General features: G+C 41.6%; 1 protein-coding gene across 1 annotated transcript; it reads left to right on the top strand.

The window, feature by feature from the left end:
- Positions 1–27,165: 27,165 nt before the first annotated feature.
- On the top strand, positions 27,166–51,375 carry PRKG2 (protein kinase cGMP-dependent 2). The gene is made up of 18 exons (XM_088531615.1): positions 27,166–27,674; positions 32,653–32,819; positions 34,271–34,384; positions 37,975–38,080; positions 38,960–39,023; positions 39,538–39,615; positions 39,994–40,088; positions 41,081–41,149; positions 41,423–41,521; positions 43,231–43,381; positions 44,626–44,762; positions 44,905–44,994; positions 46,928–47,069; positions 47,820–47,983; positions 48,637–48,759; positions 49,230–49,292; positions 49,880–49,946; positions 50,824–51,375. The coding sequence occupies exons 1-18, from the start codon at positions 27,166–27,168 to the stop codon at positions 50,917–50,919; spliced, it is 2,334 nt and encodes a 777-aa protein (XP_088387741.1). The 3' UTR covers positions 50,920–51,375.
- The last annotated feature ends 1,314 nt before the right edge of the window (positions 51,376–52,689 follow it).

Below are 52,689 nucleotides of genomic sequence, written 5' to 3'. Positions count from 1 at the left end.
AACCTCACAGAAGAGAAAAAAAAAGGAAAAAAAAAAAAAAAGAAATGGTAGCTGTAGATTATCCTGGATACAAAATCACTACACAAAAGCGCATGACAAATGCGCTTGCAATTGCCCTGCCACTGTTATTTTGAAAGGAAAAGAGCTAAGAATATCAGTTGCAGTGCATCTCTTGTTTTCATGTAGGCTGGTGTTTAAATTTATGCTCTGTCAATCCTTTTTCAGGCCAGAATCTGATTTTTGAGTTGTGTAAGAGTGTGTTGAAGTACCCTCAGTCAATAGAGATACAGTCCTTAAGCTGTTTGCTGGTACGAGGTGTTGGAAATCACGGAATTTCATATCCCGTGGACCTCACTTAGGAAGTGCTGGGAACCCTGATGGTGGAAGAGGATTCCTCCCCTCCGCTCCCATTCAGTGTTTTAAGGTGAAGGAGAAAAACAAATGCTGACTTGTTCAAAGGAGGGAATCCAGTTTTCAGAGGATGGTTTCTGCAGTTTTGCACCTCCAGCCTTCATCAGGGGAGGTCTTTCCAGCCCTCCCCTCTTGATCACTCTCTTTTTAAGGCTTCTGGGGAGGATTTCAAGTCCATTGATTTAAAATGCTCGGGAACACCGTGTTTTCCTCCTCCACTCCTTTTGGGAATACTATAGTATTAAGCATAAGGTACATAAATGAAGGCCATGCGTAAATAAAAACAGTGTCTGTGATGACAAAATATTTGCTATCCTTGCTCTGCCCTTTTTTTTTTTTTTTTTGCATTTTTCTTGCTAGGGGAAGCCAGAGAGTGGAACAGAGGATTAGCTACACGTGGGAGCAGCTTCTTCCCTCCCGCACTGTAACATAGTTTGCCTACAGGCCTCAGAAATGCGGTTGTCATTTATGTGGTTTGGACGAAGCATTTGTAAATAAAAAGATAAACAGCCCGTGTAGGCTCCCTGTAGAGTGTGTGCGCTCTGTGCTGTCCTGGGGAGGCATTTCCAGGGAGGAGAGGCCGCGGGGAGCAGGGTGCTGCAGAGGACTGGTGCTTCCAAGGGGAAGTCCAATTCCCTTGGCCCGGATGGGTCAGGGGCTGCTCGTGGTGTGTGTTGAGGTACCTGCTCTTCGACGGTAAAGTGACCCGAGGATTTCAGTGTGGGTTTGGGCAGCCCCGGCTCCTGTTGGTCCATCGAAGCTCTGGCTTGGAAGTCATCGGTAGCGCTTACCCGTAGGGAATGAGAGAGAAAATGAATCTGCGGAGGGAAACGTTACCACACTGCGAAATGAAGAGTTACAAGAACTCCTTAAAGGGAGTGAAAATGGAATCAGTATTCAGCCAGGAATTGATATCTCAGGTACTCGGTGCTCAAAAGCAACAGGAGCAACACCTACATCTATCGTGAGAGCCTAAACACAGCTTAGGCTTCTCTTTCTCTCATGGTGAAAGCAGAGGTTAAAAAAAGATTCTTGCGGACACATGTGAACCAACGCGTTTAGAAGAGTCTGGATGTTGGGCTAACCCCCCTAGAACAGCACCTTTTCTTGCCTTGCAAGTACTTCACGTTGCTGCTGCTTGCCGAGAGCTTCATGGCATAATCCTGAAGGGAAAAGTCAATTGCCTGCAATAATGTGCAAAAACACGGTTAGACAGCAAGAAAGGCGGCCAGCCCAATTCGTACCACTGCTTTTTCTTTTTTACCTTTTTTTTTTGACCCCCTCTGGTACAGCTTGTTCTTAGCAGAGCTGAAACCGGGAATTGTCCTAGCCCTGACAACTGCTTTATTTTCTTATTTATTTTTAAGCAAAACGGCATTCCTTTTCCAAGCTGCATCCGGATCCCAGGATTTTTGCCTAGCTGCAATCCAGTGAGCCCCCGTGTGGACTTCTTAAGCACTTCCACTAAAGAAGGTAGAAGAAAAGCCCTTGGTGTTTGCTGGCCCATGTTCCTCTCCAGCACTTCTTGATTGAAGCAAGCAACTTCTCCCCAGCAGTTTTGCTTTCTACCTATGAGCTCCTGCCCTCATCTCCCACTACAAATGCTGCTTTTAGGCTTCAAAACAAGGCTGGTAAAGATTGGCAAGGGAACTGGTCTGTTGACAAGTTTGCAATTGCTAGGCCTCTCCCAAGATGACAGTTCAACTCAAGAGTGGATAAAATGCAGAGGGTTTTGAAGTGAGAGCCCAGTCACAAAAAGCACATCACTGAAGGCAACAGTGCGTCTCTGTGCTGCACTAAGCTTTTCTGGAATGTGTTCATGTATTTTTTTCCCTTTTTTAGAATATTCTAGCTATAGTGCAGCTTGAAAGGATGTCTTTTTATAAGCCAAATACATACGCTGTGCATCTGCCTTTGTGTGTATGTATTTCATGGAGTTCACTTTAGAAAAATGTACAATATAGGGTGAAGTTTGCAGCTCTCTCTCCTGTGTTTTGCTGTAGGCCACAGTAACCCGAGGGCCAGCCAAGCTGCAGGGCAGAGTGTTCTGCTTCTCTCCCTGCCCCGTGAAGTCCAGAGGTGGCAAAGGGAAGCTCTTCCCGGGTGGACTTTCCAGCTGCAATGGAAAGCAGTGTCCGGAGCCAGTCTCTTCCAGGGAAGGACGAAGCAAAGAAAGGCTTTTGTAAGCCCCCAAATTTGATCTTGCAGTTGAAAGTTAAGATGCTATAACTTTCCTTAGAAAGATCCAACATGACACACACAAATCTCTGCAGCTTCGATAAATAATTGTTAATCTCCCCCAAATCCTTAGCTTTTCAATTGTTTTCTTTATTATATGGTGACTTTATAGCATTTAGATTGTGGATACCGCTTTTTAAGTGTTTTTCTCTGGGAGAAAAAAATGTTTTTCTGAGAGATCTCTGGGAGGCATTTTCCTACCAGGTGGTGTTTCCTACTGCCATTGCTGCTAGAGTAATGATCTGCACTGACAGAAATGGATTTTTTTTTTCTTAATTTCTCCTTGATCAAATCAGTAACTATTTCGGTACTAATTTCTATCTGACAGATCAGAATCAGGCCTAGAAGAAATAAGAAGCGTTTGATCCCCATGTAATCCCAGCTAATCTGACAGCCAGCGCAGCTAATTCTCAGAGGCCAATTGCCCCCCTATTAAAAAGCGTTTATGTGACTAACTGCACTCAAGTAACGCTGCAGAGAATGGTTCTCACCTAAAATTCCTACTTGCATTCTGAGAACTGAGTATTAAAGAAGTCTGGTCTGTAAATCTCTGTGTTAGGTATAAATACCAGTCACTGCAACCACGGGCAGCTGAGGGACAGAAGAAAAAGGGAGATGCATCTCATCCACCTATGGTTATGTCCTATGGTTATAATGTAGCTCATCTACAATCTATTCACTTCTGTTTACCCAACTGCTGAAACAAGTTCCAATGATTTTGCCTTGAATAACTATTGCGAAATTTTGTTCCTCTGAAAAAGTGATTCACAAATAAAAGCATATTGTGCTTTCTATCTGTATTTTGGGTACAGCAGAGTTAAACACAAAACATACAAATTCCTTTATATATTTTTCTCCATTTTCATGGTTTTTCCAGTCCTATGCATTCAAAAATACTCTCTTCACTGCCCAGATCAGAAGATAGACTTAAACACTGCAATATTTTTAGTGATTGCATTCTAAGTTTTTTCCAGTGTACTCAGGGACCACGTTACTAACCTGTTGTCTCGTTACAACCACCAGAGCTCGTGATTTCCCTTATTTTTCAAGATAATGGTATGAGTTTCCCGTAACTCTGAGAGTTACGTGGCTCTTGGAACCAGCCCTTTGAGAAACACGCTGCATGTCACGGCACTAGCGATAAATCACAAGCAAAGGCCAAACCAAATTTTGCTCCCAGTACCTCCCTGAGGAGGCAACAAAAGCTTATACAGTGAATCTAACTTTGGAGCTTTCTGAGATGACTCTTGGCTGAGCACTTGGCAATACAAGCCCTTGTGTTGCTGCTAAACTCTTTGTTGATGTGAATCATTAGTCACCTATAAAACCTGCCCTTCAAGAAGGTATTCAGCCAAGTGTGCACCGCGTTCAAGCCTTCACTGGAAAACCCCAATGCTATGGCAGGCACCCAGTGTTTGCCATTCTTTTTTGAGCAAGATTTGGTTTTGATGGTTCATATTGCAGTATGCATAAACTGAAAAACAAGAACTGCTGTATGTATTGGAACTGTTTTTGCAAAATGCATTTGAGTTCTTTTTGTAATAAAAATATATCTGAGAATAATATTCAATGTTATGTCATTATTAGATCAGCTTTCAAGGGAAATGGAATGATAAATATATGAAATATATTTTTTAGGAGACAAAACTTACAATTTTCCTTATGCTCAGTACAAAATATTTTCATCCAGAAGGTAGTCCTTCATTTCTGTAGCACACAAATGTAGGTCCAAGTACCGTTTTTTGTTGTAGTGTTATTGGATACTTGTCAGTTTGTAAGAAAGGGACGGTCACCTTCTTTTGTATCAAAGCATACATTTATGTAGTGCCATTTATATAATATAAATATTTCAATTTATATAATGGAACCATATTTCATTGTATTATTTATGGGCTGCTTTTCTTCTCCAGAAATAAAACTTTCTGCTTTTTATTAACTGTTTTGCAAAATCACACTTGCGGCATAATTGCTTGCAAACAATACCCGCTGCATATTCAGCAGTTCGTTCATTAATAATTTATGAATAGGTTTGCTGGTAATGAAATTACTATATCATGGGTTTTCTTTTTGTTATAAAGAGATACTTGGCCTCACTTGCCAAGACAGACCAAAAGATGGAAAGCTAATCATGGGGAAAGAAGTAATGCAATCTTAAAAAAAAAAATGGAACTACCACATGCCTGGCACAGTAGCTTTAAATTCCTTGTGTGGTTGGGTTGTCTAGAGATCAGAATAGTAAAGTGTAAGAGGGAAAAAAAAAAAAGGGTTTCAACTTCAATTTATTTCAATTAGCTTCATGATTTGGATTGCATTTTCAGTGCAGAGTACTATATGGATTTTTAAAAATTATTTACTTTTAGCCTATTACTGTCAAATTAAGTTTTAAAAATTTAAAAAAAAAATGTCTCCTCAAGTGTCATGGAAAGGCAAATGAATATTTATTGTCTCAGAAGAACCAATTATCTCAGGAGTCCAAGTCCCCACGTCACTTGGGCATCTGACACAGCACAGAGCAGAAGCTTTGGAACTGGCTTTAATAAAAATTGAAAGCCAAATCCAAGCAACATGGATTAAGCAAGATGCTTGGTTAAGCAGTATGTGCTTAACCTGGGAGCTGCTGAGTCTTGTGTAGTATGAACGACACCAACAAAACGCCAGAAATGTTAGTATTTTTGCTACTTTAACCGCATCTACGCCAGTGCCCTTACTTAGCAGGTGTAAGCCCAGGAACGTTTCTACTTCAGTGCTTTTTCTGTCAAACTGAGGTGACAAAATTTATGCAGTTAGACAAATAGTGCCCTCTTGTGGCCAGAAAATAAAAATAAATCAGGAGCTACGGCTGTGTGGGGAAATTCACAGGAGGAAATCGGTTTAGATTGTACAAACACCCAGCAGCCAAGAGCTGCTTTATTTACACATGCTGCACCTTTATTCACACATCGTAACTTAGGCCGTTTTACACTGGATTTAACTAGAAAGGCAGGGGACTGAAATGTTGGAGGAAGAGTCTTGTGGTGTCTTCCCTAAAACAGATGGAAAAATTCTCAGCTGGGGTGGGACAGGGTGAGTGCTAACAGATCTCAGCCATGTAATTTATATCTCAGGGAAAGCTCCCTCGCTCTAGGGACTAAAAGGGAACTAAGTCAGTTAGTTGATGTGGCAGCTGTCGAGCAAGTAGGAAAACTGGATGCTGTAGGGTCAAAATATGTAAGAAGGAATCATTGCCACTTTGTGTTTCCCCAGATGGCTGTATGAGCTGTTTGGTGAGAAAATACAACATATGTTTTTTTCTGATACACAGAGAAATAACAGAAGGATTCAGCCAGAACCTCTGGAAATACCAGTAACTGCTGGGGTACAGTTAATTAGGCAAAATGTAAATGCTACACAAGCAAACACCACTTACCTGGAAGATAAAGGAATACCATAGTCTAGCTGCAGAGATATCTACTGACCAGCGTGGATATAGCGGGGGCCAAGCCCTGATCCCACATTCCCAGCAAACGTGTTCTTGCAAACTGTCATTCTTCAGGTTTTGGCAAACCCGGCCTACCAGGCCCACCCCCTGCACACGTGTCTTCCCCAGCCCGGGGGCGATGGCACAAGCAACTTCGATGCTCTTTGAGTAGCTGTTGAAGTCACCACTGCCCCCTTCCCCCTGCGGCACCAGCCGCCCTGTCAGGGCACCAGGCAGAAACGACCGCAACAGCAGCTTGGGGCTGGGGGGACCCCGGCCGCAGCTCTGACCCCTCACAGGCGGCCGTTGTGTCATACTGTATTACCTCATGGCCCTTCACCAGGCTGTGGCAAATGGTTCACTCCAGAGACAAGATTTTAGAAAGTCTGTACATTTAGGAAAGATGCGTACGAGGCTTCAGAGTCCCTGTCTTTGTGGTATTAATAAAGATCTGTTGAGTTTGAAGGAGTGAGGAGGATGGGGACAGCCTCTTTTTGGTGGTGGCCAGCAATAGGACAAGAGGAGACGGCCACAAAGTGAAGCACCAAAAGTTCCGCAGGAACTTAAGGAAAACATTTTTAACAGTGAGGGTGCCAGAGCACTGGAACAGGCTGCCCAGAGAGGTTGTGGAGTCTCCTTCTCTGGAGATCTTCAAAACCCGCTTGGATGCAGTCCTGTGCCACGTGCTCTAGGTGACCCTGTGTGTGCAGGGGGTTGGACTAGATGATCTCTAGAGGCCCCTGCCAACCTCCAGCATTCTATGATCCTATGATTCTATTAAACCATTCCCTGGTGCATGGTTGGGTCCATATAACAAATGTTTTAGCTCCTGATGTCTTGTGCCAGCTCTGTGATTTCCTTGGTAGGTCATATGACCATTTCTGTTTGCCCATTTAAATTTGGCCTCACAGTTTTTGTGGAACAGTAAAGCCTCTCAGTCTGGATGGAAGACTGGAGGGAAAAGAAAGAGGTGGTCCATAAGCTGTGGCATTTAGGAAACTTTCTTTCTTTCTGCCATTGCTGAACGTGTAGCTGAGACCGATGCTATGGCGGTCTCTCAGCTCCTGGGGACAAATGTTGGATCTTGAGTAGGCAGTCACTGCACTGCCAGGACAGCAAAACAGCCCCTCTCTGCGGGCTGGTATCTTGCAGGCGGAGGTGGTGGAGTGTTTGTGTCTATAAGGACCAGGATACTCTGACAACAGGCAAGTCACCTCTGTGAGAACAGATCAGCCAGGAATGTCCCCAGCAAAATGAAGAGCTGGGCTGGCACTAAGTAAAAATCCCACAAAAGCTCACAAAGACAGCTGGCTGCAATTTGTGCTAGTGTCAGCAGGCATCAAGTTACAGAGCCCTTCACTTGTTATGGGTTCTGGATCATGTGATGACTCCTTAGTTAGCTGGTCTGATTGATGAATAAATAAATAAATAAACAAATAAATCCATTAATTTCCAGAATTACTTGTGTAGCCCAAGCAGAACACTGCCCAATGGGTATATGTGTTTGTGCGTTTTGTTTTGGTTTTGGTTGGCAGAATGACAGTGAAAAGAGATTAACTGCCTCGGCACTGGTCAGTGGCCTTCAACGTGCTCATTAATATGTGTTGTGGCCAAGATGAAAATGAAGCATGGCCAGTCCTAGCAATGGTGCCAAGACCCAGGACTTCCCTGCAGAGCTCAGATTAAGCCACTGAGAGCTGGCACACTCAGAGAACGAGAGTGACTTCAGGCTTGCCCAGGGTTTAGGGCAATATTGGGGGACTCGGGACCACTGTGGTTAGCCCAGGGCCTACTTGCTGCCTTCTGCAAGTCTGAGCCTCTGCCTTGTGCTGGGCGCTGGATCAGCTTGCGTATGGTGTCCCCTCGCTGGGAATGTGCTGCTGATCACCACAGAGGGTCCCTGGACCATATCAAGGCTATTATCACCATAGAGAACAATTGTGGGATATATTTTAAGGCATGGGAGAAGGTTTTTTTATCCCCTTCATTTAAATGTAGAGACTAAAGTGGTCAGACAAGAATTTTCTTAATTTGGGTGGAAGATTAAAAGCATCAGTAATGGCAAAAGCTAAGGGCGTAACTGTTACTAAAGGCTGTTGTTTTCAGCAGCGGTCATAGCTCTCTGATGTGCTATGTCTTATGACTGGGTCAGGAAATAGTCCGCGTTGTGGAGGCATATGTAGTTTTGTGATGACTGTGCTAGCAACTGGCAATCCTCTGTCAGTTTTCATATGAGCGCTTTGAAGTGCTCAAGGTAGGCCATCTCTCACCAAGAGAATTCAATTCCACTAGCTAAATGTCTCCGTTCAGCTATGCCAACCACTGACAAAAAATATGTGTGGAAGCACCGAAGAGGTGCTATCTGCTGAGGAAGGGCTGCAGAAAATAGTGGAGGGTTGCTTTAAGGATGAAACATTTTTCTTTTTCCTTGGGAAATGACCTGATTCATCTTCAAAGCAAGAGAATGCCACGACCTCCAGTTCCAGTGCTGATTTACTGCTTAACTGTGGTAAGTTACTTGGATCTCAAAATGTGCTTTTTGAATCAGATCCAGCACTGTGTGTAGCTGCTGTCAGTGTGGGGCTGAAGGCCGTGACTTCACAGAATATTGGCCTCACTTTACTCCTCTCTACAGAAGGGCCACTTCTGCAGGATTGTGTCAGCTGAGGTGACAAAATACTCCAAGCAAAACTTTCTCTCCAGCTCCCATTTTAAGGATTCTGGAGCAAACCTTTCCCACGACACCCTGTCCCCTGTGCCATGAGGCTCTGCCAGCTCTGGGGCCTAGTGCAGAGCGAGTGCCCAGGGTGGCCTCGTGCAGGGGGCAAGGGCTCTGGAGCCGGAGGAAGGGCCGTTCCCCAGCCCAGAGCCCGGCTGTGGTCCCCGGCCGCTCAGCAGGTGAGGTGGCTTTGGCGGTGACCGCGTGGAGCTGAGGAGCTCGTGGGGAGCGGGGCTGGCGGCGCCGCTCCGCAGAGGGCGCACGGTGAGGTGGGCACTGCTGCTCCTGCGGTTGTGCCTGGCCAGTTTGGGTCAGTGCCCCTGTCAGTGACCAGCTAATTAAGTCCCAAGGCTTTTCTGAGTGTGTCCTTTGCTGAGGACAAGGTCCATTCTAGTTAAAAGTGTTTGAGTAGCAGGCAGAGGCAGCAGAGGCAGCAGAGGTGGTTCTACTGTTTTCCTTTGGTCTAAGTGAGATTTGCCTTGTCCTACCTCTACTTCTGTTCCCTTGTCCCTTGTATAATTTCTTCCCACCTGTACCTGCCACAGCCACCAAGGTGTTTATGTTGCACCTTCACATGAGGACTTGATAAGGATTTCCCGCAGCGATGAAAAATGTTCATAGATGAAAGCTGCAGTGCTAAAATTAATTGTTCAGCGACTGTGTGTCTCAAGCCCCCCATGAACGCACTAACTCACTCCATGCAATATCCCCTGTGTGAAGTCCCTATCTCAAGTACCTCCATGGGACAGGGAAGGGAAAAAAAAGTGGTATTCAGGAGAGGTTTTATTTGGGTTAAAGTCCCACTCTCTGAACGTTTTGTTTTTCACCTAAGTGATATCATGCACAGTAGTCCTGCCCAGGAAATGGTAGCAAGAGCTGCCATGGCTAAGAGGGCTGTTTGCCTTGAAACCATGAGGTATGGCTGATCACTTCCCAAATCTAGACCTGAGCAAAAAGCCCTGCAATCAAATAAAAATAGTATCTAACGTCAGAATCACTGAGGTAATAGCTTTTTGGGCCTCATTCAAGGAATTTCCATTAGATTCTGCTTCAGAAGTATTTCATTGAACCAAAATGACACCTGGTCTCTTTCAAACACAGTATAGTTCATGGAAGGCATCTCTGCGTTGGTGGAGTATTGACTCCATCACACAAACCTTGCATGCATAGACTCACTGACTGCTCATACAAATAGGATAAAGGGTGCTGATCTAAGGAACTAGGCACTTGTATTGACAGTTGTTTCTTCCATGTAAGTAGTAGTTTGTGTTTTTTTGAGGTATTGGATGTCACTAATGTAGAAATATGGAACTAAAGCCTAGGAGATCTGTACTTAAATCATTATTTAACTTCAGGGATATAATCCATAAATATTACATATAAATAAGTTGAAGTCTTTATAAATAAGTTGAAATGATGTAATATACTTTAATATATATCTTTAATACAATCCAACTTAAGCCTGAATGACTTGGGCAAGTTATTCAGAGTGAGGGGGCCGATGAGCTGGCAGCCACAGAAGATGGTAGCCGGTAGCACAGGGACCTCCCCAGGCAGGGCCTCGTCCCATGACACCTGGGCAAGGCATTCAGGGGAGGTGTGGCCACATTCGGTGAAGAATTGAGTTCATCTGGCAAATTATCTGAGTTTAAAAATCTGAGCTCAACCTATTGCAAGGACTATGCCTGTGTAGTGACTGGGAGGATTTGGAACAGGTTGTGCCAGTGGACAGAGCTGGGTGCATGTGAGTTAATCCCCTTCCTAGGCATCTGTAACTGTAATAACATAGCTCTAGCCCTGTGTGTCAGGGCCAGTGTATGCTCAGTCTCTGGTTCAGACCTGTTCTGAGCATTATCAGTGCTGCTTATCACAAATAACTTCCTTTTGTTTTTGCTCACAGACTAAGCTAAGATTTAAAGTACAATTTACATCATCCATTATGTTTCATATTCATCTACAAAAGAAGTTAATTTAGCTATGAAGGATCTTTCAGTGCCTCTGAAAGCTCTCAGTATGAGACTATCTCCTCTGCTGATGGATTGAGTTTTGCCAGGATGTGCACTCTCTGATCTATATAACATGAACTGCCTCCTGAGATTTTTGATGAGCTGCAAAGTTTACTTCTAACTGTAGACTGGAAATATTTCATTTGCTAGTAAGTCAGTATCAGAAACAAAACTTGTTAGTAAATTTTTTTCCCCTATCATACAGTGGGGCTTGGTACAGGAAGAAGCTGCTTGTGGACTTTGAACAGATTGATCTTTCAATCAACAATGGTGTTAACCCACAAGGCTGTGCTATAAATCCCGCATGTATCACCCTCTCTGTGGGGAGAATTAAAGATCATGATAAAATTTACCTTGCCTGTTCCCCAAACAATTCCCTCTTCTCACCTTGTTTCCCTTGAAATAGGTGCCTCATAATTGGAATAAAGCTAAAAACTAAGCAGCAATTCAGGCAGGATTATACAGCCTATACTGTACCACATGGAAAGGCTACTGCTTCAGAGTAAAGGCAGTGGGGATAAGAACATAACAGACAGATGTGATCTTGCTTCATGTGTCACTGAAAAGTGATCAGATGTTCTGGGGATGATGGAAGAGTAAAAGCCAATGTGGAGGAAACTAAAAATCAAGAGTATGAACAGAGCTTTTCTTTCTTCCTGTGGTTCTACATCCTACTGATTCAAAATGAGAACTGGTTGAAGTTCCTCTCAGTATCAGTGAGTTATATGGTTCTACATACACTTTCTCTCTTATAATTCATTTTTTTTTCCCTTCTAATTCCGGAAGGAGAGGTGGGTTTAAAAAAATAATAATAATAATAAAAAAAAAAAAACTCTAAAAGTGTGAATGAAAAACACAAGCCTGCAAGGCAAGTGCAAATTGAGAATTGAAACCCTGGGAGTAGTTTAAGATTTTTGTTGTTTTGTTTTTCTGTTAATATTTACCAGCTTTGGTTAACATCTAAAGAAGTTTTCAAAGTGCTGCCTCTTACCTTGTTGCTGCAGATCAGGTTCTTGTTGTGTTGGTGTATTCTTGTATTACTTCAATATCATATGGCTTCCATAACTTAAAAAGTTGGCAGGTCATTTTGGGTTAGTTTAAATTAGGTTTAAGTTTTAAATTTAATGGTTAGTTTAAGTTTAAATTATTTGTGTTTGGCTTTTCAAACAAAATTCTGTCCCAAAAACTGTGTTCTTGGTTAGGTCTTTTGCAGGGACAAGGCCTGAGGTTTGCTGTAAGTATTTAGATTATTATGATTTTAACCCCCTTAATCTAGTCCTCTGGTGCAAGGTGTGAGGTTTCTAATGCACATATATTCAAACTGGTTTTTGCCTTCTTGTTTGTACATTTTGCAAGAACAAGGTGTGAAGTAGTAGATACGTGTTAACATTGAACACTGTAGTCTGGTCCTCAGCAATGAGAGATGGAGCTTGTGGTGAATATATATATTTAGGCTGCAATAATTTTAACCCTGATGGTTTAGTTCATGCCAGAAAGGTGTGGAACACATGAGAGAGAAAAATTCAGAATGTAATGATGATAATACCTGTAATCTTGTTCCCAGAAGTCATGGGCTGTATACATACATGTTGTGATGTTAACTCCTATAGTCTGGTCCCCATGGACAAGGGGCGAAGTTTGTGACATGTATATGTACTTAGACTATAATGTTGATCCCTCTAATGTGCTTCCCAGGATAAAGAGTGGCATTTTAATGAGTGTATGTACACATTGTAACAATGTTAATTCCTACTGTCTGGTCCACAGAGAGGAAGAGTTCGTAACTGATGCTTGTTAAGACTGTGGTATGTTGAAAGTAGCATTTATAATGGATTTATGTTCCAACAGTTTTTAAATAGGTGTTTGCAAGGTGAAGGTATACAGTGTGTTTGGCATAAATTGCAAGGTTCACACTGTTCAAAATTCCCTGAATTGAGACTGTTTTTCTCATAACAGCCCTCTAATGCAGTGGACAGTATGTGGCCTGCAGAGATCATCGTTACTAACTGTTCATCCCAAGAGACCCCAGAGACACGTAGTTCAAGTTCTTTTGAACGCAACACTAAAGCATTACATATGCATTATATATATGATATATACTATATATATGGTGTTATTCTGGCAGTCAAAGAAAGATTCGCTTCTGACACAACCACAATGTTGTGCCATATATGCAAGAGCTTGCTTTATAAAACCATGTGGGCTGCACTGTGTGGAAAGCTAATGCTAAGACATGTTAGTTAAGGGGCTCGTCAAGTTTGAAAACGTTGTTTGCCACAGGCCTAAGAGAAGGCAGAAGAGCAGTTCACGTGGCTCAGCTGAGGCTGGAGAACTTGCTGGACAGAAGCAACTTTGTCAGCAGTGATTCTTTTTGCAGATCTGGGGAAATATTTTCACTATTTGTCTCTATCAAAATGGTGTCCTTCAGCTGTCAAGCTGCTAGGCACAAAATTGTTCGCTATAAAGACCCAACCTTCATATTTTGCTAGGGCCCAGAAAAAAGTGGTATTTTCTATACATCCATATCCATTCATCAAAACTTCCCATGTTGGCAAAACCTTTCAACAGATAAATTTTCTGTGATCCCTTTTTGCTGATCTGTTATCTGTCTCACTCAAGTCAGCAGTAAAGTCAGAGCTAAATTATTTAAATCCCAAAGCTGCCACTGTGGAGGGATTTTTTTTTTTTTTTTTTTTAAATGTATGTCTGTCTCCATGGCCAGAAGCTGCAGGAGGCACCTGTAGAAATGGTCCTGTCCAGTTGAGCAGGTAATTTCATTCGACCTTTGCATCTTCTAGGCCTGGCTAAAAACAGAAGGAAAAAACAGCTTTTGTACTTTGACTCTCCCATGTTCCAGCCATGTGCAACTAGAGCTTCAGGTGTGTTAGTCCGGCCGTTGGGTAGATGCTGAGGCTCCTCTGCCTGCACTGGGGGGGCTTTTGCCAGGTAGCCATGGGGTTTTTAGGGCCTCTAGATGAGATTCTGCCTCTGACGCCAAAAGGAGAACTTTGCTTAGCATGTAAACATGCTCCTGAGCGTGTATTCCAGGTATGACTAAATGCATTTCTGTATTGGTTTGTGTGTATTTTTTTTAAAATTTATTTACTGTGTATGTAATAAGCAATTGAAATATGATGACTTGTTATTCCCCTACGTGAAAAAATGTGTAAAATTGCTCTTGCCTGGGAAGCTGGTTAACTGCTCTCTGCTGAGGAGACAGAAACTGTTGCCATGAAGTTGGTATTTAAGTTTGTCACCGTTTCCTATGGGAATCATTTTTAACAGTATTCTGTATATGCTCCATACTCGCTTTTGCCATGCCTTGTGTCCTGCATTGAGCAGATCACAGCTTCTTTTAGAAGAATTGATAGAAAAATAAATATTTATATTGCTATGGTAAAAAAGCACAACATTTTGATGCTCCAAATGTTCAAAGGAATAGATCCAGATTTTCTGAAGGACCTATGCAGTCTGATTATATTGTTTTTTGGCGGGGAGGGGAAGAAAAATATGGCAGTGTCCTTCCTCATTTCTAGAAATTGAGCACAAGCTAAGTATGAGAAAACATCCTTTGCACACTTAGTTCTAGTTCTGGTAACCTATTGCCAATATTTTTGTATGCATTTGTCCCTGAGAATCTTGATTCCTGGAAAAACTGAAGTCCCCAGGGAAATTGTTCAGTCAGGCCATAGCTGAATATAGACACTGATAGAAATTATGAAACATGAACAGAATGGAAAGGCCTCAGAAGTGTTGACTGAATTAATAGCAGCAGAGACGTCTTCTGAAGTGATACCTGAATTGGACGAGAGTACCAAGAGGAGTTGGTGTGCTTTATGGAGTTGATGTAGTCTTCGAGCCTTTTAAGTAACAATTTTTTTTTGTTTGCTTCTTGATTTTTCACTCTATTACTCTGGCTGCAGACCACGGGCAGTGTTGGAGAGCAGTGGGTACCAAGTAGCTGATTTGAAGATCCGTGTGGCCCTTCAGGACTCGATAGTCAAAGCTGAAGTATATGGAAGCACAGAAAAGCGTGCAGAGCCTGAGCTATTTTCCTGCTTAGTGAAGCTAATGGCAAAGCTCTCCAATTGGCATTCTTGGTGAGGAAGCAGCAACTGCTGTGGACGGAAAGACTGTTTATTTCAACAGGGGCCTACACACAGCTGATATCTTCCCTATCTCTATTCCAATAACTCTGAGCTGCTCAGTGTCACCAGCGTCTTTCCGCAGCACAGTTTTTTGTGTGACTATTTATCAATTAAGAAGCAGATAAATTAAGTAGCGCTCATTGAAATTGGTTTTTGACTAGCATTATATCTAACAGGGTGATGTGTAATGATATTTTCAAGATAAATTTACTGGAATAAAGAAGTTATGCCTAGAAGTGGCAGGACCTGAAGCCATGATAGAAAATCGGCTGCAAACAATATTGGATGTTAATCCAACCCTCAGCTTTCATGATGATCAGCCATTATAGCATTGAGGCTACATAGCAGAAACATGAACCAAGAGGCAAATTCAAAAAATAAAATAAAATAAAAAATAGTAGTTTAACAATCAGCCAGACCCATTGCAGAGCACAGATCTGAACTGTCAAGGCAGAAATTGCTGCCTTTGTCTGCCAGTACAGAATGTAAGACGTGAGCATTTTCAAAATACATCTGAGATGTGTCATATGCTGCTTCTCAACTGGGGTAAAGCTGAGAGCACAGCTAAATTATCTTCCATTATCTTCATGACTGAAAATCAAAGATAAACCAAGAAAAGCAGAAAAGTTCATCCCAACTCTGATAAAAGACCTGCCTTGATTTTTCTGTAAGTTAAGTAAAATAAGTAAATATCTCTTATTAATGAGAAAATGTGTTGTAGCCTGCCTCGCTCTAGGAGAGCATGTAAGAAATCCTAGAAGAATCTGCTGTGACTACAGTGGTTGGAACTGGAACTAATGGCAGCTTTAGCAGAGAACAGGGGGGTGCTTTTGAGTGGTCTCATGTGTGGACATGTAGGGTGTAGGCACACATCTAGGGCATCTGCCCTGGCACCTCTGTTGGGCTACTGGTGCTCCTTCTTTAAGTATTAGAAAACAAAAGCCTTTTCAGATAAAATGTGTGCCAATTAGTCGTCACTGTGCTAAGGAAGTTGTCCTGAAGCATCTGTTCTTGACCTTCCTTGTTCACAGACCACAAGAGCTGACTTACCACGATAGAAATACCATACTCATTTCTGAAGGATTGAATTTGATCACAGAAATCTTTGAAGTCAGCAGTCAAATGTGTGAAGACAAAAATATGAAAGGTGACCAAAGGAAACCCAGAGAGTGATGGGAATGAAGAATCATCGTCAATTTATTCCTATTTTACTGTCATCTCTGGACCATCTGGCATGTCCTGTCGGCCTAAAAAGACAGGTATGTTAGAAATTCTCTAATGTGATTGCTCAGAATTGCTAGAAATACATGTTAAAGAGGCTTCCTGACCAAGACAACAGATAAGGTTGTTTCAACTTTGGACTTCCTAAGCCGATCATAAAGGAATGGCTGAAAACAGAAAGATGTAGAACAGATACTGTGTTGCACTGCTCAGATGAGCTTTTGGCTGGGTTTGTGAATGTAAAGAATGTTTCTCAAGTGACTCATGACTCGCTCATGGTCAGGTGAGTACCATGGAGAAAGCCTGCTTGGGAATGGCTCTCCTACAGGGTTGCTATATAATTGACAACGTGCCTGGTAATTTACTGGGGTTGTTTTTCTACTCTGAGCATTCAGCGCTTTTCACTACAGTGAAATGTCTTCAGCTGATGCAGCCTGCCAGGGTGGTTTGGTAGGATTAGGTGTGTTACAAGGTTCTGTGTTTTGCTTTTCTTTTTCACTGTGGTATTGGCATTCCCCCCTGCTTCTTTTTCAGTGGGCACAGAATGTCAGCATGTTGGCTGTATAGCAGAGCTATTCCTGCTCATCAGGTTTTGACTAGATATGCCTCCTGAAAGGAGGTACTGCGAAGGGATGGGCATTCCAGAGCAGCAATCTGTGCACCAGTGATCACTGAAGATGCAGTAGAGATGATCGTACTTGGGGAGGGGCAAATATCCCTTCCCTTCTTTCTAGTTTAGCAAGAAATGAAACCTGTACTGGCAAGCACAAAAAGAAGAGCCAGACTGAGGTGGCCCTGGAGGGTCCCTTCAAGAGGAAGCACTGCCTGCCTGCTGTTAACTCATCCAGGCTGTCTGGGGAAGGAGTGAAATGCACCCTGCTGAACTGGACAAGATTGAGTGAAGCCATTATTTGCAATACAGAAAATCTATGAAGCTAATACTGCTTGGGGGTGTGCTGTTTGCTATGCAGCTCGAGTCCACAGCTGAAATGGCCTCTTCTCCTGCTCCGGGCAGGCAAGGATTTGCAGAAGCAACCCGCAGTCTGACGGGGCACAATTTGCAGGATTCTCTGAACGCCCATCAGCAGCAGGTCCTTGAGGCATGTGGAGGGGAGAAGATGAGTGGTGAGGTAGAGGGAAAACTAACAGGAAAAGGTGTCTAATGTATTCTCCATTCAGAATCACAGATGTTTATGATACTCTTAAGAGAAATTCCAGAAGAAAATGCACCCAAGGACAGATTTTTCACTGTTGTTGCTGGAAAATACAGATAAAACAGCAGATGTTCCTGGGACATCATGAGAGAATACGGACAAAACAGCAAAGACTGGCTGAAGATGAAGATAAGGACCAAGATATCTTCAAGGAACTGTCTGAAACTTGGCAGTAGGACCAAAACAGGGCCTTCTGAGCCAAAATGGGACCATATATGGAAGTGAGTTCTGGGATGTCATTGAGTGGATACAGAAAGACAGCTGCCAGGGGGTCTCAAAAGACCACCAGAGACCACCAAAGGGACAGAGGGTGCATGTGCACAAGGGTGGGGTATACTGTAATGAGGATGAATATGTATGATCATTCCTAGAGTTTAAAGCATATGTGGATAATAGAGAAATAAAAGTTTTAGCAAACACACTTTAGGGCATGTATGATAGGTGGAGCTATCCCCTGCGCATCCAGTGCTGCAATAAAGTGAATGTCTGCTTCTTAATACTACATTGATGTTAAGTTTATTCCTGGTTTTTGGTGGCAATACCCCAGAGGATGGAATATGTGCATTGTCCTGATCAAGATGCAGTTCTGCTAGATCAAAGAGCTGAGCTGGGCAAGAGCAAAGAAGGCAGACATGGTAAGTACACAATCATGTAGGAATAGGAACAAAGGTTGGCCAGGGATGAAGATAATGCTGATTACTTGATGGATTGAAGGATTTTGAGGCCAATCATTAGATGTTAACAAGAATCACCTGGTGAAGGTAGAGAGATGTGGGCATATAAGGATCACCTGGGAAGGATGTTTGGAGAGGGAGAGGGAGAGGGAGAGGGAGAGGGAGAGGGAGAGGGAGAGGGAGAGGGAGAGGGAGAGGGAGAGGGAGAGGGAGAGGGAGAGGGAGAGGGAGAGGGAGAGGGAGAGGGAGAGGGAGAGGGAGAGGGAGAGGGAGAGGGAGAGGGAGAGGATCTAGGTTGTTGCCTGCTCCTCTGTGATTCCCCACACAATCATGTAAAGAAAGCAGCCATAGAAGGAACTGTGTATGTAACATTAGCAAGACACAAACATGTACACATGTTTGTGTAACAGGGTATAGGTAAATAAGATTAATGTGTGTGTTGCTTTTTAACTTAGCCAGTTGCCAAATGCATGCCTTGACTAAGAGCCCCATAGAGGAACTTGACTTGCTGTAAAAATTAGACCTGAGTCAAAACTAGAAAAGGTGTGCATGCAAAATGTAACGACAGAAGCTGTTTGCCTTGGGATGTGGTAGCTGAACTACAGAAAACACATGGGTTGCAACTGCTTTTAGGCTGATGCTGCTTTTCCTCTAAACATAGGCAAGGAGTGAGCAGTTTGGAAGTTTCTTGTTGGCCCTCTCAGTGCAGAACAAAGCTGATCAGTCGGTAAAGACAGCAAAAAAAAGAAAGAAAGAAAGAAAAAAAAAACACCCTGTGCAGCACTGCTGCAGTTCACCTGCTGCCTGCATCTTGCATTGGCCCTACTTGGAGTTTCCATCCTACATGAGTCCATCTGAGTGAGGGTGGTAGAACTGGGGCCTTTGAGCAAGAATTTTCCTACACAGGAATAGCATCAGGCTGCTGTTATACGTGCCTTTGCTGTAGTGTGATTTCCAAGGGCTGGAGTATTCTTAGCTACAGGAACATGTAGCCAAGTAGAAGCTAGCCCAATCAGTAAACTGACATTAAAAAAAGACTGTTCAAATGTTAATTGATTATTTTGAGGAAAACTGGCACATAAATAGCCCTTATTTTATGTAATGAAGTGACTGGTTTCTGTTTGGAAATTAAGAAGCAATTCCATTTCCTCTCATACTGCCTCCCCTCTCATATGCCATCATCTTTTATGATCATATCCATAGAAACAGACTGCTCAGGATCCCCTAATGTCATTCAGTCTGTTGATTAATTACAAAGATGAGCAATAAATAGTGGTGTACTCTGCCCAGTGATCTTTTTAGAGAACAATTAAAATCAGAGATTGAATAAAACCAGGGGGATGAGAAGTTTCCTTTGTTACAAGGCAACACAGGAGGATTTTTTCTGGTAAACGGTAACAGAAGGAAGGGCAAGGTACCTCCCTCAGTACTTGCTGCTCTCTGGACAGTTACTGCCTTGAGGCAATGTCAAGGCAAGACTGCAGCCCAAACTCTTGCTGAAGAGAGGGGCAGGATGTCTCATGTGTGACAGGGGGACCATGAAGAGGACGTGGCAGTGGGTGCTGTGTTTGGGTTGTCACTGACCTGTTGGATGTGGCCAAATCACTCGGTTTTTCTGCCATTTCCTTTGCCTCTTCCCGCCTTGCTCTGTCCTGTCCGCTTATGCTGCAAGGTCTCTGGGAAGAGATGTCTCTCTTGAATTATTGGGGTCATTCAATCATTTCTGTCCCAGCATGACTTGTCTGGGTTGTGGGAATGAAACCAATGAGAGCACTTGGTGGATCCCATCCTAGCAGGAGGTTCCCAAGAGCTTCTTTATGTTGCCTGAGCTGGGAGCCAACTTGCCTTAGGGAGCCTGGAAATCAGTGACTCTCTTTGCTCATATACAGGGCCTTGCAAAGCACATATTTTCCAGAGAGGAGTGTTTTGCCTGTGAAAGCCACCAGGGAAAAAATACTCCTGTTTCCTATCTCGAAGGAAAATCCAAATCATTCTCTGACTTGACCAACCAGGTGAGTAATGCAGGTACCTCCCTGATGTGCAGTGGCTGAATGTGTCCTTTTTTTCTGCAGTCTGTTAGCTGAACGACACACCCCTGTGTACCTATTTTAAATCTACAGACATACAAGCTCTGCTATGTAAAAGTCATGCACTTTTGGAAGGAGGTGATTAGGATGGAAAAGGGCGGGATCAAGCTGCTGTGGAAAAGGCGTTTTGCAGTCTGCGTTCCCCTGTCCACGGCCACCAGGAAGGTGTTGTTGAATGGCATATATTAGATTTTCTCAAAGGGTAAATTTAGGAATATCTATTGCTCTTTGTTGTAACAGCAAGGGCTTGTGTGTTCTCACTGTTGATTGAAGTAAGTATTTGTTGGAAGCATGGGTAGTCTTTGCTTCACAAGGAAGACAAATCTGGACACTCTTAAGATCATCAGCTTCAGTGCTGTTTTTGCTCCTATTAAATTCATTGAAAGTTACAGCCATAGGTGTTGTGGAATTAGACCCAAGCTTAGGACAAGGGTCAGTTCAGAGGTCTGCTAGTGTAGGAGATTTCTTTCTGTTACAGAAAGGCTCAAAAGTTTGAAAAGAATCTTTTTTTATTATTATTATTTGAATTTAGAGCCATTTGATAAATAGTGTTTAGAATTGCACTTTGCACAGAACGAGAAAGGCTTGAAAGGCTGCTTTTTTCCCCCCCCCCTCTTTCAGTTGCTCCCCAGTTTTTGAAATATCTGGAGTAGACAAAACCCTTCCTTTCAGGTTGTCTCCCTTCCACTAGCTTTCTTGCTGCTGTCTTTGCATCTCTCCCTTTAGTGACTGATTTTAGTGGAGTATTTCTGGTATGACCAGCCCCTCAGGGCACAGCACAGGCCTTAAGGAGATGGCAGCCTGTAAACTCCCCAGTATTTGGCCGAATGTGCCTTGGCACAGCCAAGATAAATCATGGTGCTGATTAGCAGTCTGTTGGTAGCAGTCTTGCTAAAAGGTCATAGCTGAAAAATCAAACCGCACATCTTGCAAATCTTTGGGCAATTTGCTGTTTTCAAAGTTTTGAAGAATAAAAGAGATTAAAATAGGCCCTGATACGACTGATGGCTAAAGCACTGTGGCTCATGGTTTGGTTTTATTATTTCTAATGCAGGGGAGTGATTTTTGTTTGTCTTTTATTTTGAGACAAGAAAGATAATAAATAGCTGTACTGTCTGTGATTCAAATCTCAAAAGTTTTAATTATGTTTCTAAAGCAAGTTTTGGCAAAGAGGACATTGGAGGAAAGATGGCTTCTAAATGTGTTATTCCCTTGGAAAGCATAAGCCTTTCATTTGACCAGGTCTTTCACCTGACAAAGACTTTCTCCTCAACTAGATGAAGCAGTTAAAGTCACCTGGCGCCTGCAATCAGTGGCGATGCAGCAGGTATAAATTTGACCTTTGCACTCAGATTTTCAAGTTTTCAATACTTTTTCATTGATGTCCATAGAGCTTAGACAATTTATATCTGCTGTAGAACGGGAGCTAAACTGATGTTTCTGTTATAGGTCTGCCCAAAGACTGTTGATGTCAGGAGGTTTGGGGTGAGCTTTAGGCTGAAGCTTTAGACTGAAGACCAGACTTTAGACAAATACAACTTCAGTATGAAAAGCTATGCTTTCTATTATTGCAGCAGGTCAGTAAGAGTATATAATTATTTTTTTTCCCCAGAAGTGCATTTCTTTATGTTGGTAAAGGGTGGTAGGCATCAGAGGCAGAGCCACATTTTCTGAGAATACAAAGATATTTTCAGAAATAGGAAAGAAGCGGTGATGTTATTCCACAACCCTCCAGCTGTTTGATTCATATCTGCAAGGAAAATAAAATGTTTTTGTTACTATCTACTTCCACGTGCAAACCCAAGAACAGCAAGGCAGAATCTAAAGTGCCTATCCCTTCCCGCTGTGTGGATAATAAGTCTCTGATGCATTTCCTGATAAGAGACAACATTGCAAATGGAAAGGTTAAAACCAGGACATTTCTGTGGTGCTTTGTAGGCTCAGTGATGCTCCAGAAGCTTGTAAATATAAGAATGGGATTTTAATTATGCTTTGTTTCCAGATTTTTCTTACCAAATATCATAGCTGGTAGCATCCTTGTTATGAGAACTCTTGACTTCCTTTATGTTCCAGGCTGAAGAATGAAACTTTTATTAAGATCTGTAAGAATCTGGAATCCTTTTTTTTTTTTTTTTTCTTAATGTAAGTTTTCTAACACTGTGTCTTCCACTACCCTGTGAACAGCATCCAAAAAGCAGTAACAACTTAACTGAAAATGCAAACTTGGAGTTTTTGTTCCTTTCATTAAATATAACGGGCTAGATTCTGTTCATTGGTGTAAATATGCAGTAACTCAGTTTCCTTCAGAAGAGTGACTTAGGGCTGATCAGCAGAGATGAGTCGTACCCTTAAAACTCTATTAGTAGCAGCTCTGTTGTAGCCTGCACTAGCCAGGAGTTTATCTCGGAGAGTAATTTTCATTGCCTATGTGTACTTCATGATTTTGGGGTTAATATTGATTCCTTCTGAAGGTTCCTAGTAGGCAAAGGAAGGGACCCACTGCCTTTTCCCCTTCACCATCACAACAAGGCCCTGCACGGCCCCTGCCTTGCCACAGTTGGGGCGCACACTCTGACCTCCTGCCCACGTTTCTGATGGACCTTTGCAACAGCAAAAAACTGCCGCCCGTCTTGGGGTATCCAGGAGGATCTGCTGTTCGCAGGGCAGTTGAGTTTCAGAAAGTTGGCGATTGCTGAAATGTGCTTTCTCATCACCTGCTTCTCCTATCATCACCATAACATTTGTTTGCTGAGGTACTGAGTAGGCAGCAACATGCCTGCGGCAAACATTTATTTTTAATTTTGTCTAGTGTAACTGAGCACTGCATTATGAGTAGCCCTCCTTAGGCTGGTCCTGTTAGTCAGACTTTGTTTAGATGCGCAGCTTCATTTCCATCATAGTCAGAGATGTGGTAAGTCGTGCTGTGTGGTGGGGTCAGATTTTGTTTAGAAGAGACGCTTCATTTCCATTAGAGACAGCACCGGTGCAAGTCGCGCTGAACACTCGGGTCGAATTCAAAGGAGGATTTATAGGCGGGCAAGCTCAAGTTGGCTTGTGCGACAGAGGGCCTCCGAGTAATTTATGAATATGCATTTGCACAGGGTTTTCAGCCGTGGTGCTGCCAGGAAAAGCATGGAGGAGAGGTACCAGTGATGATTTTAGAGACAATGTGAGAATCACTGATGTTGGCGTTTCTCCTCCAGTGCCGGCAATTTTGGGTAGCAGTTTTAAGGCTGTAATTTAGGAGAAGAAGAAAGAATTTGAGCTGAATGTAAAAATGCTCTCAGAAGGAGAGCTGAGAGGAGAAAATCAGCCAGAATCCAAGAGGCTTCAGCACAGGGTCAGCCTAAGTTGGCCAGACAGCAGCAGCACTGTTATAAAATCCTTCCACTTATGTTTTGGCACACTGCTTAGGTCCAACAATCCTCGCGTTGGAGAACGTTGGTTTGGGTCACCAGAGAAGAACCCCGAGTCATGAAACCGGAGCACATCCCGACAGGTCCCGAGGCGGTGGGGCGGCGCGGAGGCCACGCTCTGCTCCGGAACCAGCCTCCCTGCTGCAGCCCCAGTGAGGCCAACCCCCGGGACATACTGAGGGGCACTGCGGGAGGGTGACGAGGACTGCAGCATCTCTGATGCAGCCCTGCCCTGTGCCTTTTGGCCAGGCCAAGCTCTCGCCTAAACTCCAGGGCACCCAAGGCCAAGCGGGCAAGGGAGCCCGGCGGGTGCCTCTGCCAGCCGGCCCGGGTGGGCAAGGCCGGGCTCCGCGCCCCAAGGCCGGCCCGGAGGGAGAGCTCTGCCCGCAGCCGGGGGCGGGCAACGCGGCCGGGGCTCCCGGAGCGCCCGGGGAGGGCACGGCCGCCTCCCGCCCGCCCCCGCCGCCGGTGACGGGCAGCAGCAGCAGCAGCGAGGCGGGCGGCGGCGCCTCCCGCCGCTTCCCTCCGCTCCGCTCCGCTCCGCTCCGCGCGGGCGCAGCCGGGCGCGCAGGTGAGGGCGGCGCGCGGGGCCGCGGGTCGCGGTGCGGGGAGGCGGCGGCTGCGGCCCCGGGCGTCCCGGGACAAGCGGCGGTGCTGTGTGGAGCCGGCCCCGGGCTTGGCCCCGGCAGGGCGCTCCGGAGGGTCGAGGGAGGCTCTGTACTCAGCGGGTGGAGCAGGCTCCGTTTTCGGGCTTACTCTCATCGCCAGTAACTACGGAGCTCGGGTTATGGAGGCATAAGGTTTGTGGGGTTTCTCTGGGCATTAACTCGCCGCGAATCCCCTTTTCTTGTTTCCTGTTAAACACTTCTCCTTGAGTTTGCTCTACCATTAGCCGTAAACAGCACGAGGAGGAGGCTGTCGGGTGTCAGTTCTGGGTTGATGCCACCCCCTATGCTGGCTATTCATCCCATCCGTGTGATGGGAGGGCAGCAGCTCCTGCTGGATTCGCTCTTGTGCCTTTTCTGCATTATGAGCTTTAATCTTGGGCTCATCCCTGCGAGGCAAACCTATCCCATCTGTGCGTTTGATCTTCCTGCTGGATTTTTCTGTGCCCCAGGGCATTCTGCCTATCCATTTGTAAAGGTCATCCTAAAAGTCTGTGGCATCCTTCTCTGAAGCATGGGGACTGCTCCTGCAATAGTAATCTGTGGGAGACTGCCACACGGTTGCCCATGTTGGCATATTTCCTACATTCTCCATTTTAATTCTGTTGTAACATTTGTTCTAGCTCTTCTTTTTTAATATGGTTGTCCACTGAGATGAGATCTTTGGTTGTGTCATACGTGGTGACACATAGTTCTCTCTTCCGAGTTAAGTAAGTTATTTTGCCGTGATGAGCATGAGTTGTTTATATTCTCCTCTACAGTGCAGACTTACCTGTGATGAACTTCTCTACCAGCGTCCTGGTTGAAACACCAAATGCCAGGAGGGACTTGGGGCAAAAGGTGTATATATAGTAGAGGGGCAAAATGAACAGTTTAGAGAAGAAAACAGCATCATCAGGAAGACCACATTTGAAATGTCATCTGTGTTGTCCAGCACTTCAGTTCTAAGCAGTTACGGACAGCAAACCAGAACAGAGCCATGGACTTGTTAGTAGTTACAGCAGCCAGTGAAAGCAAATTGCTTCCCAAATTTTTTCTTGCCATCTAATCACTGTGCATGGTCCGGAGCCCATTCTCACCTGGCTCCAATGACATAGTAGAAGGGATTAGTTTAATCCCTGTCACTTGAGGTTCAGCCTGAGAATGTTCTCCTCCATTCATGAGGCAGATGGGCAGCTGCTTTGGGCCAGTGGATATGCGGTAGCTCTGGTAGCCTGATTTCATAGGAAAATGCATTAGTATTTTTTATAAAGCCTCTTGAAGTAACTCTCTGATGGAAAATATCTTCTGTACCAGAGGCAAGAGCAGAGTGGAGTTGAGCAGACTTCCTCAGGAGCTTGAGCGGTGGGCAGCATGGGGGCTGTAAGAACATCTATTAAGGGGAGGCTGAGCCTGGTATTTACCTTTGCAAATGAGACTGAGTGGAGAAAATGCTGTGGAGCAAAAGCGAACTGGGCTGACGAGGATGGAAGGAAGCTGCAAGAGCCCAGACTGGAAGAGAAGGATGGAATTATCTCATCCCGATTTCCCAGTGTGGTGCTTTTACATTTGCACTCATCAGATGCACATTTCTCTACCTTTGGCAAAGCTCTTTTGGTTCTCCTCTCTTATATTTTATAGTCATGGGGGTGAAAACGCAGAAAGATAAGAAAGTGAAACCTGGTATTTCTTCTCCTTTTTTTTTTTTTTTTTTTGGCATTGACTAACAGAAGATGCTTTTTCTGTTCTCAGTGGTGCTGGGCTGGCAGGAGGACTTAGAACACAGCACTGCTCCAAAGGCTTTAAGACTTTTATTTCCCAGGAAACATCGCGCTTTGCTTTTGCAGTTATGGTATTTGTGCCACTTTTATTTACTTTCCCCATTTATAATGTCTGATAGGAGAATCTGTTTATCTGTTGGACGTTAATAAAATCATTAATGAGAATGTTTTGCTGGGTAGTAGTTCTACTGCTGTAAAAACAGAATGAAGTACTGTCAAAATATACTGAACTGAGTCCTGGCACTGCTGTGGTCCACGGATGGGGTTTGTAGACATGCATTGCTCTTGCATTGCTCTTCAAGAGCAGTATGGGGTTACCGTGAAGCAGTGACTGTTCATCATTGGACTCCTAACAACAGGGATACCATGGATATAAGAGGTTCATATGGGTTAGAGAGAAAATAAGACAAGTAGGGCCATTGAGAGTATTAGATAAAGCATATCATGCTCAGGAAATCTGGAGTTTGGGACAGCATTTGGGTGATGGAGTCCGTTAACTTGTCCTTTTGCTAGCCCTTCCTGTGCATCTGCTTATGGCCACAGCTGGAGATGGATTATTAGCTAGTCAGAGCCCTACTCAGATCAGTATGCCTGTTCTTCTTTTACGTAACAGGAACCCAAGAGGTGGTTTTTCATTGTTTCTGATTTATCAAGAGCTCTAGTCCTTAATCCCATGTCCTTGCTGCCAGTCAGAAGTTCACCCATGGAATAAGGTGGTCTGTATACTCAGTGGGGAAATAAAACAGAATAGTTTTTTGTTTTTTCCTTCTTTCACAGTGTTTTCTTTCTTCCGCAGCAGAGCACAAGGTTTTCTATTTCTTGCTGTTTTTGTTTATATTGTCTTTGTAAAGCTGATAGAAGATTACAAACCTCTTCCCATGCACACACAAAGGAAGTGGCAGCCATCAATCTTTTGCTTTGCATCACCAACCTCTACCTCTTCTTCCTGCCCTTTCCTCTACTGCTTTTAGGACCGGAAAGGATAAAAGTGTAAACTATGATGTTAGATATAGTTGTATATCTCAAATTGAACTGTCAGTAAAATGCTAACCTCATTACCTGCCTTCTGATCACAATTATTATTTTTCTTCTGGTTGGGCAATTAAATAAAACCACAAATGTATGTTATTACCTAGGTCTCTGAAAGAAATGGGGAATGGATCAATGAAACCCAAGCATCTGAAGCGTCCGGATAGACATGTAGGAAACCTCTCTACTGGCTGTGCTGGCAACTATAAGTTTTTGAAGGACCCAGCTCTGGGCATCAATGTGACTGGACAAGTTGATGTTCTTTGCAGCAGCTTGCTTGAACTGGAAAAAGAGTTGAGGAGAAAAGATGAAGAGTTACGAGCCAGTGAATGTCACGTTGCTGAGCTTCAGGAACAGCTGGCCGTGCAGAGTAAGGTCATAGCAGAACTCACCAAGGAACTCCAGAACAAGTGTGTGCAGCTGAACAAACTGCAGGATGTTGTTAACGTCCAGGGAGAGAGCTCTCTTCAGACTTCTCCCTTTAAAGTGGCTCCGAGGATTAAAGCCTCCGCTAATAGGAGGAGAGGTGCTAAGGAAGGGGTGTCTGCAGAACCGACAACGTGGCTGTACGACCTGAGCAAGCAGGCTCGATTTTCCTTTGAAAAGGCAAGAGTCCGAAAGGATTCCAGGTGAGCCCACTGCATGCTGGCCGTATGCTTGTGTTTCTGCCGTTGCAATGACATACCCTTCCAGAGAAGTCCTTTCCCGTTTCTTGTCTCTGCCCTCCAAGTGGCACTCTCTTCGTTCTCCGTTTTTTTTATACTTTTCATATCTCTGTTGGATGCTGGCTAGTCTTGTGAGTTTGGGTTTTTGTTTGTTTGTTTGTTTTTTACTAAACAGTGCAGTCAAGCTGTTCATTCTTTCAGAGCTCACTAGAACACGTCACAGTGAAGGGTATTCCCACTGGTATTTGGGAAGAAAGTGTGAAAGATGTGTAAGGCCTGTTGAAGTGTGTGTGTGTGTGTGTGTGTGTGTGGAGGGATCTCATATTATTGCCCTACCTGGCACCTGAAGCAATGAGAGCTTTTGAAGGGTAAAGGGTCTTCTGGAGAGGTGAAGGATGGAGGCAAGACAGGGAATCCACTCAGGGAATCATATAAACTCAGATTATTACAGTAAGGATGGTTTGGGAAGAGCACCTGGCTGCATCTTAAGTCTCTTGGGTGCAATTGTAGACACTTACTCTGAGCTCAGTGTTGACATAATCTGGTACAGTATATAACAGAATGGTTTGTATAGGGTGATTATCCTTCTGGAGGCTTTTTCCTGCCTTTCAGCTTTTGCCAGTTTTAGGGACTGTTAGGGTTCTGAATTTACATTTTCCTCTTGGAACCCAATTATACCTCTTCAAAAGCCAGTGGTATCTGTGACAGCAGCTGACCTTGTGGACAGAGTTAACCATATCTGCCTGAGCATATTGCTGTCCAGCTCAAGTGTCTCGAATCTGTGGGGAGCTGTATGATTATTTTATGAAGGATTCATGGCATGGATCCTTGCTATAACTGACATGATAAAAGTTGTCAGTCCGGATTGAGTTATCACCAGGCATGTCCAGCATTACACGTTAGAAGTGTCTCATGAACCAGAAAGGATGTCTGAGCCACCATCAGGAGCTGCAAGCTTCAGCCGGCACTATTTTTCCAGAATAAAAGAACTGTGATAATATCCTATCTCCAGTGGCTTGGTTGTTTCAAAAAATTGTATGAAAATTATTCTGTTTGTAATTGCCTGGCATCTCCCAGCGTGATCTGTATACTCAAGTCCAGCAGCTGTTTCTCTAGCACGCCTTCAGAAGTACAGGAATGAAGCAAAGAAAATAGCCAGGCAATGGGGAAAAAAGTGCACCACAGATATGGCTGCTTAGGATGAATGCAAATATTGCAGCTTACACAGTCTAAATGCAGTGCTGATCATAGGATAGATTAGATAAGCAAAGAGGCCTGGATGTTTTTGTTCTGGGCTCAGTGGCTGAGCACTTCAAAATATTTTCTATTTTTGGATGTTATCTCACATTTCTTTCTGAAAGAGATACAGTATAACGCAACCAGATAAAGATGTTCTTCCCTTTCTTTTTCTACCGCTTTCATCTCTTGAAAATCTTTGAATGGGATTCAAAGATTATCTTTGTTTAGTGGTAGGTTTCGCGCTGATTTGTTGGGATTCAAAATAGACTGATCTTCATTTCACTGAAAGAAAAAAATGTTTTAGGTTTGCCTGAAAGAGCAAGAGAAGACCATTCTTCCCTCTCCTCTCCACCATTTACAGCTTTCCTATTACTCCGTTTGTACCTTCTGTTCTCTTCAATGCTTTCCCAGTTTCCTCCATTTGCACATTCTTTAATTTCAATTCAAGTTGTAGTCTTCTATGATGGCCAAAATCTTTGATTTGTCTCTTAATTATTGTCTTGAGAATAGGTAATGTGAGAATGAAATGGAACTCATGATTTCTGTTGCATTATCTAGTGCTAGAAAATGCAAAAACTTTGCCAGAGTAATTAGCATGCCAGACTATTTGCCATGTATTCTGTACAGCATAAAAAGTAGACTTTCTTCCTGTGAGCCAGAATTATGACTGAAGAAAAAGGTATTTTACAGTATATCTATTGTGTGATAAGGTTTAAATGGCTGGAATTTAGAAAATCAGCTGTAGGATGTCCTAACTTTCGATTAGATTATATCACAGATTAAATAATATTTTCTTATATTAATCTTCTTGAAGTTTTACCTAGTGTTTCTTCTTTTTAATGGGGGGAAAAAAAGGTTTAATTACAAGATCTAATCAAAAATTAAGAAAAGTTTTAAGATTTAATTAAAATAGAAATTTAAAAAAATCTTACCTAAAAAGTTACACTTCTTCCATAACTAACTGTTTTGTAACTCTGTAGCTCTTGCTCTAGGACGTGAAGTGGCAATATTCCTGGGCTTTACTCCAAGAGCATGTCCAGGACTTAGGAAGAAAATTGTATAGCTGAGTTTGGACTTTTATTATTGTTGACATTACAGCAATTGCAGGTTTTGGTTTTTACAGTGATATTTTGCAGTAATAATCTTGATTTTTGTCTAAAATCACAGGTAATAGACAGGTAGTTTTTGTTTACACAAAGTTTAGACCCCAAGAGTTCATGTATTTTTCCAGCTAAAAGTCTGAAACTCAAACATAAATTTGAGTATGGATCCTTGTTATCTGCTTTGCAAAGACTAGGTAGCTTGGAATACAATACAGCAAGAATGGCTGCCTTAAGTTGATGCAATTATACAATATTAATGAAACCTCAGTTCCTGCTAAAAGTTGACAAGTTCCAAGTTAAAAACCTTGAAGAACAGGCTCAGAAATATTTCAGTCATTTACAAGTTTGCATTTTTATTCTATTGCCACAGTCAGCCTCGTGGTAGTTGTTTATCTTTAGATGTGTATCTTTTAGGTCTAGGCATAATGCTTTTTTCTCACTTTTTAGTTAGTAGATTTTATAAACCCCCATGCATCACATGCTCAGAAGGGAAAATGAGTAGATAAATACATATATTTACACATTCTTCAACAAAATAAGTAGTGATGAAAGATTTTGCTCAGGCATTTTGTAGGGGTGAAGCTTTGGGCAAGCTTTGTCCTTTTTTCTCTTCCAAATATTTTAGAAAGTGGCAAATGTGAGAAAATATCACCTAGCTGTGTTACAGGAAGATCTCCAGGGGATCTTCTTGATTTTCATCAAGTATTGCTAGACACCTTTCGAAGCAGCTGTTGCAACAAGCAGCATAATCGTCAAGGATTCATTTTGCAGGGCTTTTGAGTACAATATTTTTGTTTGGCGTAGCTCAACGTGACTGATTTTAGCAAAAGGCCTAGAAGCTTTGCACAGTGCTTTAACTGTCAAATATGAGTGGATTATTTCTTATGTGTATATTTAATCTCCTGAGATAGTTGAATATGTTCATCTTTTCTCTCAGCTTCCAAAAAACCATGATTTTCTAGATGGAAATTTGATCTTTGAAAAATTTTGGCTAAGACCTGAAAATTTTGGAGGTGTGAACATGATCTTTTTGAAAGCAGGTTCCTTTCAAGAATCTTTCAAATCGGAATTATTTTACTTTTTTTCTTTGGGGATGGATGAATTGCCAAGGGTAAGTTTCCTTGTGCTTCAGTGCATTAAAAATGCTGCTTGTCTTACTGTCTCACAGCGAAGAACCTGGCAATTCAGGAGACGTATATTTAAGGCACTTAGGGACATGGCTTAGCAGGCATGGTGTTGAAGGGTTTACGATTGGACTCCATCTTGAAAGGCTTTTCCACTCACAATGATTCTATGTCCAAAGTTATTCATGTGAGTGTCCCCAGTTATCTGTGTCTGTGGGGCTTGTTTTTCCATTTTTCCAGAACTTGCAACCTCTATCAGCAGTGCTTAAGCTGCCCATGTACAATCCCATCCCAGTGTGGCTCAGGATCTTGGCTGTGGCCATTGCTGGAAGGGGAACAAGAACTGGACACATTGCGTGTACATGAGTAGGAGGTGTCGCTCCACAGAGGATGGGTCATGTCTTTTACCTGTGTGATGACACATAGATTCCTTAGTCTTAAAATGGAAATAATTGGGCAATCCTGTTGTCAAAAAGCAGTTGCTTGACTGGCAAGTGCTCTTTCTGGATGGGTGTTTGGGAATAGATTCCAAGAGGGATACAGGTACAACAGCTAATAGCGGAAAGAGGCCTGAAGGCAGGAGAAGCAGCAGGTGGTGAAAGAAAGCTAATCCTGCTTGCAGTGCACCTTAGAGAAATACTTAAAAAAAAAAGACTGGAAGATGGGTGTGTATAGCTGTGCACCCCTTTTTAGCTCTCAAGTATCCACAGTGGCGGTGGCTAGCAGGAGTATAGTTGGATGCCTTCTCTCCTTCTAGGAAAACTTGGTATTTCCAGCAGCTCTCCTCACAGTTGGGATCAGTATTGGGGAAACTGAGCAAAACGGCTGAGAACTGCTGTTGCAGAGAGCTGGCATGTGGGCCATGAGATCAGCAAGCACCTGATGCAGACCCTGAACCATGGTTTTGATCATCTTAGATCCTGCACTGAGAAGCCAGCAGCACTTTCTGAAAACAGTGCAGCCCTCTATCTGCATCTCTGAAAGCTACAGCCCTTACTATTACATATCACTTCATCAGCCATTTCTATGTTTTATTGCAGTACTGTGTGCAGGATGTAGGGCAGGATTAACTAAATATCATTTTTAGCAGAAAATGAAGTTAATGATTATATTCTAATATACTTGCTTCTGGTAAAAAGTTTTATGATTTCTAATTCAGGCTCTAAGCACAATCATTACCACAGATACTGTTTTTTATTTTCTGGCTTCTTGTCATTACCATTATTGCTTTTAAGCCACTTTGTGCATAGTAAGGTGGGTAGATATGACTTAAATAATCAATTCCCTCTCAAATATTTTCCTGCACAACCTAATATTGATAACCTTGTGTATTTGTATAGAAGTGGGAACAACAGGCCTTATATTTAGATGCTTCAGAAAGTTGAAGCTATCTTGAGATGAAGGAATAGAATGCTCCTGCGATACTAGATCTGTTAAACTGTGTTTTTTTTTTTTTTTTTTTTAAATTGAAACCAGTGAGAAGAAGCTTATCACTGATGCCCTGAATAAAAATCAGTTCCTGAAGAGGCTGGAGCCTCAGCAGATCCGGGACATGGTGGAATGTATGTATGAAAGGACTTACCAGCAAGGGAGCTACATTATCAGACAGGGAGAGCCAGGCAATCACATTTTTGTACTCAAAGGTAAGTGCTGCTTGTTTGTACAGTGCACGTGTGCCAGAAAGAGGGAAGTCACTTAGGAGTCTTTGCAGGAGGCTTCAGTTGTTGACTTTTGTTCTCCTAAATTATCCATACTGACCCTGCTGAGAATAATGGAAATTTTGCCTGTATTTTGTTTGTTTGTTTGTTTTTGTGAAACAGCGGGAGGGCAACAGAAAGTGCCTTTGAAACTTTTACCTGGATGTAATGCTATTATTTCCTGTGTAAAAGAACTTGAGAGACCTCCTTCACTCGGAAAGCTTAGAGGCCAGCTAATCCCAGCTCTTGCAGATACAGCCAAACCTCTCTTGTCCAAAAGAAGAGCAGATACAGTTTAAAACCCAGCAAGCTGCTCTATGGTGGAACCATTTCTAAAGTAAACTTACTTTTCAACATTTCTAAGAGCTCTTACCAGTTTCCTATGTGTCGGATCTTGAGAGACAAGGTCCGAGTTAGCTATTCCCAGAGTTCAGGGCATTTTATTTTTTAAAGACAGCTGGGCAAAGACAACCTCATAAAATAACAACAGCAGATCTGAAATTATCTTGCTGCTGTCTTCTTTGTTGATTGCTGCTGCTCCATCACTCAAACCTAAATTAACAGCATGCAGACATCAGCTCTACTGGAGTCGAACACCTGGGAGTTACGCTGGAGGAAAAGTTCTCTTTCATCATCTCACCACTAAAAGAAATAAAGGACAGAAAGACAGCGTTAAAGAAAAAGAAATTTGCATTTGTAATTCATTTGCAAACTTCATTAATTCTGGACTGCTAGGAGGTCTAGCAGCTCTTAAAATTAGAGTTCATGCTGCAGGGAGTATGAAAAGCTGCTCCGTTGAGGCAGAAATATTGAAGGCAGAAGAGTACATGGCATAGATTAGAAAGCACATCTGCTGTCTTCTGGCCTCATGTAGATGCGTTAGTGTAAAAAAAAAAAAAAATTGGTAGCTCTGCTTATATAACATAGATGGTGCAGGGAAAAAGGGGAGACAGGGCTCATAATGGGGAGCTATATTCTTAGTAAGCCAAACGATAAAATTTTGAAGACGAGTTTGTGAGCTCAGGAGTTTTGATGGTTCAGTAGCCTTCCTTTTCTGAGGAGATAATGTCTTGCAGAGAAGAGAGCCAGACTTTTAAGGACACGTTTAAGGGACAGATTTCTTGGGACATAAACCTAAGAAGAAATAGTCGCGATAACTTTGACTTCTGCTAAATGTATAATAAGACTCAAGGACCATTTCTTAAAGGAGGTCTTGCTTCTTTTCCTGCTGTCTGCCCTACATACACACACTCACATGCATATGAGAAAACTGCATGAGCAGTTTCTCTTATGAGCACTGTTACGAGACTAGTTTGCTGGGAAGGTAATCTCAACCACCTTAGGTAATGTGTGTAGTAGAGCTCAGTTTTAACGCTCCTTATCCTGATTTTTGACAGAGGGCAGTCTGGAGGTCTTTCAGCAGAACAAGCTGCTCTCCTCAATACCTGTGTGGACCGCGTTTGGTGAACTGGCCATTTTATACAACTGCACGCGGACAGCCTCTGTGAAAGGTACGCAAGATTTGTGCTGACAACATTGCCCAAAATAAACTACTGGGAAGGCTCTGTTGTATCCTGTTATTCTTCTTTGAAGCCAGGATTTAATAAATGTCTGCATGTGCTGACTATCCTCCGTAGCTTCCCATTTCCTCCTTTGAGTCCTTCATGTCTGGGGAATCTAAGTCAGGAATCTATTTCCATCTCTAAGAGTGACCTTTGATAAAGAATCAAACATGTCCAAAGTCTTTGGTGAGCCAGATCTGTACAAAGCTAACTGCTATGGAAGGTCTGTTTTTAAAAGCTGAGTGATTTAGTAGGAATGATATAGGTCTTTGGCTGTTACGCTCCTGTTTCGAATGTAGCCTGGGGGTTTAAATTGCAGTGAGTTTGAAAAGATTTCAGGACCATGTTTTGGGTTTTGTTTTCGATATAGTGCAGATAAAGACTAATTTGAAAGGAAATAAAAGACATAGGAGTTTATTGCTTTTGTATTTAAATTCTGTATCATTAAGTTATCGAGTCTTGCCAGGTTCCATTTTCACTTTTGAGATTCTTTTAATGCAGGAGCAGAGAAAAATAGAGCCCTAGAATTTGTTCAACAGAGTAAACATTATTATTGTAGCAGAAAAACTACTGCTTTTATTTTTTTCTTCTCTCTAACTAGCTGTTTTGACTCTAATTTCTTCCTTTAAAAAATGTTGAATGCCTTGTGTTAGGGGTGGGTGGTATTGGGTCTCTGAGCATCTATTTGAAGGTGGATTTAGAAAAGGAATACCTGCCCGACTCAGCGTGTCATATTGCTGAGAGTAACGTCACGGCCTATTCCCGTGTACGCCACCAAAACCATTCCCGTGCGTTTGTAGCACAGACCATCAGCAGTGCCTGGGGTGGTTAGTAAGGCATTAGTTTCATCCTTTAGCGGGTAGTGGAGTGACTGGAATGTTACACAGAAGATGGACTGCTGAGGTGAAGTATGCAATGTAACATTTTCTCTTCAGCATAATGTGACTTAAACTTTCCAATTGCTCCAAGGCAAGTTTCAGGTTTTACCTATCATAAAGATACTTCCACTTGGATCTCTGTAAAAAAAAAAAAAAAAAAAAAAAAGAGAGAGAGAGAGAGAGAAGAAAAGAAAAGAAGAGGAGGAATTCTTAGAGCACAGGTACATGCAGTCAGAGGCCAAATTCCGTTTTCCTTTATAGACCCCGGGTTGCTGTGAGGTCTCTCTGACTGGAAAGCTGAGCAGAGCTATTGGGACACACAGTGAGTAACACAGGGTAGAGATCTGACCTGGCACCGGGGAGAATATAGAGTCCGATCACAAGGGTGGTGGGAGAGATGAAGCTTCTAGGTGAGACATCTCTCTTCTCCAGGCCTGGTCTTCTGTGAGGCAAATACTGGCTTTTGCTTTGTGTTTACGGTGCTGGGATATAAATATCCATCTGCCTGCATAAGACCGGCTTTTAATCCATTCAGCATCCCTTGGTGCTTTTTCTAGCCTCCTACAATTATTCCATGGCAAAGCAGTAAGTGATCAGAGACAGCTTCAATTCATCTTCCCCATATCCTCCTCTTCACCATCCCATAAAAATAATTTCATTTTGGAGGTTACTATCTGTTTTTGCTTAAATCTGTAGGAAGCCTGAAACACTGGTAAGTTTTGAAGGGTTCGTGTTGACTTAAAGAAAAGGCATGAATGGAACAAAACAAGAAGTTGTTCATTTTTAAAGCTGCTGGTCTTTTTCCTTAAGCTGCATCCAGCTTAAGCACTCCATCATTGCTGGCTATGCAGATGGAAGTTATTACATTTAATCGTTTTTTGCTGTAGCTGCCTGATAAACAGAACAGCATCAATAATTTGATTATTCTTTTTACTAGTGAACGGTTCTGTTTGACTGTGTTCCCTGTTTTCTTTTTTGTACGCTGTGGACTATTAGCATTGTAAAGGTGCTGCACAGCAAGATGTTCAGCTATTTTAGACCTTTGTTAATGTTAATTGCTTTTTAGGTAGCTCGCTACAGACAAGAAAGGGTGCTTGAATATTTAAAATCACTGCAGAAATTTCCCTCCCCCCATCCCCAATAGCTTTCCTGTATTTCCTGTAGTGGAGAGAGAGCAGTGCAAATGCCTAACTGAGCATGGCTAGTAAATACATCTTTATTTATTTATTTATTTATTTAACTGCTTCTGGGTGTAGTAAACTCTTTACCTGCAGTCTTTAGAAAAAAGCAAGTAAAAGAGAATAGCCAGAAAGACCTAATGAATGGTAGTTCCCAGCAATATTTTTCTATGCAGCATCTGTATTTGAACACAGGAACATGATTTTCTACTACATTGTTTCCAAATTTGTTTCTCTGTCTTGTCTTTGAGATTACAGTTGTTTTTCCAGCTATATAATTGCTTTATTCATTAAAGGTGCAAGATAGATGAGATGGGCTCTCATTAGCTTTCCTACTTGTCATGTTTCCTTCGTGCAAGGGAAACTCAAGATATTTCTCAGGATAAATACAAGAACAAAATGGTGCCTTTGTTCTCCCTCCCAGTATCCAGAAATGTGTATTTTTTGAAGTAAAATATTTTTGAGCTTTTTTTTTTTTTTTTGAGCAAAAGTCTGATGGTAGTAGAGAGAGTATCTGCGCATCAGGGCTTCATATAGAGACTTATAACTGACTTCTGTGCATCATTTTAAACCTGGGATTGTTCTTTCCTGTAAAAATGGTTTCCTTTTTCTGATAAGTCAGCAACCTGAGGGAATTGGTTGTTCTGGCCTTTTTTTTTTTTTAAAAAGAGATTTCTTTAACCCAGAGAAAAACAATTTTGTTCCTTTATATGGCAGAAGTTAAAATGATAAATATAATGTAGCAGCTTTTTAAGTAAGAAATTAAATTAAATGGAATTACCTCATTTTGCTTTAAAATAAGAATCATAATATGTTCTGTAGTGTTAGCTATTGCACACAGGGGCCACTTGGTCGTTTGTATCTTGAATTTTTTTTCCATATTAGTATTTTAATTATCTTTCCAAAGGTGATCAGTACTTTCTAATATTTTGATTACCATTTATTCTCATATGAATAGGCTAAATTGGAGGAGAAATGTGATAGGATCAATGGATTCCATTAAATGAAATGGATTTCTTGACCTCTGCTATTCCTGTCTTCTTGTGTATCTCACAAAAAATTTGCATGTAATCTGAATTAGGGATGGATCTACCTGTTACATTCAACACTTCCATCATGAGTCTTGGAACCTTAGACCAAGGGTTTTGTTGTTCTTCAAATGAGCTCTTTTACAGATTAAATGGCAATTCTGGAGCAAGATTATTGCCAGGATCAGGAATAGATTTTCACAAGCATTCATCTCTCAGCCTGTTGGGTTGCATGGGAAGTGCTCAGTGGAGGCACCAAGTGGAAGTCTAAGCCTTATTTTAGTGACCATCATTTAAATGGGAGCTGATTTCTTTTAAACGTTTGGTTGTGGTAGATCCTGGGTATCCGTCTTTGTGCGTTTTTGAAGAGTTAGGCTTTACTGCCCCATGCCCTGTATTATCTTCCATCAAATCATGAGAAAACGCTGTTGGTTTTGTTGTTTGTTTTTCTAAAGCAATCACCAGTGTTAAAACATGGGCGCTGGACAGAGAAGTGTTTCAAAATATCATGAGATTGACAGCACAAACGAGACAGGAGCAATACCGAAGCTTCCTTAGGAGGTAAGCATAATGAATTTCTGTTTCCAGCACTTATTTAGAGTGCTTTGCAAGGTGCACAACAATATTATGCCTTTTTTAAAGAGAAACAGAGAGAGATAGAGCAAGAGGTGCCCATAATGCAGGGGCCTCCATAACCCAGATATTTCCTCCTGTTGATTTTTTTTTTGAGCATTCATAGAAGTGTTTTTTTTTTTTTCTCATTTGGATGCGTTTTCTCTTGCATCCCATTATGTGCTTGATGAAATGAAAGCTTTTAAGGAATAGAACAAATATACAGCAAGGCTACGTGGTCAGAAGTTGCAACCGTGTATTGAACAAATAAGGTTAAAATCCTCCAACTGGAAGTAAATTTGCAGCTTGGGTAGATTAAATGAGAGATTCCTCAACTCTTGGAGTCTTTAAAAGCATGTTTCTTAATTTATTAACTAATTCCAACATAAATTGGAATTCTGTAGAGAGATAGTATAGAATAATTCTGCCTTGTGTGGGGAATATTGGGATATATATGGTGCTCCTTCGGCAGGAAGAAGGTCACATGAGACGTTCCAAACCAACAAGTAGCTGTTTTAATATTTTTCTTACTTTTTTTTTTTTTTAAAAAACAAAGAATGACCATTCTGCTTTGGTTTCCAAATGAGATCTCAAGCCTGCCCGTGCACACGATGTTTTGTGCATTTTTGCATTCATCACCTGTCTCCATATTAGATTTCTTTAAATATTTCTGTGTTGTTTTGTATAGCTACACTAGCTTAGGTGGTTATAAAATGTCATTGTACAAACTGTATGTTTGTACATGTTCTCAGATGAGAAGAGATTATGAAAAAAATATTAATGATTGTTATTTTTGTTTCTTTTCCTGGCATTTCTGCTATGGGGAAGTGTGTCTCTGCTGAAGAACTTACCTGAAGATAAATTAACCAAGATCATGGACTGCCTGGAAGTGGTAAGATGTCATTAAGTTTTTCTAAACAGTGCTCAGTGATCTTAAAAAAAGAAGAAATTAAAAATAAAGGAAATTGCATCTTTAACATAGCAGTGTTTTTAGAATGATCAGAGCAGAATTTGAGGCTAGCAGCAAACAACATTTAATGGCATCAAAATAAGCTGTATCTCTAGACTCTAAGAGGTTAAACAAGTAGATCAGAGGATGCACAATCTAGCCTGAATCAATATGAAGCACAGAGAGATTTTGGTATATTTTTTCTTCAGTTTTCCCTGCTTCGTAAGGATGACGGCAGTGTTAAATTCTTTTAAAAACAAACAAACAAACAAAAAAAAGTAACACGCTGCTGCATTAAGATATGTTATATGTTGGCCTTCGTGCTTTAAATAGTGGATATGGTTACGGGATGCAATATGCACGGGAGGTACAAAGTTAAACCCCAGTGGAACATTCATGCGTTTAAGAAGTCTGCCTAGTAATCCGGTTTTTCAAGTGTCTCTGTTTCCCTCAACAGGAATTCTATGATAAGGGAGATTACGTAATTCGGGAAGGAGAAGAGGGCAGTACCTTCTTTATCATAGCAAAAGGAAAGGTAAGATATACCAAAGTTAACTGGTAGACTGCAACCTATATGAACATCTCTATAGCATAAGCTTATTTTTATTATTATATTATTTTTCAGTGAAATGGGATTTATGATGCTGTGTTTTAAAGAGTGAGAAGATAAAATGATGATGATCGTCACAATAAATATATATATATATATATTTTCAGTTTCATAGCTAAAATTTAGGAGGGACTGGGGACTGTTTTGTGATTTTTGTTTTTAAGAGGAGGGAGTAATTATATTTGTAGCTCTTAATGAAACATTGTTGAGTTTTAGGCATCCATGAGACATATGGAAAAGAAGGGAAAAGCATGCGTTGCTTTGAATATTATTGTGCCATATATTTGATCCTCTGCTTCCCAGGTGAAAGTTACCCAGAGCACTGCAGGGCACTCGCAGCCCCAGCTGATTAAGACACTGCATAAGGGAGATTACTTTGGGGAAAAGGCTCTGATTAGGTGAGTTGGCGCTGCCGGATTCATGTTGTGCAGTGTTTGAATTGGCCTGTCAAGGTGGGTCTCATTGTACAGATTGCAACTGCTTGGAATATAAATTTTGGGTTGATTGTCAAGATTCCAAACAGAGGAAAACAGCAGAAAAAGGGAATGGGGTGAGAGCCATGTGGCTTCTTCCAAAAATATGTATCTAGGCTTTCCTGGTATATCCAAATGCCTTAATTTATTTTCCCTATACTTTAGCAGATGTTGCATCTGGACTCTAGATAATTTTTACCTATACAGCACCATACCAAGGTTTGGATTGCAGTAGTTCAGTTCTGGTTTTTGAAGTGGAGGAGGCTTTTACTGCTCCAATCTATACGATAGTTTTGCCTAGGAAAATTGCTGTGAGCACTGATTTGATTTTAAACCTGTGACAGATAGTACTTGCAAGGATTAAATAAAAGCAACTGTTTATGCAGAGGGAAACATTCCTGTGCTCATTAGCTTAAGCATTCCCTTTCTTTAATTTATTTTCTTTGTGTATTTGTTGTCTCTCAGGAGCCTCAGAAATGTTTACAGGATTCATATCTCATAGGTTATCTTGTTTGAGGAAACAAAAAAGTCTATCTTTCTTTTTTAGCAACCAACCAGACAGGTAAATTCACCCAGGACATAAATATTTTACAGTAAGCTTTCTTTATCCCTTCTCACAACTAAAAGGATGGAAAATATGAATAATGAACAACGAGCTCTGAAATACATATTGACATATTGACAGTCACTAGAAAGTTGAACAACAGAAAGAGAACTACATGCTAGATGATAATAATGACTCTTACTAAAATGCTGGGGTTGTGGATTTGGTTTGGCAGTGCTTATCCAAGCACAGGCTGCAGAGGCCTTCCAGGAGTTCTACCTCCATCAAAAGTGACCCTTCCTGGGTACAGTGTGGGATGCTCCCAGGATTTCTATGTGCTTCTAGGTTCTTTCTAATCTGTTTCATTTTCTAGTGATGATGTCAGATCAGCCAACATTATCGCCGATGAAAATGATGTGGAGTGCCTCATTATAGACAGAGAGTAAGTACCACATTATGGGTTAATGAAAGATCCATCACCTGTCTCAGTAGGTCATCAGCAAGATGTGGCTTCAGAGTCACAGTGGTGTCACTTAACCACAGGTTTTCTCTTAAGTGAATGCTGAGCAAGTGCTCCACTGTGGTTATGCCTCAAAGCTCTTGCAAGTGGCATCATCAAAGTCATAGTGTAAAGCTCAGCCTGGGTCAGTGCATTTTGGTTGCTTCTCTTTCCACCATGTGGACAGTAGTATATACTATTTCATTCATGTTTTAGGACATTCAATCAAACTGTTGGAACCTTTGAAGAGCTCCAAACCTACCTTGAGGGTTATGTGGCTAACCTGGCCCGTGCTGATGAAAAGCGACATGCCAAGTAAGTCTAATCTCTTGTTAGACATATCTTTATTAAGTGATCGTAAAACTGAGCATTAGATGTGCTAGAAACGTCATGGATGGTAGCTAGAAACGTCATGATGGTAGCTAGAAATGTCATGGATGGTAGCTGGTGGAGATGGGGCCTGAGGAGTAACACCAGTCACTATAATAAAACTGTGTTCATGTGCTTATTGAGTCAAAGGAACTTTCTGTTTTGAAACAAAAATTATAGAGAATCTCAATATATTGACTTCCAATACACAGATCAAGCTGTATTTATATACACAGCTAAAGAAGAGAGCGCTTAATGGATCATTTTTGCGATCAAAAAAAAAAAGTATTATATGTCCACCGTAATTCTCAGTCACCAGAAGACTGATGCTTAGATACTTGTTTGAAATTGTAGATGTTATTTTTAAAATCCCAGTTCTTCATATGTCAAAGATGTTAAAAATGAAAATACTAAAAATGTTATGGTTGTCAATGTTTTTCAAATATTGAGGGAGGCATTTCTATTATAAACTGGCATTTTATGTTAAAAAAGCATTTCAAATGACCTTTTAAAAAGTATTTTCATGAAAATTTATTTGATTTTTTTAGCAGCTCTGTCAGCTTTCAGCAAGACCTAGATAGCTTCAGTAAGCAGCCATTATTTAGTGTTTAAAATACATTGCTAATAAAATAATGTTAATAGACAACATTACTGATTATACTATTTTGTTTTAGAGATGATGTGATTTATCATGAGCATAGGAAGTTGCAACTCCATTATAATCAGTGCCAGAAAACAATATTTTATCATTTTATACTTGTTGGATGACACCTGGTAGAAAACTCTGGAGTCTTTTCTACCTCTTTTTCCCTCTTAAAAAACAAGCAAACAAACAAAAGAAAACTGACAGAGCGAAATGTTATGTTGCAAAGATTTTATCTGCTCAAAATTTAAATACTAAAATTCTGCTGTCCGAATAATTCATATGCATTTATTAGAAATGAAATGAAGCTTGTTTTTACACCCTATCAAAAGAAAACTAAAGACTGAAAGAAATGCAAGTGTGCTCAAGTGATGTAGTTATCATTTGTATTCTCATGGTAAATTCTTCTACTGAGAAAACTTCTGAAGTTCACCATAGGAGATAATAAAACCAGATTACTGGATTAAGAGGGAAATTGCCATTTCAAATGGAAGTACTCAGACATAAAAGAAAATTATTTTTTTAATGTGTCTGTGTGGCAATGGTGCTATTAAAGGGTTTGTTTTTAGCTGTGGACTCTACCTGTAGCTTATCCATATCTGATTTCAACCTCGGCACCATTGGAAGATTAACAGAAGATATTTTACTTCTGAACCAAAAGACAGCTGCACACAGCTACACAGTCCTTCAGAAACTCATTTTCCAACTTGGAATGCCCCAAGTTTGTAAGATGACTGTATAATTATGAACCTCATCATGGATCAGCTCTTGGTAAAAAATACCATTTTTTGTAGTTGGTGAACATTAATAGCAGTTCATTTGTAACTTACTGGTAAAGCATGTCCAGAAAGAAAATACTTTTTCATGGAATAAAGATCCACGGAATTTCAAGGTCCTGATAGGGAATGAGAAGCCTTTTCTCTTCTTTCTTTACAGGGGTATTAAGAGTCCTGTGATCCAGCTTGTTCACAGGGGAAAAAAATCTTTTTTTTTCTTTTTTTTTTAAACTCAGAAGAAGATCCCTCTGTGGACAGCTGACCAGAGAAGTCTCTTTGGAGATGATACAGCTGAAGGAGAAAGTAGCCCAATTCCCTGCTTCCCCATTCCAGAATTTGGAAGTTGTCACAACTCTGGGCGTTGGTGGGTTCGGAAGGGTTGAGCTTGTAAGAGTTTGTTTTAAACATATGCAAGTAGTTCTCAATCTTATATAATCAATTAAAATGAAATATTTGGGGGATTTTAACATTTAATCTGCATGCTTATGTCTCTAAGATAGAGATAATTCCATATACAGCAATGTCTAGTCAATGTTTTCACAACTTTGACTTTCTAGGAAACAAATCCAGTCCCTTGCGCTTTCATTTCTTGCTGCTGCAAATATCTTTCTGACCGATAGACTTATTCATCCTTTTTTTGTTTGGTTGGTTGGTTTTTCTTTATTTGCTTGGACCCAAAGTGTTTTCCAGGGCCACATATTGACGTATTGTTCACTGTTAAAATCGCCGCGGGGGGCCCACAGCAGCTGTAACCAGCGTGATCTGGCTCTGAGCTGTGGTCGCTTAGACATCTTCAGCTACTTGTAATGGCCCTACTGAGCCATTCCTTGTGTTTGTGGCATGGGAAGAGCTTCGTTAAAGTTTTAAACTCCAGGCTCCTTAGGCTCAGTAGGAAACATTTGGAAAAAAAATGTGAACGCTTTTCTCCAGGACACTGATGGCCTGGATTCCTTCCACTGATGGAAGTTGATGGGAAATCAATGGAGGCTAGGTGATTTCAGTGACCAGAGAAATCCTTAATAGTATTTAGATAAACTGTTGTTTTACTGCGATTCTTGCTTCATAAAGCAAATTAGAAATTTTCACAAACTGTTCCACACTGAATGGCAGCCACTGTGAGAATTCTGCAATATCACCTGGAAAATAAAATGCAAATAAAATTGCCAGACTGCTGTAAAACACTGATAGCTGTTTATTTGGTTTCCAGGAAGTCAAACCTTTTTATTGCATCTTGTATAACATTTTAGTGTAATGTGAAGTTATTCATAAGCATTCATCATAAACTCCTCTACTTTTATTATGTTAGTGTTTAGAAAGCTTAATTGAAATTAGGACCGAATGTGCTATAAACTAATTGTAAAATACAGTACCAATGTAAACTGCCAATGCTTTGTGTGCATAAAATGGGTAAAGGGAAGATTTCTCCTCATTTTACAAGTGGGGATGTATATATAAAGGTGCCTGGTTTAGAATCATGCAGAATGTGTCTGCAGAAAATCTGGAGCTTATCCATAGATACAGTCATCAATTGCAATCCTGTGCTGTATCCAAAGTGATTATTTTTGTTTTAAGAGCAAGTTGGTAGAACTTTCTTCTTTTCCTTCACTTACGCTTATCATTTTTATTCACAGGTTAAAGTGAAAAATGAGAACGTAGCTTTTGCTATGAAATGTATAAAGAAGAAACATGTTGTGGACACCAAACAACAAGAACATGTCTACTCCGAAAAGAAAATCCTCGAAGAGATATGTTCTCCATTCATTGTGAAGTGAGTTGACCTTAAGATTTCCTTAAAAGCTGATGTACTTGACAGCATTAGGGGTTTGACATGCACAAATTCTTGAGCAAAGACACTGCGAGTCTTGCATTTTATTTTGCTTCTCAGAAATTGCTGCTGTTTGTCTCCACAGACTGTACCGCACATTCAAGGACAGCAAGTACGTGTACATGCTCCTGGAGGCCTGCCTTGGAGGGGAGCTGTGGAGCTTGCTGAGAGACAGGTAACAACAAATGAAGTGGACCTCGTCCTTTAAAATATGCAGTCAGCTGCCTGTGCCTCTTGAATAGCTTCTCTGTCTAACTGCATTGGAACAGGTCGGCTACAGAGTCTGGTATTGAGAAAGGATCAGGTTTTCTGAATACCTCTGATACCTCTTCTGCTGGGTTCACGGAAGGGCCAGTACATTCCAGAAAACTTGGCAGTCCCACTCCATTCACCTTCCCAGCAGTTCAAACATGGGAGGTGAGAAAAGAGGTCTTTGGAGCGTTTGAACATTCATACAGGCCACTTTCCCCCGAGCTGGCTTGAGCCAACGCTAACATGTTTTCCCTAACTGTGCCTGGATTTGCAATGTCGGAGGGCTTTTAGCAGAGTAGTCCATTAGGGCATGTGTTGCAAGCTGAGAACAGGTTCATGTGAGCGTTGAGCTGCCTGGAGGACATAGTTTCCCATAGCCCCGTTTATGTAGGTAAAGGAAATTGCATTTGCCTCTAGTGATGCTAATGCTCCTCTGCCTAGGGTTGCTGCTACCCACACCCTAGTTCATGATCTCAGCGGGTAGCATAGACAAAATGCTATACAAATCTGAATTGCAGATGCAAAAAGAGAGGGGACTGGAGGTTTTGGGGCATGGGCAAAGTTACTTCCGAAGTGAGGCCTTTTGTAATCAGTTAACTTGCAGTTGGGCAGCCTTTTCCTGCTGAGAACCATGACATGTACTGCTGCTGTAAGAATATTTTGCTGTTTGTTGTGAAGAGTCAGTGATGATCCTAAGAGCCACCTACAAAGAGAAAACACTGAAAGTAGACAGTCTGTCCGAGGGAGGAGGAAGCATCTCCTAGCTACCCAGGAAATCCCTGCTCTAACTTGAAGTGTCATGGGATATTTGGTAGCTGCACAGGACAAGCAAGACATTTGCCTACATGCGCTTGTCTAAAAATGTCAATCTGGAAGTGCTTTCCATAGAATAGAAACTACTCTTAAGTGGAAGAAGCACCTACTGTTTTCCCTGTTGCTGTCACTATAATCAGGTTTTCATTAGTGCACACAGCAGGAGGTGCACGTGATGCAACTTTTCCTTCCCTTGCACGTTTGATGAAAACACGAGCAAAGTTTCCTCACAAACCTTGATTGCTCTGCAGGGATATTACTTTCTGAAAGGCAAAGAGGTGAGATTATGACCCTGATACCCTCCACGCCAGGGCTTGTTATAGAGCCATATGTGCCTCCTAATGCACAGCCCATTTGTGCAAGCACACACATGTAGACACTGCAGAGAAGTTAGCAGAGATCGTTCCTCCTGGTTGTTTCCTTATATATAGAAAGATTGGAGTCTGCCAGGATGGGAAGAAACAATTTTGCAAGAAATGCTAATATAGTTTTGCTGAAGACTTTCTTCAGTTACTGTGGTACTGCTGTCCTAACACAATGCTTGATTTGTTATACACATGGAAGCGTTGTCCTTTGGACTGGATGGATGAGGAGTGAAGAACTTGTCCCTTTCTTGCAACACGAGGCATGTAAGGCAAATTTCTGCTTGCAAAGATGAGGGGACGTGCTCTGTAACACCACCTGGCATTTCAGTTGTTTGCAAAACTCCTCGTCCTCAATTTTATTTTAAATTATAACGTAGCTGGCTGTATGCTATCACCTAGTGGTTGCATTTTATTAATGAGCGAGGTGGTTATGCACCTGCAGTGTGTCTGGAACTTTGGATTTTTCTGGAATGAGAGATGCTTTATCAAAATAAAATAATATCACAAAAGTCAAAATGATTCAAAGGCTGTCCAATGAAATTACATTAGGCTCAATCTTTACATGAGTGACATACTGAATGTTAAAGCAAAAAAAAAGCTGTTAAAATTCTGCTTAATAAAAGAAGCTTTTTTAGACATTAATTCTGTCTACAAGAATGGTGATTATTTTTGTTTCAGAGGCAGCTTTGATGAATCCACTACTAAGTTCTGTGTTGGGTGTGTGACAGAGGCTTTTGACTACCTACATCATATAGGAATTATCTACAGAGACCTGAAGCCAGAAAATTTAATTTTGGATGCTGAAGGATATATAAAACTGGTAAGATATAATGCTTTCCTTTTGAATCTGTATCCTTGCAAGGAGATATAAATAGGCAACATGCACCAGGATCCTGGAGTTTAATAGGCCTCCCTCCTCAAAGGAAAAGAGGGCAAGGTACTGATTGCACAGTAAGCAACAAAGTCATTTCAAAGACGTTGCAACCCCACAAATAACCTGGGGATTTGCAGCCTTCAAGAGCTTTCGCCATAGCATCTGCAGCAAAAGTAATTTCTCCCAGCAGCCAGTCTTAATACAAAGGCAAGAGATACATTTCCCCGGTGTGGAATTACCTCCATGTCCCGTCTCGAGCAATTTTAGGCTCTACAGTTTCTGTATTTAGGGAGCACAGAGAAGAGCCCCTGGCTCCCTTGGCTGTGACAATGAAAACCAAAAAGAGAACACCCTTGAGAGAGCTTGCAACACCCACGCTGAGGACAGTGAGCAACCTGCCCTTCTCCACGGGCTGCAAGTCCCGGGTCCTCGGAGAAAGCATGGGTTGTTTCATCCAAAAGGACACTTGTTCAGGAAATTACCCATGAGAGCAAATGGGCCCGTTCTATAACATTCAGTAATCCAGTGGAATTGCTTCCTTCTGCTTTTCTCCTTCGCAATAATGCTGCATCATTGTCTTAACTGTAACGCTGGCAAGTCTGGGATCTCTGCAGGAGATGTGCAGACAAATTGTATGCTAAAGCTTCCCAATGCAGAGCACCACTGCATTCTGCAGCATATGTTGATTTTAAACAGGTTGATTTTGGATTTGCAAAGAAGATTGGATCAGGGCAGAAAACCTGGACGTTTTGTGGGACCCCTGAGTATGTTGCCCCTGAAGTCATTCTGAGCAAAGGCCATGACTTCAGTGTGGACTTTTGGTCCCTTGGGATTCTTGTGTATGAACTCCTTACTGGCAGGTGAGTGTCTCCCACTCCTAGTTCTTTCCTTGTATGTTTTAAGTTATTTTTAGAACAAGCATTTGGTCATTTTTCCCATCAAAACACAGGAATGACTTGCAAAATGATACTTTTTTGCTTCTTACCCATCCCTTATCTTCCTTCATTTCAGAAATGTCACAGACAACAGAACTGTGGGCCATATTCCCGATTTTGGTTTATCCATCCAAGAAAAGGGCCAGACCCCGGGTATATGTGGCTGGTGGAGAGCTTCTTGGCCTGTTCTTTTCTCCTCTAGCAGGTGAAGGGGTGTAGTGAGGCAGGTGGCTGTAAGTGGGGTTCATTCCTTGCCCCTGCACACACTCCCATGGTGACTCTTTGTGACTACCCCACACTAGTGCCATTTGGAAGCTTCTCTGAGTCAGGCTGCGGCCAGAGCTTGTTTAGACCAACACACATGATCATGCATTTTCCCTTGTACCCACGAGTAACCTCCCAACTCCAAACCTTAACCTAATATCTTAATACTGGCTATTATCTTAAACAGGAAAAATGCAGGCTGTAAACCTAGGGAAGGGCTGTTTTCTGTGTTATCAAGTATTTGCTTTGCTGAGAAATGGCCAAATCTGCACTCAGTCACCATTCCATTTAACAGTATTGCTTTATTTTTCTAGTCCTCCATTCTCTGGAGCGGATCAAATGATGACCTATAATTTGATTCTCAAAGGCATTGAAAAACTGGATTTTCCTAAAATAATAACACGGCGGCCTGAGGATTTGATCCGCAGACTCTGCAGGTAGGTGAGGCAGTTTGTGGCAGAGTGTGGGAGTGGGCAAATTGGGCTATTTAAGATCCAGATGAGAGTGATATGCTACTAACAACTCCACTGAGCATCATTTTGCTTAACATGATCTGTTCTGATTATATTTGGTATGTCTGCATGCCTCTGGGTAGTTGCACCTCTTAATCTGCAGAGGTATCATCTAAAAAAACAGATGCTGGGCTTTTTCCATGGGATGCTATGAATTTTTCTACAGTTTTCTGATTCCTGTCTTAGGGCAACTTCATTTAACCTGGACTCTGCAAGGGGCTGAAGAATTTAATTCTATTGATCAAGTGCAGTTTTGTAAAAAATGCTTCCAAAATTACTTAAGCAGCCAGAAAGGCATATGTGGTGATTCACTTTTCCGAAAATAAGAATATTTTCTTATTGCCTTTTTTTTTTTTTTTTTTTTTTTTTTTTTTTTTTTTTTTTACATTTTTAAGGCAAAACCCTACAGAGAGATTAGGCAATTTGAGGAATGGAATTAATGACATCAAGAAGCACAGGTAGGCGACACTTTCCCCAAAGCTCGGTTTGAAAATCTGGGGAGTTGAAAAAAGTAAGGTTCCAGGTGCTTCAGATTGTGTAGTAGAGAAATGTCCATTACTGGCACTTCTCCTTGCTCCAACAGTGGGCAACAGTATAAACATAAATCCTCAGGATGTTCAGCCTGAAACATGGGTTGCTCACTGGTTTTATCATCAGTTGTTGATGTGGGAGTTTATTGCAGGTCTCAGAGAAATCAATACCATTTGGTTATCCATCCCGTTAGTCCTGAGGTTGTTTTGTCGGAAACCAAGCAGTTGCTGCCTAAGAACCATAGTTAAGAGCTCTAGAGCAATATCATGTCTCTGAAGTCCGGCTCATTTTACCTAACTTGTTTTGCTCTGTGCCTGTCTCTCAACTCTATAGTCTTCAAAAGCCCCTGTCTTTACTTTGTTTTTAAATGGCTGTCTCCTATGAAGGAGGCTTCTCTGCTAAAATGTGTGATAGCCCTTGTTTGCATGTTTTTAAACTGTTAGTAACAGTGTTTCTACCAGTAAAGAGTCTGTCTCTCTCTGTCTTGCTCTCTCTTTCATTTCTTTTTAATTAGGTGGTTGAATGGTTTTAACTGGGATGGTCTGAAAGTGAGGAAATTAGCATCACCTTTAAAAAGAGAGGTACTGGCCTTTGGCTTTCAATGTCTTGATGCTTCACTGTTGCAAAGGAGCTGGGCAACAAAGACAGACCTGCTCCCCAGTGCAGAATTTCCCAAAGGAGCACTTGTGTTGTTAGTGTACCCTTATTAGTGGAAGCTGAAGGAGGGGAAAGGAAAGGAAAGGGAAAGAGCAGTGTTAGCGATAGCAGCATCAACTGATAGATGCTTTAAATTCCATTGAAGAGTAGAAATATTATTCTGCCCGTGTGCTTAGCGTTAGATTTTCACCATGACTAAAATAAATAGTGTTTGATGAGAAATGAGCGGAGAAGTGCTCTGTTTTCTTGGACAGTGAGCATGTTATTAAGATGCACTGTTCGCTGGCTGTGCAGAGTACAAATTCCTGTATTCTCATGATACTGAATTACAGCAGAGCCTTGAATAAGTTTCCTGCTTTAAACAGCCCATTTCTGCCTGCCTTCAAATGATAAAAGATTGCGGGTGCAGAATTTGAAACTTGCTTAATAATAAATAATAATTCTGAAGTCTTCTCTGAGTGGCTACTCCATAATGGTAGATGCCATCCTACATGAATTTGACTTGAAAATGTATTCATTGTGGCCTGGTCTTCTTAGCAACTTCTGTAGGCTTTGGTTGAGATTTAGTGTTTAGACAAGTCTGGAGAGTGTTTTCCTACAAGGAGACAAGCATCTTTGTTCTATTGTCAAGCTCATTTTTTAGAGTTTTAGCTTTTAAAGAACGATGAAACGCATCCATTGAAAGAAGTCGTTGCCTTTCGTTCCTCCACTGGCAGCAATAAAATGTGATGCAAAATTAACGGAGAGTATTTTCTGAAGTTACTCCTGAAACAGCCTTTCGTTGTGTTTTTAATGCCCTAGCTGACTGGACCGACCGACTACAGCTACTTTGACTGCTATCCGCCTGAAGAGGGAACCCCTCCGGATGAATTTTCAGGCTGGGACAAGGATTTCTGAGAATTTTTCTTCCAGGACATTTACAGAGACTCGGAGGTATTAATTTTAAACCCACTCACTTGTTTCCTGAGTAAAATTAAAGGCCACAAGGTTTTGTGACAAACATGATGTTCCCCGGAGAATAGAAGACAACACAGCAAGCAGAACTTGCTTGGATAATGCACCAAAATCTGGGCGCATCTTTTATAATAAGGGCATCCATTCAGTGAGCAGATACAACCTGTATATTTTTTAATACAAAATGCCTCTTTGGACACGTTCTGATACTATAGATTGGATGTATAGTTTTGCCATTGAAAGTACCACTAGCTAAAGTTTTGCTATTAGCAAGCTTACCGAATTTCTTTATCTTGAATGAAAAAGATAAATATTAAAAGATAGTAACTTTGGGGCGTTTGTCAACAGCTGACACTATAGACATTTATTTTTGCATTTTATTATGTCTACTGTCTTTTGCTTTTTCCAGGAATAGCCAGTGGGGTATCAGTCCAGCAACATGCAGGAAAGTTTTTTTTCTAAAAGATCGATTTGCTTTGATGCTTGCAGCTCAAAGGGCATCACTGTGGAAACAGCTTCTCTGCCAGTCTAGTTTTGCACCAGATTGAATGTGTGGAACAGACTGGGATGGGTCAAATGAAAATCCAAAAAGAAACAGAACTGAAAGAAGAAAAATCCAGAAAGAAACAAATTCTATACATTAGATAAGCTGACTTGAGAAGCAGACTGTGGTATGCATTTCCCTAACTACTTCTAAGAGCTATATTCATTTTTCAGTGCTTTTAATGCTTTGCTTTTATAAAGCTGAAGACAGCCAAAAGCCCTTTGCCCTGCAGGAAAAGAGTATAGAATCCTATTTTTTTCCTTTCAGTATATTTTCAGAATGTTTTAATTGATATATAGGCAGAAAATTTTGTGCTGAAGTCCTAGATCTGTTCACATCTGTGGTAAAACTCCCATTTTAATGTCCCATCTTATATGACTAGGTGGGAACAACCATGTCAAATAATATTTCATTATGCATCTTATTAATCTGTTCTGAATGCCACTAGCATAGGAGAGCATAAAAAAGCAAAAACTTGATTTTTTTCCTCTTGCAGAGAATTCTGATCACTGAGCAGTTTAACTATTGTTTGCTTGTGAGCGTGTTTCCTCTCTAAAATAGCTGCCTGTATGATTTAGAAAGACAAGAAATTCTGCTCCTCTGTCCAAAATAATGTATAAAATAATACAGTTTTGCTTTCTACCCCAATTTTTTCAACCTCACACATCACTCACTTTGGCATGAGAAAAGAAACTGCTAATCTGAACCATCTTAACAACCAGAGCAAGGGAGTCCAGTAAAGAGGCAGCAAGAGGGTCTGGAGCGCTGAGGGACCTGCGCTTGTTTAGCCCGGAGAACAGAAGGCTTTGGGGACACCTAACAGAAAATTGCTATTCTGCAATTCTCTGTTTCGGAGAAAGAAATTGTAACTGTAAGCCTTTTATGTAATTAAAATATATCTCAACACACTTTCCCACCCAGTTGTATCTGTGCCCGATTTTTGCCACTTCAACTTTTAAACTGTTGGAACAGGGAAATAATTTGAAACACTTGAGTGGACAATAAATGGTGTTGGACGTGGGGCGTTCATGGTTTAAACAGGAAAACTCTTCTGCTCTGTGTTATGAGCCCCATCTGCTGTGGAGACATTCCCGATGGCCACGCTGGGGTCATGGGATCGATGCATCCATAACGCCTGGTCAGATTTGAACTTAGCTTCCACTGAGACA

Source organism: Tinamus guttatus, unplaced genomic scaffold (genome assembly GCF_059628265.1).
Source record: "Tinamus guttatus ecotype Peru unplaced genomic scaffold, ASM5962826v1 Tinamus_guttatus_pri_ptg000423l, whole genome shotgun sequence".
Taxonomy (NCBI): Eukaryota; Metazoa; Chordata; class Aves; order Tinamiformes; family Tinamidae; genus Tinamus; species Tinamus guttatus.
This window is presented reverse-complemented; position numbering and strand designations above follow the sequence as displayed.

Bases quoted from the DNA above. Each gene is read 5' to 3' on its own strand.
- PRKG2 (XM_088531615.1), top strand. From the start codon at position 27,166: ATGGGGAATGGATCAATGAAACCCAAGCATCTGAAGCGTCCGGATAGA. The intron at 40,089-41,080 runs GTGAGTTGGCGC...TTCATTTTCTAG, and splicing joins GGGGAAAAGGCTCTGATTAG to TGATGATGTCAGATCAGCCA. The intron at 44,763-44,904 runs GTGAGTTGACCT...TTGTCTCCACAG, and splicing joins TGTTCTCCATTCATTGTGAA to ACTGTACCGCACATTCAAGG.